The sequence below is a fragment of the Schistocerca nitens genome, chromosome 6, assembly GCF_023898315.1.
Source record: "Schistocerca nitens isolate TAMUIC-IGC-003100 chromosome 6, iqSchNite1.1, whole genome shotgun sequence".
In the NCBI taxonomy this organism is placed as follows: Eukaryota; Metazoa; Arthropoda; class Insecta; order Orthoptera; family Acrididae; genus Schistocerca; species Schistocerca nitens.
In genome coordinates this window covers 667072293-667143544 of record NC_064619.1, presented here as the reverse complement: position 1 = coordinate 667143544, position 71252 = coordinate 667072293, and positions in this window count along the sequence as shown.

Sequence of the window (71252 nt, the reverse complement as noted above, 5' to 3'; positions counted from 1 at the left end):
GACTCTCTTAGGGTTGCCAAATAACTCGTCAAAAGGCGAATTACATCGGCAAACCCGAGGAGCTCCCGGAAGGAGTACTGTGAAAGTCTTAAGGTCAACAAATAATGGCGTATCGCTCTGGTGAACTGGCCAGAGTAAGCTTGTAGATGCGACTGTGGTAAAATGGGGAGCAAGTGGCAGGAGTAACTATGACTCTCTTAGGGTTGCCAAATAACTCGTCAAAAGGCGAATTACATCGGCAAACCCGAGGAGCTCCCGGAAGGAGTACTGTGAATGTCTTAAGATCAACAAATAATGGCGTATCGCTTCTGGTGAACTAGCCAGAGTAAGCTTGTAGATGCGACTGTGGTAAAACGAGGAGCAAGTGGCAGGAGTAACTATGACTCTCTTAAGGTAGCCAAATGCCTCGTCAACAGGCGAATTCCAACGGCAAACTCGAGGAGCTCCCGGCAGGAGTACTGTGAAAGTCTTAAGATCAACAAATAATGGCGTATCGCTTCTGGTGAACTAGCCAGAGTAAGCTTGTAGATGCGACTGTGGTAAAACGAGGAGCAAGTGGCAGGAGTAACTATGACTCTCTTAAGGTAGCCAAATGCCTCGTCAACAGGCGAATTCCAACGGCAAACTCGAGGAGCTCCCGGCAGGAGTACTGTGAAAGTCTTAAGGTCAACAAATAATGGCGTATCGCTTCTGGTGAACTGGCCAGAGTAAGCTTGTAGATGCGACTGTGGTAAAACGAGGAGCAAGTGGCAGGAGTATCTATGACTGTCTTAAGGTATCCAAATGCCTCGTCAACAGGAGAATTCCAACGGCAAACTCGAGGAGCTCCCGGCAGGAGTACTGTGAAAGTCTTAAGGACAACAAATAATGGCGTATCGCTTCTGGTGAACTAGCCAGAGTAAGCTTGTAGATGTGACTGTGGTAAAATGGGGAGCAAGTGGCAGGTGTAACTATGACTCTCTTAGGGTTGTCAAATGACTCGTCAAAAGGCGAATTACATCGGCAAACCCGAGGAGCTCCCGGCAGGAGTACTGTGAAAGTCTTAAGGACAACAAATAATGGCGTATCGCTTCTGGTGAACTAGCCAGAGTAAGCTTGTAGATGTGACTGTGGTAAAATGGGGAGCAAGTGGCAGGAGTAACTATGACTCTCTTAGGGTTGCCAAATGACTCGTCAAAAGGCGAATTACATCGGCAAACCCGAGGAGCTCCCGGAAGGAGTACTGTGAAAGTCTTAAGGTCAACAAATAATGGCGTATTGCTCTGGTGAACTGGCCAGAGTAAGCTTGTAGATGCGACTGTGGTAAAACGAGGAGCAAGTGGCAGGAGTAACTATGACTCTCTTAAGGTAGCCAAATGCCTCGTCAACAGGCGAATTCCAACGGCAAACTCGAGGAGCTCCCGGCAGGAGTACTGTGAAAGTCTTAAGGTCAACAAATAATGGCGTATCGCTTCTGGTGAACTGGCCAGAGTAAGCTTGTAGATGCGACTGTGGTAAAATGGGGAGCAAGTGGCAGGAGTAACTATGACTCTCTTAGGGTTGCCAAATAACTCGTCAAAAGGCGAATTACATCGGCAAACCCGAGGAGCTCCCGGAAGGAGTACTGTGAAAGTCTTAAGGTCAACAAATAATGGCGTATCGCTCTGGTGAACTGGCCAGAGTAAGCTTGTAGATGCGACTGTGGTAAAACGAGGAGCAAGTGGCAGGAGTAACTATGACTCTCTTAAGGTAGCCAAATGCCTCGTCAACAGGCGAATTCCAACGGCAAACTCGAGGAGCTCCCGGCAGGAGTACTGTGAAAGTCTTAAGGTCAACAAATAATGGCGTATCGCTTCTGGTGAACTGGCCAGAGTAAGCTTGTAGATGCGACTGTGGTAAAATGGGGAGCAAGTGGCAGGAGTAACTATGACTCTCTTAGGGTTGCCAAATAACTCGTCAAAAGGCGAATTACATCGGCAAACCCGAGGAGCTCCCGGCAGGAGTACTGTGAAAGTCTTAAGGACAACAAATAATGGCGTATCGCTTCTGGTGAACTAGCCAGAGTAAGCTTGTAGATGTGACTGTGGTAAAATGGGGAGCAAGTGGCAGGAGTAACTATGACTCTCTTAAGGTTGCCAAATGACTCGTCAAAAGGCGAATTACATCGGCAAACCCGAGGAGCTCCCGGAAGGAGTACTGTGAAAGTCTTAAGGTCAACAAATAATGGCGTATCGCTCTGGTGAACTGGCCAGAGTAAGCTTGTAGATGCGACTGTGGTAAAACGAGGAGCAAGTGGCAGGAGTAACTATGACTCTCTTAAGGTAGCCAAATGCCTCGTCAACAGGCGAATTCCAACGGCAAACTCGAGGAGCTCCCAGCAGGAGTACTGTGAAAGTCTTAAGGTCAACAAATAATGGCGTATCGCTTCTGGTGAACTGGCCAGAGTAAGCTTGTAGATGCGACTGTGGTAAAATGGGGAGCAAGTGGCAGGAGTAACTATGACTCTCTTAGGGTTGCCAAATAACTCGTCAAAAGGCGAATTACATCGGCAAACCCGAGGAGCTCACGGAAAGAGTACTGTGAAAGTCTTAAGGTCAACAAATAATGGCGTATCGCTCTGGTGAACTGGCCAGAGTAAGCTTGTAGATGCGACTGTGGTAAAATGGGGAGCAAGTGGCAGGAGTAACTATGACTCTCTTAGGGTTGCCAAATAACTCGTCAAAAGGCGAATTACATCGGCAAACCCGAGGAGCTCCCGGAAGGAGTACTGTGAATGTCTTAAGATCAACAAATAATGGCGTATCGCTTCTGGTGAACTAGCCAGAGTAAGCTTGTAGATGCGACTGTGGTAAAACGAGGAGCAAGTGGCAGGAGTAACTATGACTCTCTTAAGGTAGCCAAATGCCTCGTCAACAGGCGAATTCCAACGGCAAACTCGAGGAGCTCCCGGCAGGAGTACTGTGAAAGTCTTAAGATCAACAAATAATGGCGTATCGCTTCTGGTGAACTAGCCAGAGTAAGCTTGTAGATGCGACTGTGGTAAAACGAGGAGCAAGTGGCAGGAGTAACTATGACTCTCTTAAGGTAGCCAAATGCCTCGTCAACAGGCGAATTCCAACGGCAAACTCGAGGAGCTCCCGGCAGGAGTACTGTGAAAGTCTTAAGGTCAACAAATAATGGCGTATCGCTTCTGGTGAACTGGCCAGAGTAAGCTTGTAGATGCGACTGTGGTAAAACGAGGAGCAAGTGGCAGGAGTAACTATGACTCTCTTAAGGTATCCAAATGCCTCGTCAACAGGAGAATTCCAACGGCAAACTCGAGGAGCTCCCGGCAGGAGTACTGTGAAAGTCTTAAGGACAACAAATAATGGCGTATCGCTTCTGGTGAACTAGCCAGAGTAAGCTTGTAGATGTGACTGTGGTAAAATGGGGAGCAAGTGGCAGGAGTAACTATGACTCTCTTAGGGTTGCCAAATGACTCGTCAAAAGGCGAATTACATCGGCAAACCCGAGGAGCTCCCGGCAGGAGTACTGTGAAAGTCTTAAGGACAACAAATAATGGCGTATCGCTTCTGGTGAACTAGCCAGAGTAAGCTTGTAGATGTGACTGTGGTAAAATGGGGAGCAAGTGGCAGGAGTAACTATGACTCTCTTAGGGTTGCCAAATGACTCGTCAAAAGGCGAATTACATCGGCAAACCCGAGGAGCTCCCGGAAGGAGTACTGTGAATGTCTTAAGATCAACAAATAATGGCGTATCGCTTCTGGTGAACTAGCCAGAGTAAGCTTGTAGATGCGACTGTGGTAAAACGAGGAGCAAGTGGCAGGAGTAACTATGACTCTCTTAGGGTTGCCAAATGACTCGTCAAAAGGCGAATTACATCGGCAAACCCGAGGAGCTCCCGGAAGGAGTACTGTGAATGTCTTAAGATCAACAAATAATGGCGTATCGCTTCTGGTGAACTAGCCAGAGTAAGCTTGTAGATGCGACTGTGGTAAAACGAGGAGCAAGTGGCAGGAGTAACTATGACTCTCTTAAGGTAGCCAAATGCCTCGTCAACAGGCGAATTCCAACGGCAAACTCGAGGAGCTCCCGGCAGGAGTACTGTGAAAGTCTTAAGACCAACAAATAATGGCGTATCGCTTCTGGTGAACTAGCCAGAGTAAGCTTGTAGATGCGACTGTGGTAAAACGAGGAGCAAGTGGCAGGAGTAACTATGACTCTCTTAAGGTAGCCAAATGCCTCGTCAACAGGCGAATTCCAACGGCAAACTCGAGGAGCTCCCGGCAGGAGTACTGTGAAAGTCTTAAGGTCAACAAATAATGGCGTATCGCTTCTGGTGAACTGGCCAGAGTAAGCTTGTAGATGCGACTGTGGTAAAACGAGGAGCAAGTGGCAGGAGTAACTATGACTGTCTTAAGGTATCCAAATGCCTCGTCAACAGGAGAATTCCAACGGCAAACTCGAGGAGCTCCCGGCAGGAGTACTGTGAAAGTCTTAAGGACAACAAATAATGGCGTATCGCTTCTGGTGAACTAGCCAGAGTAAGCTTGTAGATGTGACTGTGGTAAAATGGGGAGCAAGTGGCAGGAGTAACTATGACTCTCTTAGGGTTGCCAAATGACTCGTCAAAAGGCGAATTACATCGGCAAACCCGAGGAGCTCCCGGCAGGAGTACTGTGAAAGTCTTAAGGACAACAAATAATGGCGTATCGCTTCTGGTGAACTAGCCAGAGTAAGCTTGTAGATGTGACTGTGGTAAAATGGGGAGCAAGTGGCAGGAGTAACTATGACTCTCTTAGGGTTGCCAAATGACTCGTCAAAAGGCGAATTACATCGGCAAACCCGAGGAGCTCCCGGAAGGAGTACTGTGAAAGTCTTAAGGTCAACAAATAATGGCGTATCGCTCTGGTGAACTGGCCAGAGTAAGCTTGTAGATGCGACTGTGGTAAAACGAGGAGCAAGTGGCAGGAGTAACTATGACTCTCTTAAGGTAGCCAAATGCCTCGTCAACAGGCGAATTCCAACGGCAAACTCGAGGAGCTCCCAGCAGGAGTACTGTGAAAGTCTTAAGGTCAACAAATAATGGCGTATCGCTTCTGGTGAACTGGCCAGAGTAAGCTTGTAGATGCGACTGTGGTAAAATGGGGAGCAAGTGGCAGGAGTAACTATGACTCTCTTAGGGTTGCCAAATAACTCGTCAAAAGGCGAATTACATCGGCAAACCCGAGGAGCTCCCGGAAAGAGTACTGTGAAAGTCTTAAGGTCAACAAATAATGGCGTATCGCTCTGGTGAACTGGCCAGAGTAAGCTTGTAGATGCGACTGTGGTAAAATGGGGAGCAAGTGGCAGGAGTAACTATGACTCTCTTAGGGTTGCCAAATAACTCGTCAAAAGGCGAATTACATCGGCAAACCCGAGGAGCTCCCGGAAGGAGTACTGTGAATGTCTTAAGATCAACAAATAATGGCGTATCGCTTCTGGTGAACTAGCCAGAGTAAGCTTGTAGATGCGACTGTGGTAAAACGAGGAGCAAGTGGCAGGAGTAACTATGACTCTCTTAAGGTAGCCAAATGCCTCGTCAACAGGCGAATTCCAACGGCAAACTCGAGGAGCTCCCGGCAGGAGTACTGTGAAAGTCTTAAGATCAACAAATAATGGCGTATCGCTTCTGGTGAACTAGCCAGAGTAAGCTTGTAGATGCGACTGTGGTAAAACGAGGAGCAAGTGGCAGGAGTAACTATGACTCTCTTAAGGTAGCCAAATGCCTCGTCAACAGGCGAATTCCAACGGCAAACTCGAGGAGCTCCTGGCAGGAGTACTGTGAAAGTCTTAAGGTCAACAAATAATGGCGTATCGCTTCTGGTGAACTGGCCAGAGTAAGCTTGTAGATGCGACTGTGGTAAAACGAGGAGCAAGTGGCAGGAGTAACTATGACTCTCTTAAGGTATCCAAATGCCTCGTCAACAGGAGAATTCCAACGGCAAACTCGAGGAGCTCCCGGCAGGAGTACTGTGAAAGTCTTAAGGACAACAAATAATGGCGTATCGCTTCTGGTGAACTAGCCAGAGTAAGCTTGTAGATGTGACTGTGGTAAAATGGGGAGCAAGTGGCAGGAGTAACTATGACTCTCTTAGGGTTGCCAAATGACTCGTCAAAAGGCGAATTACATCGGCAAACCCGAGGAGCTCCCGGCAGGAGTACTGTGAAAGTCTTAAGGACAACAAATAATGGCGTATCGCTTCTGGTGAACTAGCCAGAGTAAGCTTGTAGATGTGACTGTGGTAAAATGGGGAGCAAGTGGCAGGAGTAACTATGACTCTCTTAGGGTTGCCAAATGACTCGTCAAAAGGCGAATTACATCGGCAAACCCGAGGAGCTCCCGGAAGGAGTACTGTGAATGTCTTAAGATCAACAAATAATGGCGTATCGCTTCTGGTGAACTAGCCAGAGTAAGCTTGTAGATGCGACTGTGGTAAAACGAGGAGCAAGTGGCAGGAGTAACTATGACTCTCTTAAGGTAGCCAAATGCCTCGTCAACAGGCGAATTCCAACGGCAAACTCGAGGAGCTCCCGGAAGGAGTACTGTGAAAGTCTTAAGATCAACAAATAATGGCGTATCGCTTCTGGTGAACTAGCCAGAGTAAGCTTGTAGATGCGACTGTGGTAAAACGAGGAGCAAGTGGCAGGAGTAACTATGACTCTCTTAAGGTAGCCAAATGCCTCGTCAACAGGCGAATTCCAACGGCAAACTCGAGGAGCTCCCGGCAGGAGTACTGTGAAAGTCTTAAGGTCAACAAATAATGGCGTATCGCTTCTGGTGAACTGGCCAGAGTAAGCTTGTAGATGCGACTGTGGTAAAACGAGGAGCAAGTGGCAGGAGTAACTATGACTGTCTTAAGGTATCCAAATGCCTCGTCAACAGGAGAATTCCAACGGCAAACTCGAGGAGCTCCCGGCAGGAGTACTGTGAAAGTCTTAAGGACAACAAATAATGGCGTATCGCTTCTGGTGAACTAGCCAGAGTAAGCTTGTAGATGTGACTGTGGTAAAATGGGGAGCAAGTGGCAGGTGTAACTATGACTCTCTTAGGGTTGCCAAATGACTCGTCAAAAGGCGAATTACATCGGCAAACCCGAGGAGCTCCCGGCAGGAGTACTGTGAAAGTCTTAAGGACAACAAATAATGGCGTATCGCTTCTGGTGAACTAGCCAGAGTAAGCTTGTAGATGTGACTGTGGTAAAATGGGGAGCAAGTGGCAGGAGTAACTATGACTCTCTTAGGGTTGCCAAATGACTCGTCAAAAGGCGAATTACATCGGCAAACCCGAGGAGCTCCCGGAAGGAGTACTGTGAAAGTCTTAAGGTCAACAAATAATGGCGTATCGCTCTGGTGAACTGGCCAGAGTAAGCTTGTAGATGCGACTGTGGTAAAACGAGGAGCAAGTGGCAGGAGTAACTATGACTCTCTTAAGGTAGCCAAATGCCTCGTCAACAGGCGAATTCCAACGGCAAACTCGAGGAGCTCCCGGCAGGAGTACTGTGAAAGTCTTAAGGTCAACAAATAATGGCGTATCGCTTCTGGTGAACTGGCCAGAGTAAGCTTGTAGATGCGACTGTGGTAAAATGGGGAGCAAGTGGCAGGAGTAACTATGACTCTCTTAGGGTTGCCAAATAACTCGTCAAAACGCGAATTACATCGGCAAACCCGAGGAGCTCCCGGAAGGAGTACTGTGAAAGTCTTAAGGTCAACAAATAATGGCGTATCGCTCTGGTGAACTGGCCAGAGTAAGCTTGTAGATGCGACTGTGGTAAAACGAGGAGCAAGTGGCAGGAGTAACTATGACTCTCTTAAGGTAGCCAAATGCCTCGTCAACAGGCGAATTCCAACGGCAAACTCGAGGAGCTCCCGGCAGGAGTACTGTGAAAGTCTTAAGGTCAACAAATAATGGCGTATCGCTTCTGGTGAACTAGCCAGAGTAAGCTTGTAGATGTGACTGTGGTAAAATGGGGAGCAAGTGGCAGGAGTAACTATGACTCTCTTAGGGTTGCCAAATGACTCGTCAAAAGGCGAATTACATCGGCAAACCCGAGGAGCTCCCGGAAGGAGTACTGTGAATGTCTTAAGATCAACAAATAATGGCGTATCGCTTCTGGTGAACTAGCCAGAGTAAGCTTGTAGATGCGACTGTGGTAAAACGAGGAGCAAGTGGCAGGAGTAACTATGACTCTCTTAAGGTAGCCAAATGCCTCGTCAACAGGCGAATTCCAACGGCAAACTCGAGGAGCTCCCGGAAGGAGTACTGTGAAAGTCTTAAGATCAACAAATAATGGCGTATCGCTTCTGGTGAACTAGCCAGAGTAAGCTTGTAGATGCGACTGTGGTAAAACGAGGAGCAAGTGGCAGGAGTAACTATGACTCTCTTAAGGTAGCCAAATGCCTCGTCAACAGGCGAATTCCAACGGCAAACTCGAGGAGCTCCCGGCAGGAGTACTGTGAAAGTCTTAAGGTCAACAAATAATGGCGTATCGCTTCTGGTGAACTGGCCAGAGTAAGCTTGTAGATGCGACTGTGGTAAAACGAGGAGCAAGTGGCAGGAGTAACTATGACTGTCTTAAGGTATCCAAATGCCTCGTCAACAGGAGAATTCCAACGGCAAACTCGAGGAGCTCCCGGCAGGAGTACTGTGAAAGTCTTAAGGACAACAAATAATGGCGTATCGCTTCTGGTGAACTAGCCAGAGTAAGCTTGTAGATGTGACTGTGGTAAAATGGGGAGCAAGTGGCAGGTGTAACTATGACTCTCTTAGGGTTGCCAAATGACTCGTCAAAAGGCGAATTACATCGGCAAACCCGAGGAGCTCCCGGCAGGAGTACTGTGAAAGTCTTAAGGACAACAAATAATGGCGTATCGCTTCTGGTGAACTAGCCAGAGTAAGCTTGTAGATGTGACTGTGGTAAAATGGGGAGCAAGTGGCAGGAGTAACTATGACTCTCTTAGGGTTGCCAAATGACTCGTCAAAAGGCGAATTACATCGGCAAACCCGAGGAGCTCCCGGAAGGAGTACTGTGAAAGTCTTAAGGTCAACAAATAATGGCGTATCGCTCTGGTGAACTGGCCAGAGTAAGCTTGTAGATGCGACTGTGGTAAAACGAGGAGCAAGTGGCAGGAGTAACTATGACTCTCTTAAGGTAGCCAAATGCCTCGTCAACAGGCGAATTCCAACGGCAAACTCGAGGAGCTCCCGGCAGGAGTACTGTGAAAGTCTTAAGGTCAACAAATAATGGCGTATCGCTTCTGGTGAACTGGCCAGAGTAAGCTTGTAGATGCGACTGTGGTAAAATGGGGAGCAAGTGGCAGGAGTAACTATGACTCTCTTAGGGTTGCCAAATAACTCGTCAAAACGCGAATTACATCGGCAAACCCGAGGAGCTCCCGGAAGGAGTACTGTGAAAGTCTTAAGGTCAACAAATAATGGCGTATCGCTCTGGTGAACTGGCCAGAGTAAGCTTGTAGATGCGACTGTGGTAAAACGAGGAGCAAGTGGCAGGAGTAACTATGACTCTCTTAAGGTAGCCAAATGCCTCGTCAACAGGCGAATTCCAACGGCAAACTCGAGGAGCTCCCGGCAGGAGTACTGTGAAAGTCTTAAGGTCAACAAATAATGGCGTATCGCTTCTGGTGAACTGGCCAGAGTAAGCTTGTAGATGCGACTGTGGTAAAATGGGGAGCAAGTGGCAGGAGTAACTATGACTCTCTTAGGGTTGCCAAATAACTCGTCAAAAGGCGAATTACATCGGCAAACCCGAGGAGCTCCCGGCAGGAGTACTGTGAAAGTCTTAAGGACAACAAATAATGGCGTATCGCTTCTGGTGAACTAGCCAGAGTAAGCTTGTAGATGTGACTGTGGTAAAATGGGGAGCAAGTGGCAGGAGTAACTATGACTCTCTTAGGGTTGCCAAATGACTCGTCAAAAGGCGAATTACATCGGCAAACCCGAGGAGCTCCCGGAAGGAGTACTGTGAAAGTCTTAAGGTCAACAAATAATGGCGTATCGCTCTGGTGAACTGGCCAGAGTAAGCTTGTAGATGCGACTGTGGTAAAACGAGGAGCAAGTGGCAGGAGTAACTATGACTCTCTTAAGGTAGCCAAATGCCTCGTCAACAGGCGAATTCCAACGGCAAACTCGAGGAGCTCCCAGCAGGAGTACTGTGAAAGTCTTAAGGTCAACAAATAATGGCGTATCGCTTCTGGTGAACTGGCCAGAGTAAGCTTGTAGATGCGACTGTGGTAAAATGGGGAGCAAGTGGCAGGAGTAACTATGACTCTCTTAGGGTTGCCAAATAACTCGTCAAAAGGCGAATTACATCGGCAAACCCGAGGAGCTCCCGGAAGGAGTACTGTGAAAGTCTTAAGGTCAACAAATAATGGCGTATCGCTCTGGTGAACTGGCCAGAGTAAGCTTGTAGATGCGACTGTGGTAAAATGGGGAGCAAGTGGCAGGAGTAACTATGACTCTCTTAGGGTTGCCAAATAACTCGTCAAAAGGCGAATTACATCGGCAAACCCGAGGAGCTCCCGGAAGGAGTACTGTGAATGTCTTAAGATCAACAAATAATGGCGTATCGCTTCTGGTGAACTAGCCAGAGTAAGCTTGTAGATGCGACTGTGGTAAAACGAGGAGCAAGTGGCAGGAGTAACTATGACTCTCTTAAGGTAGCCAAATGCCTCGTCAACAGGCGAATTCCAACGGCAAACTCGAGGAGCTCCCGGCAGGAGTACTGTGAAAGTCTTAAGATCAACAAATAATGGCGTATCGCTTCTGGTGAACTAGCCAGAGTAAGCTTGTAGATGCGACTGTGGTAAAACGAGGAGCAAGTGGCAGGAGTAACTATGACTCTCTTAAGGTAGCCAAATGCCTCGTCAACAGGCGAATTCCAACGGCAAACTCGAGGAGCTCCCGGCAGGAGTACTGTGAAAGTCTTAAGGTCAACAAATAATGGCGTTTCGCTTCTGGTGAACTGGCCAGAGTAAGCTTGTAGATGCGACTGTGGTAAAACGAGGAGCAAGTGGCAGGAGTAACTATGACTCTCTTAAGGTATCCAAATGCCTCGTCAACAGGAGAATTCCAACGGCAAACTCGAGGAGCTCCCGGCAGGAGTACTGTGAAAGTCTTAAGGACAACAAATAATGGCGTATCGCTTCTGGTGAACTAGCCAGAGTAAGCTTGTAGATGTGACTGTGGTAAAATGGGGAGCAAGTGGCAGGAGTAACTATGACTCTCTTAGGGTTGCCAAATGACTCGTCAAAAGGCGAATTACATCGGCAAACCCGAGGAGCTCCCGGCAGGAGTACTGTGAAAGTCTTAAGGACAACAAATAATGGCGTATCGCTTCTGGTGAACTGGCCAGAGTAAGCTTGTAGATGCGACTGTGGTAAAATGGGGAGCAAGTGGCAGGAGTAACTATGACTCTCTTAGGGTTGCCAAATAACTCGTCAAAAGGCGAATTACATCGGCAAACCCGAGGAGCTCCCGGAAGGAGTACTGTGAAAGTCTTAAGGTCAACAAATAATGGCGTATCGCTCTGGTGAACTGGCCAGAGTAAGCTTGTAGATGCGACTGTGGTAAAACGAGGAGCAAGTGGCAGGAGTAACTATGACTCTCTTAAGGTATCCAAATGCCTCGTCAACAGGAGAATTCCAACGGCAAACTCGAGGAGCTCCCGGCAGGAGTACTGTGAAAGTCTTAAGGACAACAAATAATGGCGTATCGCTTCTGGTGAACTAGCCAGAGTAAGCTTGTAGATGTGACTGTGGTAAAATGGGGAGCAAGTGGCAGGAGTAACTATGACTCTCTTAGGGTTGCCAAATGACTCGTCAAAAGGCGAATTACATCGGCAAACCCGAGGAGCTCCCGGCAGGAGTACTGTGAAAGTCTTAAGGACAACAAATAATGGCGTATCGCTTCTGGTGAACTAGCCAGAGTAAGCTTGTAGATGTGACTGTGGTAAAATGGGGAGCAAGTGGCAGGAGTAACTATGACTCTCTTAGGGTTGCCAAATGACTCGTCAAAAGGCGAATTACATCGGCAAACCCGAGGAGCTCCCGGAAGGAGTACTGTGAATGTCTTAAGATCAACAAATAATGGCGTATCGCTTCTGGTGAACTAGCCAGAGTAAGCTTGTAGATGCGACTGTGGTAAAACGAGGAGCAAGTGGCAGGAGTAACTATGACTCTCTTAAGGTAGCCAAATGCCTCGTCAACAGGCGAATTCCAACGGCAAACTCGAGGAGCTCCCGGAAGGAGTACTGTGAAAGTCTTAAGATCAACAAATAATGGCGTATCGCTTCTGGTGAACTAGCCAGAGTAAGCTTGTAGATGCGACTGTGGTAAAACGAGGAGCAAGTGGCAGGAGTAACTATGACTCTCTTAAGGTAGCCAAATGCCTCGTCAACAGGCGAATTCCAACGGCAAACTCGAGGAGCTCCCGGCAGGAGTACTGTGAAAGTCTTAAGGTCAACAAATAATGGCGTATCGCTTCTGGTGAACTGGCCAGAGTAAGCTTGTAGATGCGACTGTGGTAAAACGAGGAGCAAGTGGCAGGAGTAACTATGACTGTCTTAAGGTATCCAAATGCCTCGTCAACAGGAGAATTCCAACGGCAAACTCGAGGAGCTCCCGGCAGGAGTACTGTGAAAGTCTTAAGGACAACAAATAATGGCGTATCGCTTCTGGTGAACTAGCCAGAGTAAGCTTGTAGATGTGACTGTGGTAAAATGGGGAGCAAGTGGCAGGTGTAACTATGACTCTCTTAGGGTTGCCAAATGACTCGTCAAAAGGCGAATTACATCGGCAAACCCGAGGAGCTCCCGGCAGGAGTACTGTGAAAGTCTTAAGGACAACAAATAATGGCGTATCGCTTCTGGTGAACTAGCCAGAGTAAGCTTGTAGATGTGACTGTGGTAAAATGGGGAGCAAGTGGCAGGAGTAACTATGACTCTCTTAGGGTTGCCAAATGACTCGTCAAAAGGCGAATTACATCGGCAAACCCGAGGAGCTCCCGGAAGGAGTACTGTGAAAGTCTTAAGGTCAACAAATAATGGCGTATCGCTCTGGTGAACTGGCCAGAGTAAGCTTGTAGATGCGACTGTGGTAAAACGAGGAGCAAGTGGCAGGAGTAACTATGACTCTCTTAAGGTAGCCAAATGCCTCGTCAACAGGCGAATTCCAACGGCAAACTCGAGGAGCTCCCGGCAGGAGTACTGTGAAAGTCTTAAGGTCAACAAATAATGGCGTATCGCTTCTGGTGAACTGGCCAGAGTAAGCTTGTAGATGCGACTGTGGTAAAATGGGGAGCAAGTGGCAGGAGTAACTATGACTCTCTTAGGGTTGCCAAATAACTCGTCAAAAGGCGAATTACATCGGCAAACCCGAGGAGCTCCCGGAAGGAGTACTGTGAAAGTCTTAAGGTCAACAAATAATGGCGTATCGCTCTGGTGAACTGGCCAGAGTAAGCTTGTAGATGCGACTGTGGTAAAACGAGGAGCAAGTGGCAGGAGTAACTATGACTCTCTTAAGGTAGCCAAATGCCTCGTCAACAGGCGAATTCCAACGGCAAACTCGAGGAGCTCCCGGCAGGAGTACTGTGAAAGTCTTAAGGTCAACAAATAATGGCGTATCGCTTCTGGTGAACTGGCCAGAGTAAGCTTGTAGATGCGACTGTGGTAAAATGGGGAGCAAGTGGCAGGAGTAACTATGACTCTCTTAGGGTTGCCAAATAACTCGTCAAAAGGCGAATTACATCGGCAAACCCGAGGAGCTCCCGGCAGGAGTACTGTGAAAGTCTTAAGGACAACAAATAATGGCGTATCGCTTCTGGTGAACTAGCCAGAGTAAGCTTGTAGATGTGACTGTGGTAAAATGGGGAGCAAGTGGCAGGAGTAACTATGACTCTCTTAGGGTTGCCAAATGACTCGTCAAAAGGCGAATTACATCGGCAAACCCGAGGAGCTCCCGGAAGGAGTACTGTGAAAGTCTTAAGGTCAACAAATAATGGCGTATCGCTCTGGTGAACTGGCCAGAGTAAGCTTGTAGATGCGACTGTGGTAAAACGAGGAGCAAGTGGCAGGAGTAACTATGACTCTCTTAAGGTAGCCAAATGCCTCGTCAACAGGCGAATTCCAACGGCAAACTCGAGGAGCTCCCAGCAGGAGTACTGTGAAAGTCTTAAGGTCAACAAATAATGGCGTATCGCTTCTGGTGAACTGGCCAGAGTAAGCTTGTAGATGCGACTGTGGTAAAATGGGGAGCAAGTGGCAGGAGTAACTATGACTCTCTTAGGGTTGCCAAATAACTCGTCAAAAGGCGAATTACATCGGCAAACCCGAGGAGCTCCCGGAAGGAGTACTGTGAAAGTCTTAAGGTCAACAAATAATGGCGTATCGCTCTGGTGAACTGGCCAGAGTAAGCTTGTAGATGCGACTGTGGTAAAATGGGGAGCAAGTGGCAGGAGTAACTATGACTCTCTTAGGGTTGCCAAATAACTCGTCAAAAGGCGAATTACATCGGCAAACCCGAGGAGCTCCCGGAAGGAGTACTGTGAATGTCTTAAGATCAACAAATAATGGCGTATCGCTTCTGGTGAACTAGCCAGAGTAAGCTTGTAGATGCGACTGTGGTAAAACGAGGAGCAAGTGGCAGGAGTAACTATGACTCTCTTAAGGTAGCCAAATGCCTCGTCAACAGGCGAATTCCAACGGCAAACTCGAGGAGCTCCCGGCAGGAGTACTGTGAAAGTCTTAAGATCAACAAATAATGGCGTATCGCTTCTGGTGAACTAGCCAGAGTAAGCTTGTAGATGCGACTGTGGTAAAACGAGGAGCAAGTGGCAGGAGTAACTATGACTCTCTTAAGGTAGCCAAATGCCTCGTCAACAGGCGAATTCCAACGGCAAACTCGAGGAGCTCCCGGCAGGAGTACTGTGAAAGTCTTAAGGTCAACAAATAATGGCGTTTCGCTTCTGGTGAACTGGCCAGAGTAAGCTTGTAGATGCGACTGTGGTAAAACGAGGAGCAAGTGGCAGGAGTAACTATGACTCTCTTAAGGTATCCAAATGCCTCGTCAACAGGAGAATTCCAACGGCAAACTCGAGGAGCTCCCGGCAGGAGTACTGTGAAAGTCTTAAGGACAACAAATAATGGCGTATCGCTTCTGGTGAACTAGCCAGAGTAAGCTTGTAGATGTGACTGTGGTAAAATGGGGAGCAAGTGGCAGGAGTAACTATGACTCTCTTAGGGTTGCCAAATGACTCGTCAAAAGGCGAATTACATCGGCAAACCCGAGGAGCTCCCGGCAGGAGTACTGTGAAAGTCTTAAGGACAACAAATAATGGCGTATCGCTTCTGGTGAACTGGCCAGAGTAAGCTTGTAGATGCGACTGTGGTAAAATGGGGAGCAAGTGGCAGGAGTAACTATGACTCTCTTAGGGTTGCCAAATAACTCGTCAAAAGGCGAATTACATCGGCAAACCCGAGGAGCTCCCGGAAGGAGTACTGTGAAAGTCTTAAGGTCAACAAATAATGGCGTATCGCTCTGGTGAACTGGCCAGAGTAAGCTTGTAGATGCGACTGTGGTAAAACGAGGAGCAAGTGGCAGGAGTAACTATGACTCTCTTAAGGTAGCCAAATGCCTCGTCAACAGGCGAATTCCAACGGCAAACTCGAGGAGCTCCCGGCAGGAGTACTGTGAAAGTCTTAAGGTCAACAAATAATGGCGTATCGCTTCTGGTGAACTGGCCAGAGTAAGCTTGTAGATGCGACTGTGGTAAAATGGGGAGCAAGTGGCAGGAGTAACTATGACTCTCTTAGGGTTGCCAAATAACTCGTCAAAAGGCGAATTACATCGGCAAACCCGAGGAGCTCCCGGAAGGAGTACTGTGAAAGTCTTAAGGTCAACAAATAATGGCGTATCGCTCTGGTGAACTGGCCAGAGTAAGCTTGTAGATGCGACTGTGGTAAAACGAGGAGCAAGTGGCAGGAGTAACTATGACTCTCTTAAGGTAGCCAAATGCCTCGTCAACAGGCGAATTCCAACGGCAAACTCGAGGAGCTCCCGGCAGGAGTACTGTGAAAGTCTTAAGGTCAACAAATAATGGCGTATCGCTTCTGGTGAACTGGCCAGAGTAAGCTTGTAGATGCGACTGTGGTAAAATGGGGAGCAAGTGGCAGGAGTAACTATGACTCTCTTAGGGTTGCCAAATAACTCGTCAAAAGGCGAATTACATCGGCAAACCCGAGGAGCTCCCGGAAGGAGTACTGTGAATGTCTTAAGATCAACAAATAATGGCGTATCGCTTCTGGTGAACTGGCCAGAGTAAGCTTGTAGATGCGACTGTGGTAAAATGGGGAGCAAGTGGCAGGAGTAACTATGACTCTCTTAAGGTAGCCAAATGCCTCGTCAACAGGAGAATTCCAACGGCAAACTCGAGGAGCTCCCGGCAGGAGTACTGTGAAAGTCTTAAGGACAACAAATAATGGCGTATCGCTTCTGGTGAACTAGCCAGAGTAAGCTTGTAGATGTGACTGTGGTAAAATGGGGAGCAAGTGGCAGGAGTAACTATGACTCTCTTAGGGTTGCCAAATGGCTCGTCAAAAGGCGAATTACATCGGCAAACCCGAGGAGCTCCCGGAAGGAGTACTGTGAAAGTCTTAAGGTCAACAAATAATGGCGTATCGCTCTGGTGAACTGGCCAGAGTAAGCTTGTAGATGCGACTGTGGTAAAACGAGGAGCAAGTGGCAGGAGTAACTATGACTCTCTTAAGGTAGCCAAATGCCTCGTCAACAGGCGAATTCCAACGGCAAACTCGAGGAGCTCCCAGCAGGAGTACTGTGAAAGTCTTAAGGTCAACAAATAATGGCGTATCGCTTCTGGTGAACTGGCCAGAGTAAGCTTGTAGATGCGACTGTGGTAAAATGGGGAGCAAGTGGCAGGAGTAACTATGACTCTCTTAGGGTTGCCAAATAACTCGTCAAAAGGCGAATTACATCGGCAAACCCGAGGAGCTCCCGGAAGGAGTACTGTGAAAGTCTTAAGGTCAACAAATAATGGCGTATCGCTCTGGTGAACTGGCCAGAGTAAGCTTGTAGATGCGACTGTGGTAAAATGGGGAGCAAGTGGCAGGAGTAACTATGACTCTCTTAGGGTTGCCAAATAACTCGTCAAAAGGCGAATTACATCGGCAAACCCGAGGAGCTCCCGGAAGGAGTACTGTGAATGTCTTAAGATCAACAAATAATGGCGTATCGCTCTGGTGAACTGGCCAGAGTAAGCTTGTAGATGCGACTGTGGTAAAACGAGGAGCAAGTGGCAGGAGTAACTATGACTCTCTTAAGGTAGCCAAATGCCTCGTCAACAGGCGAATTCCAACGGCAAACTCGAGGAGCTCCCGGCAGGAGTACTGTGAAAGTCTTAAGGTCAACAAATAATGGCGTATCGCTTCTGGTGAACTGGCCAGAGTAAGCTTGTAGATGCGACTGTGGTAAAATGGGGAGCAAGTGGCAGGAGTAACTATGACTCTCTTAGGGTTGCCAAATAACTCGTCAAAAGGCGAATTACATCGGCAAACCCGAGGAGCTCCCGGAAGGAGTACTGTGAATGTCTTAAGATCAACAAATAATGGCGTATCGCTTCTGGTGAACTGGCCAGAGTAAGCTTGTAGATGCGACTGTGGTAAAATGGGGAGCAAGTGGCAGGAGTAACTATGACTCTCTTAAGGTAGCCAAATGCCTCGTCAACAGGAGAATTCCAACGGCAAACTCGAGGAGCTCCCGGCAGGAGTACTGTGAAAGTCTTAAGGACAACAAATAATGGCGTATCGCTTCTGGTGAACTAGCCAGAGTAAGCTTGTAGATGTGACTGTGGTAAAATGGGGAGCAAGTGGCAGGAGTAACTATGACTCTCTTAGGGTTGCCAAATGGCTCGTCAAAAGGCGAATTACATCGGCAAACCCGAGGAGCTCCCGGAAGGAGTACTGTGAAAGTCTTAAGGTCAACAAATAATGGCGTATCGCTCTGGTGAACTGGCCAGAGTAAGCTTGTAGATGCGACTGTGGTAAAACGAGGAGCAAGTGGCAGGAGTAACTATGACTCTCTTAAGGTAGCCAAATGCCTCGTCAACAGGCGAATTCCAACGGCAAACTCGAGGAGCTCCCAGCAGGAGTACTGTGAAAGTCTTAAGGTCAACAAATAATGGCGTATCGCTTCTGGTGAACTGGCCAGAGTAAGCTTGTAGATGCGACTGTGGTAAAATGGGGAGCAAGTGGCAGGAGTAACTATGACTCTCTTAGGGTTGCCAAATAACTCGTCAAAAGGCGAATTACATCGGCAAACCCGAGGAGCTCCCGGAAGGAGTACTGTGAAAGTCTTAAGGTCACCAAATAATGGCGTATCGCTCTGGTGAACTGGCCAGAGTAAGCTTGTAGATGCGACTGTGGTAAAATGGGGAGCAAGTGGCAGGAGTAACTATGACTCTCTTAGGGTTGCCAAATAACTCGTCAAAAGGCGAATTACATCGGCAAACCCGAGGAGCTCCCGGAAGGAGTACTGTGAATGTCTTAAGATCAACAAATAATGGCGTATCGCTTCTGGTGAACTAGCCAGAGTAAGCTTGTAGATGCGACTGTGGTAAAACGAGGAGCAAGTGGCAGGAGTAACTATGACTCTCTTAAGGTAGCCAAATGCCTCGTCAACAGGCGAATTCCAACGGCAAACTCGAGGAGCTCCCGGCAGGAGTACTGTGAAAGTCTTAAGATCAACAAATAATGGCGTATCGCTCTGGTGAACTGGCCAGAGTAAGCTTGTAGATGCGACTGTGGTAAAACGAGGAGCAAGTGGCAGGAGTAACTATGACTCTCTTAAGGTAGCCAAATGCCTCGTCAACAGGCGAATTCCAACGGCAAACTCGAGGAGCTCCCGGCAGGAGTACTGTGAAAGTCTTAAGGTCAACAAATAATGGCGTATCGCTTCTGGTGAACTGGCCAGAGTAAGCTTGTAGATGCGACTGTGGTAAAATGGGGAGCAAGTGGCAGGAGTAACTATGACTCTCTTAGGGTTGCCAAATAACTCGTCAAAAGGCGAATTACATCGGCAAACCCGAGGAGCTCCCGGAAGGAGTACTGTGAAAGTCTTAAGGTCAACAAATAATGGCGTATCGCTCTGGTGAACTGGCCAGAGTAAGCTTGTAGATGCGACTGTGGTAAAACGAGGAGCAAGTGGCAGGAGTAACTATGACTCTCTTAAGGTAGCCAAATGCCTCGTCAACAGGCGAATTCCAACGGCAAACTCGAGGAGCTCCCGGCAGGAGTACTGTGAAAGTCTTAAGGTCAACAAATAATGGCGTATCGCTTCTGGTGAACTGGCCAGAGTAAGCTTGTAGATGCGACTGTGGTAAAATGGGGAGCAAGTGGCAGGAGTAACTATGACTCTCTTAGGGTTGCCAAATAACTCGTCAAAAGGCGAATTACATCGGCAAACCCGAGGAGCTCCCGGAAGGAGTACTGTGAATGTCTTAAGATCAACAAATAATGGCGTATCGCTTCTGGTGTACTGGCCAGAGTAAGCTTGTAGATGCGACTGTGGTAAAATGGGGAGCAAGTGGCAGGAGTAACTATGACTCTCTTAAGGTAGCCAAATGCCTCGTCAACAGGAGAATTCCAACGGCAAACTCGAGGAGCTCCCGGCAGGAGTACTGTGAAAGTCTTAAGGACAACAAATAATGGCGTATCGCTTCTGGTGAACTAGTCAGAGTAAGCTTGTAGATGTGACTGTGGTAAAATGGGGAGCAAGTGGCAGGAGTAACTATGACTCTCTTAGGGTTGCCAAATGGCTCGTCAAAAGGCGAATTACATCGGCAAACCCGAGGAGCTCCCGGAAGGAGTACTGTGAAAGTCTTAAGGTCAACAAATAATGGCGTATCGCTCTGGTGAACTGGCCAGAGTAAGCTTGTAGATGCGACTGTGGTAAAACGAGGAGCAAGTGGCAGGAGTAACTATGACTCTCTTAAGGTAGCCAAATGCCTCGTCAACAGGCGAATTCCAACGGCAAACTCGAGGAGCTCCCAGCAGGAGTACTGTGAAAGTCTTAAGGTCAACAAATAATGGCGTATCGCTTCTGGTGAACTGGCCAGAGTAAGCTTGTAGATGTGACTGTGGTAAAATGGGGAGCAAGTGGCAGGAGTAACTATGACTCTCTTAGGGTTGCCAAATAACTCGTCAAAAGGCGAATTACATCGGCAAACCCGAGGAGCTCCCGGAAGGAGTACTGTGAAAGTCTTAAGGTCACCAAATAATGGCGTATCGCTCTGGTGAACTGGCCAGAGTAAGCTTGTAGATGCGACTGTGGTAAAATGGGGAGCAAGTGGCAGGAGTAACTATGACTCTCTTAGGGTTGCCAAATAACTCGTCAAAAGGCGAATTACATCGGCAAACCCGAGGAGCTCCCGGAAGGAGTACTGTGAATGTCTTAAGATCAACAAATAATGGCGTATCGCTTCTGGTGAACTAGCCAGAGTAAGCTTGTAGATGCGACTGTGGTAAAACGAGGAGCAAGTGGCAGGAGTAACTATGACTCTCTTAAGGTAGCCAAATGCCTCGTCAACAGGCGAATTCCAACGGCAAACTCGAGGAGCTCCCGGCAGGAGTACTGTGAAAGTCTTAAGATCAACAAATAATGGCGTATCGCTTCTGGTGAACTAGCCAGAGTATGCTTGTAGATGCGACTGTGGTAAAACGAGGAGCAAGTGGCAGGAGTAACTATGACTCTCTTAAGGTAGCCAAATGCCTCGTCAACAGGCGAATTCCAACGGCAAACTCGAGGAGCTCCCGGCAGGAGTACTGTGAAAGTCTTAAGGTCAACAAATAATGGCGTATCGCTTCTGGTGAACTAGCCAGAGTAAGCTTGTAGATGTGACTGTGGTAAAATGGGGAGCAAGTGGCAGGAGTAACTATGACTCCCTTAAGGTTGCCAAATGACTCGTCAAAAGGCGAATTCCAACGGCAAACTCGAGGAGCTCCCGGAAGGAGTACTGTGAAAGTCTTAAGGACAACAAATAATGGCGTATCGCTTCTGGTGAACTAGCCAGAGTAAGCTTGTAGATGTGACTGTGGTAAAATGGGGAGCAAGTGGCAGGAGTAACTATGACTCTCTTAGGGTTGCCAAATGACTCGTCAAAAGGCGAATTACATCGGCAAACCCGAGGAGCTCCCGGCAGGAGTACTGTGAAAGTCTTAAGGACAACAAATAATGGCGTATCGCTTCTGGTGAACTAGCCAGAGTAAGCTTGTAGATGTGACTGTGGTAAAATGGGGAGCAAGTGGCAGGAGTAACTATGACTCTCTTAGGGTTGCCAAATGACTCGTCAAAAGGCGAATTACATCGGCAAACCCGAGGAGCTCCCGGAAGGAGTACTGTGAAAGTCTTAAGGTCAACAAATAATGGCGTATCGCTCTGGTGAACTGGCCAGAGTAAGCTTGTAGATGCGACTGTGGTAAAACGAGGAGCAAGTGGCAGGAGTAACTATGACTCTCTTAAGGTAGCCAAATGCCTCGTCAACAGGCGAATTCCAACGGCAAACTCGAGGAGCTCCCAGCAGGAGTACTGTGAAAGTCTTAAGGTCAACAAATAATGGCGTATCGCTTCTGGTGAACTGGCCAGAGTAAGCTTGTAGATGCGACTGTGGTAAAATGGGGAGCAAGTGGCAGGAGTAACTATGACTCTCTTAGGGTTGCCAAATAACTCGTCAAAAGGCGAATTACATCGGCAAACCCGAGGAGCTCCCGGAAGGAGTACTGTGAAAGTCTTAAGGTCAACAAATAATGGCGTATCGCTCTGGTGAACTGGCCAGAGTAAGCTTGTAGATGCGACTGTGGTAAAATGGGGAGCAAGTGGCAGGAGTAACTATGACTCTCTTAGGGTTGCCAAATAACTCGTCAAAAGGCGAATTACATCGGCAAACCCGAGGAGCTCCCGGAAGGAGTACTGTGAATGTCTTAAGATCAACAAATAATGGCGTATCGCTTCTGGTGAACTAGCCAGAGTAAGCTTGTAGATGCGACTGTGGTAAAACGAGGAGCAAGTGGCAGGAGTAACTATGACTCTCTTAAGGTATCCAAATGCCTCGTCAACAGGAGAATTCCAACGGCAAACTCGAGGAGCTCCCGGCAGGAGTACTGTGAAAGTCTTAAGGTCAACAAATAATGGCGTATCGCTTCTGGTGAACTGGCCAGAGTAAGCTTGTAGATGCGACTGTGGTAAAACGAGGAGCAAGTGGCAGGAGTAACTATGACTCTCTTAAGGTAGCCAAATGCCTCGTCAACAGGCGAATTCCAACGGCAAACTCGAGGAGCTCCCGGCAGGAGTACTGTGAAAGTCTTAAGGTCAACAAATAATGGCGTATCGCTTCTGGTGAACTGGCCAGAGTAAGCTTGTAGATGCGACTGTGGTAAAATGGGGAGCAAGTGGCAGGAGTAACTATGACTCTCTTAGGGTTGCCAAATAACTCGTCAAAAGGCGAATTACATCGGCAAACCCGAGGAGCTCCCGGAAGGAGTACTGTGAATGTCTTAAGATCAACAAATAATGGCGTATCGCTTCTGGTGAACTAGCCAGAGTAAGCTTGTAGATGCGACTGTGGTAAAACGAGGAGCAAGTGGCAGGAGTAACTATGACTCTCTTAAGGTAGCCAAATGCCTCGTCAACAGGCGAATTCCAACGGCAAACTCGAGGAGCTCCCGGCAGGAGTACTGTGAAAGTCTTAAGATCAACAAATAATGGCGTATCGCTTCTGGTGAACTAGCCAGAGTGAGCTTGTAGATGCGACTGTGGTAAAACGAGGAGCAAGAGGCAGGAGTAACTATGACTCTCGTAAGGTAGCCAAATGCCTCGTCAACAGGCGAATTCCAACGGCAAACTCGAGGAGCTCCCGGCAGGAGTACTGTGAAAGTCTTAAGGTCAACAAATAATGGCGTATCGCTTCTGGTGAACTAGCCAGAGTAAGCTTGTAGATGTGACTGTGGTAAAATGGGGAGCAAGTGGCAGGAGTAACTATGACTCCCTTAAGGTTGCCAAATGACTCGTCAAAAGGCGAATTCCAACGGCAAACTCGAGGAGCTCCCGGAAGGAGTACTGTGAAAGTCTTAAGGACAACAAATAATGGCGTATCGCTTCTGGTGAACTAGCCAGAGTAAGCTTGTAGATGTGACTGTGGTAAAATGGGGAGCAAGTGGCAGGAGTAACTATGACTCTCTTAGGGTTGCCAAATGACTCGTCAAAAGGCGAATTACATCGGCAAACCCGAGGAGCTCCCGGCAGGAGTACTGTGAAAGTCTTAAGGACAACAAATAATGGCGTATCGCTTCTGGTGAACTGGCCAGAGTAAGCTTGTAGATGCGACTGTGGTAAAACGAGGAGCAAGTGGCAGGAGTAACTATGACTCTCTTAAGGTAGCCAAATGCCTCGTCAACAGGCGAATTCCAACGGCAAACTCGAGGAGCTCCCAGCAGGAGTACTGTGAAAGTCTTAAGGTCAACAAATAATGGCGTATCGCTTCTGGTGAACTGGCCAGAGTAAGCTTGTAGATGCGACTGTGGTAAAATGGGGAGCAAGTGGCAGGAGTAACTATGACTCTCTTAGGGTTGCCAAATAACTCGTCAAAAGGCGAATTACATCGGCAAACCCGAGGAGCTCCCGGAAGGAGTACTGTGAAAGTCTTAAGGTCAACAAATAATGGCGTATCGCTCTGGTGAACTGGCCAGAGTAAGCTTGTAGATGCGACTGTGGTAAAATGGGGAGCAAGTGGCAGGAGTAACTATGACTCTCTTAGGGTTGCCAAATAACTCGTCAAAAGGCGAATTACATCGGCAAACCCGAGGAGCTCCCGGAAGGAGTACTGTGAATGTCTTAAGATCAACAAATAATGGCGTATCGCTTCTGGTGAACTAGCCAGAGTAAGCTTGTAGATGCGACTGTGGTAAAACGAGGAGCAAGTGGCAGGAGTAACTATGACTCTCTTAAGGTATCCAAATGCCTCGTCAACAGGAGAATTCCAACGGCAAACTCGAGGAGCTCCCGGCAGGAGTACTGTGAAAGTCTTAAGGACAACAAATAATGGCGTATCGCTTCTGGTGAACTAGCCAGAGTAAGCTTGTAGATGTGACTGTGGTAAAATGGGGAGCAAGTGGCAGGAGTAACTATGACTCTCTTAGGGTTGCCAAATGACTCGTCAAAAGGCGAATTACATCGGCAAACCCGAGGAGCTCCCGGCAGGAGTACTGTGAAAGTCTTAAGGACAACAAATAATGGCGTATCGCTTCTGGTGAACTAGCCAGAGTAAGCTTGTAGATGTGACTGTGGTAAAATGGGGAGCAAGTGGCAGGAGTAACTATGACTCTCTTAGGGTTGCCAAATGACTCGTCAAAAGGCGAATTACATCGGCAAACCCGAGGAGCTCCCGGAAGGAGTACTGTGAAAGTCTTAAGGTCAACAAATAATGGCGTATCGCTCTGGTGAACTGGCCAGAGTAAGCTTGTAGATGCGACTGTGGTAAAACGAGGAGCAAGTGGCAGGAGTAACTATGACTCTCTTAAGGTAGCCAAATGCCTCGTCAACAGGCGAATTCCAACGGCAAACTCGAGGAGCTCCCGGCAGGAGTACTGTGAAAGTCTTAAGGTCAACAAATAATGGCGTATCGCTTCTGGTGAACTGGCCAGAGTAAGCTTGTAGATGCGACTGTGGTAAAATGGGGAGCAAGTGGCAGGAGTAACTATGACTCTCTTAGGGTTGCCCAATAACTCGTCAAAAGGCGAATTACATCGGCAAACCCGAGGAGCTCCCGGAAGGAGTACTGTGAAAGTCTTAAGGTCAACAAATAATGGCGTATCGCTCTGGTGAACTGGCCAGAGTAAGCTTGTAGATGCGACTGTGGTAAAACGAGGAGCAAGTGGCAGGAGTAACTATGACTCTCTTAAGGTAGCCAAATGCCTCGTCAACAGGCGAATTCCAACGGCAAACTCGAGGAGCTCCCGGCAGGAGTACTGTGAAAGTCTTAAGGTCAACAAATAATGGCGTATCGCTTCTGGTGAACTAGCCAGAGTAAGCTTGTAGATGTGACTGTGGTAAAATGGGGAGCAAGTGGCAGGAGTAACTATGACTCCCTTAAGGTTGCCAAATGACTCGTCAAAAGGCGAATTCCAACGGCAAACTCGAGGAGCTCCCGGAAGGAGTACTGTGAAAGTCTTAAGGACAACAAATAATGGCGTATCGCTTCTGGTGAACTAGCCAGAGTAAGCTTGTAGATGTGACTGTGGTAAAATGGGGAGCAAGTGGCAGGAGTAACTATGACTCTCTTAGGGTTGCCAAATGACTCGTCAAAAGGCGAATTACATCGGCAAACCCGAGGAGCTCCCGGCAGGAGTACTGTGAAAGTCTTAAGGACAACAAATAATGGCGTATCGCTTCTGGTGAACTAGCCAGAGTAAGCGTGTAGATGTGACTGTGGTAAAATGGGGAGCAAGTGGCAGGAGTAACTATGACTCTCTTAGGGTTGCCAAATGACTCGTCAAAAGGCGAATTACATCGGCAAACCCGAGGAGCTCCCGGAAGGAGTACTGTGAAAGTCTTAAGGTCAACAAATAATGGCGTATCGCTCTGGTGAACTGGCCAGAGTAAGCTTGTAGATGCGACTGTGGTAAAACGAGGAGCAAGTGGCAGGAGTAACTATGACTCTCTTAAGGTAGCCAAATGCCTCGTCAACAGGCGAATTCCAACGGCAAACTCGAGGAGCTCCCGGCAGGAGTACTGTGAAAGTCTTAAGGTCAACAAATAATGGCGTATCGCTTCTGGTGAACTGGCCAGAGTAAGCTTGTAGATGCGACTGTGGTAAAATGGGGAGCAAGTGGCAGGAGTAACTATGACTCTCTTAGGGTTGCCAAATAACTCGTCAAAAGGCGAATTACATCGGCAAACCCGAGGAGCTCCCGGAAGGAGTACTGTGAAAGTCTTAAGGTCAACAAATAATGGCGTATCGCTCTGGTGAACTGGCCAGAGTAAGCTTGTAGATGCGACTGTGGTAAAACGAGGAGCAAGTGGCAGGAGTAACTATGACTCTCTTAAGGTAGCCAAATGCCTCGTCAACAGGCGAATTCCAACGGCAAACTCGAGGAGCTCCCGGCAGGAGTACTGTGAAAGTCTTAAGGTCAACAAATAATGGCGTATCGCTTCTGGTGAACTGGCCAGAGTAAGCTTGTAGATGCGACTGTGGTAAAATGGGGAGCAAGTGGCAGGAGTAACTATGACTCTCTTAGGGTTGCCAAATAACTCGTCAAAAGGCGAATTACATCGGCAAACCCGAGGAGCTCCCGGAAGGAGTACTGTGAATGTCTTAAGATCAACAAATAATGGCGTATCGCTTCTGGTGAACTAGCCAGAGTAAGCTTGTAGATGCGACTGTGGTAAAACGAGGAGCAAGTGGCAGGAGTAACTATGACTCTCTTAAGGTAGCCAAATGCCTCGTCAACAGGCGAATTCCAACGGCAAACCCGAGGAGCTCCCGGAAGGAGTACTGTGAATGTCTTAAGATCAACAAATAATGGCGTATCGCTTCTGGTGAACTAGCCAGAGTAAGCTTGTAGATGCGACTGTGGTAAAACGAGGAGCAAGTGGCAGGAGTAACTATGACTCTCTTAAGGTATCCAAATGCCTCGTCAACAGGAGAATTCCAACGGCAAACTCGAGGAGCTCCCGGCAGGAGTACTGTGAAAGTCTTAAGATCAACAAATAATGGCGTATCGCTTCTGGTGAACTGGCCAGAGTAAGCTTGTAGATGCGACTGTGGTAAAACGAGGAGCAAGTGGCAGGAGTAACTATGACTCTCTTAAGGTATCCAAATGCCTCGTCAACAGGAGAATTCCAACGGCAAACTCGAGGAGCTCCCGGCAGGAGTACTGTGAAAGTCTTAAGGACAACAAATAATGGCGTATCGCTTCAGGTGAACTAGCCAGAGTAAGCTTGTAGATGTGACTGTGGTAAAATGGGGAGCAACTGGCAGGAGTAACTATGACTCTCTTAGGGTTGCCAAATGACTCGTCAAAAGGCGAATTACATCGGCAAACCCGAGGAGCTCCCGGCAGGAGTACTGTGAAAGTCTTAAGGACAACAAATAATGGCGTATCGCTTCTGGTGAACTAGCCAGAGTAAGCTTGTAGATGTGACTGTGGTAAAATGGGGAGCAAGTGGCAGGAGTAACTATGACTCTCTTAGGGTTGCCAAATGACTCGTCAAAAGGCGAATTACATCGGCAAACCCGAGGAGCTCCCGGAAGGAGTACTGTGAAAGTCTTAAGGTCAACAAATAATGGCGTATCGCTCTGGTGAACTGGCCAGAGTAAGCTTGTAGATGCGACTGTGGTAAAACGAGGAGCAAGTGGCAGGAGTAACTATGACTCTCTTAAGGTAGCCAAATGCCTCGTCAACAGGCGAATTCCAACGGCAAACTCGAGGAGCTCCCGGCAGGAGTACTGTGAAAGTCTTAAGGTCAACAAATAATGGCGTATCGCTTCTGGTGAACTGGCCAGAGTAAGCTTGTAGATGCGACTGTGGTAAAATGGGGAGCAAGTGGCAGGAGTAACTATGACTCTCTTAGGGTTGCCAAATAACTCGTCAAAAGGCGAATTACATCGGCAAACCCGAGGAGCTCCCGGAAGGAGTACTGTGAAAGTCTTAAGGTCAACAAATAATGGCGTATCGCTCTGGTGAACTGGCCAGAGTAAGCTTGTAGATGCGACTGTGGTAAAACGAGGAGCAAGTGGCAGGAGTAACTATGACTCTCTTAAGGTAGCCAAATGCCTCGTCAACAGGCGAATTCCAACGGCAAACTCGAGGAGCTCCCGGCAGGAGTACTGTGAAAGTCTTAAGGTCAACAAATAATGGCGTATCGCTTCTGGTGAACTGGCCAGAGTAAGCTTGTAGATGCGACTGTGGTAAAATGGGGAGCAAGTGGCAGGAGTAACTATGACTCTCTTAGGGTTGCCAAATAACTCGTCAAAAGGCGAATTACATCGGCAAACCCGAGGAGCTCCCGGAAGGAGTACTGTGAATGTCTTAAGATCAACAAATAATGGCGTATCGCTTCTGGTGAACTAGCCAGAGTAAGCTTGTAGATGCGACTGTGGTAAAACGAGGAGCAAGTGGCAGGAGTAACTATGACTCTCTTAAGGTAGCCAAATGCCTCGTCAACAGGCGAATTCCAACGGCAAACTCGAGGAGCTCCCGGCAGGAGTACTGTGAAAGTCTTAAGATCAACAAATAATGGCGTATCGCTTCTGCTGAACTAGCCAGAGTAAGCTTGTAGATGCGACTGTGGTAAAACGAGGAGCAAGAGGCAGGAGTAACTATGACTCTCGTAAGGTAGCCAAATGCCTCGTCAACAGGCGAATTCCAACGGCAAACTCGAGGAGCTCCCGGCAGGAGTACTGTGAAAGTCTTAAGGTCAACAAATAATGGCGTATCGCTTCTGGTGAACTAGCCAGAGTAAGCTTGTAGATGTGACTGTGGTAAAATGGGGAGCAAGTGGCAGGAGTAACTATGACTCCCTTAAGGTTGCCAAATGACTCGTCAAAAGGCGAATTCCAACGGCAAACTCGAGGAGCTCCCGGCAGGAGTACTGTGAAAGTCTTAAGGACAACAAATAATGGCGTATCGCTTCTGGTGAACTAGCCAGAGTAAGCTTGTAGATGTGACTGTGGTAAAATGGGGAGCAAGTGGCAGGAGTAACTATGACTCTCTTAGGGTTGCCAAATGACTCGTCAAAAGGCGAATTACATCGGCAAACCCGAGGAGCTCCCGGCAGGAGTACTGTGAAAGTCTTAAGGACAACAAATAATGGCGTATCGCTTCTGGTGAACTAGCCAGAGTAAGCTTGTAGATGTGACTGTGGTAAAATGGGGAGCAAGTGGCAGGAGTAACTATGACTCTCTTAGGGTTGCCAAATGACTCGTCAAAAGGCGAATTACATCGGCAAACCCGAGGAGCTCCCGGAAGGAGTACTGTGAAAGTCTTAAGGTCAACAAATAATGGCGTATCGCTCTGGTGAACTGGCCAGAGTAAGCTTGTAGATGCGACTGTGGTAAAACGAGGAGCAAGTGGCAGGAGTAACTATGACTCTCTTAAGGTAGCCAAATGCCTCGTCAACAGGCGAATTCCAACGGCAAACTCGAGGAGCTCCCAGCAGGAGTACTGTGAAAGTCTTAAGGTCAACAAATAATGGCGTATCGCTTCTGGTGAACTGGCCAGAGTAAGCTTGTAGATGCGACTGTGGTAAAATGGGGAGCAAGTGGCAGGAGTAACTATGACTCTCTTAGGGTTGCCTAATAACTCGTCAAAAGGCGAATTACATCGGCAAACCCGAGGAGCTCCCGGAAGGAGTACTGTGAAAGTCTTAAGGTCAACAAATAATGGCGTATCGCTCTGGTGAACTGGCCAGAGTAAGCTTGTAGATGCGACTGTGGTAAAATGGGGAGCAAGTGGCAGGAGTAACTATGACTCTCTTAGGGTTGCCAAATAACTCGTCAAAAGGCGAATTACATCGGCAAACCCGAGGAGCTCCCGGAAGGAGTACTGTGAATGTCTTAAGATCAACAAATAATGGCGTATCGCTTCTGGTGAACTAGCCAGAGTAAGCTTGTAGATGCGACTGTGGTAAAACGAGGAGCAAGTGGCAGGAGTAACTATGACTCTCTTAAGGTATCCAAATGCCTCGTCAACAGGAGAATTCCAACGGCAAACTCGAGGAGCTCCCGGCAGGAGTACTGTGAAAGTCTTAAGGACAACAAATAATGGCGTATCGCTTCTGGTGAACTAGCCAGAGTAAGCTTGTAGATGTGACTGTGGTAAAATGGGGAGCAAGTGGCAGGAGTAACTATGACTCTCTTAGGGTTGCCAAATGACTCGTCAAAAGGCGAATTACATCGGCAAACCCGAGGAGCTCCCGGCAGGAGTACTGTGAAAGTCTTAAGGACAACAAATAATGGCGTATCGCTTCTGGTGAACTAGCCAGAGTAAGCTTGTAGATGTGACTGTGGTAAAATGGGGAGCAAGTGGCAGGAGTAACTATGACTCTCTTAGGGTTGCCAAATGACTCGTCAAAAGGCGAATTACATCGGCAAACCCGAGGAGCTCCCGGAAGGAGTACTGTGAAAGTCTTAAGGTCAACAAATAATGGCGTATCGCTCTGGTGAACTGGCCAGAGTAAGCTTGTAGATGCGACTGTGGTAAAACGAGGAGCAAGTGGCAGGAGTAACTATGACTCTCTTAAGGTAGCCAAATGCCTCGTCAACAGGCGAATTCCAACGGCAAACTCGAGGAGCTCCCGGCAGGAGTACTGTGAAAGTCTTAAGGTCAACAAATAATGGCGTATCGCTTCTGGTGAACTGGCCAGAGTAAGCTTGTAGATGCGACTGTGGTAAAATGGGGAGCAAGTGGCAGGAGTAACTATGACTCTCTTAGGGTTGCCAAATAACTCGTCAAAAGGCGAATTACATCGGCAAACCCGAGGAGCTCCCGGAAGGAGTACTGTGAAAGTCTTAAGGTCAACAAATAATGGCGTATCGCTCTGGTGAACTGGCCAGAGTAAGCTTGTAGATGCGACTGTGGTAAAACGAGGAGCAAGTGGCAGGAGTAACTATGACTCTCTTAAGGTAGCCAAATGCCTCGTCAACAGGCGAATTCCAACGGCAAACTCGAGGAGCTCCCGGCAGGAGTACTGTGAAAGTCTTAAGGTCAACAAATAATGGCGTATCGCTTCTGGTGAACTAGCCAGAGTAAGCTTGTAGATGTGACTGTGGTAAAATGGGGAGCAAGTGGCAGGAGTAACTATGACTCCCTTAAGGTTGCCAAATGACTCGTCAAAAGGCGAATTCCAACGGCAAACTCGAGGAGCTCCCGGAAGGAGTACTGTGAAAGTCTTAAGGACAACAAATAATGGCGTATCGCTTCTGGTGAACTAGCCAGAGTAAGCTTGTAGATGTGACTGTGGTAAAATGGGGAGCAAGTGGCAGGAGTAACTATGACTCTCTTAGGGTTGCCAAATGACTCGTCAAAAGGCGAATTACATCGGCAAACCCGAGGAGCTCCCGGCAGGAGTACTGTGAAAGTCTTAAGGACAACAAATAATGGCGTATCGCTTCTGGTGAACTAGCCAGAGTAAGCGTGTAGATGTGACTGTGGTAAAATGGGGAGCAAGTGGCAGGAGTAACTATGACTCTCTTAGGGTTGCCAAATGACTCGTCAAAAGGCGAATTACATCGGCAAACCCGAGGAGCTCCCGGAAGGAGTACTGTGAAAGTCTTAAGGTCAACAAATAATGGCGTATCGCTCTGGTGAACTGGCCAGAGTAAGCTTGTAGATGCGACTGTGGTAAAACGAGGAGCAAGTGGCAGGAGTAACTATGACTCTCTTAAGGTAGCCAAATGCCTCGTCAACAGGCGAATTCCAACGGCAAACTCGAGGAGCTCCCGGCAGGAGTACTGTGAAAGTCTTAAGGTCAACAAATAATGGCGTATCGCTTCTGGTGAACTGGCCAGAGTAAGCTTGTAGATGCGACTGTGGTAAAATGGGGAGCAAGTGGCAGGAGTAACTATGACTCTCTTAGGGTTGCCAAATAACTCGTCAAAAGGCGAATTACATCGGCAAACCCGAGGAGCTCCCGGAAGGAGTACTGTGAAAGTCTTAAGGTCAACAAATAATGGCGTATCGCTCTGGTGAACTGGCCAGAGTAAGCTTGTAGATGCGACTGTGGTAAAACGAGGAGCAAGTGGCAGGAGTAACTATGACTCTCTTAAGGTAGCCAAATGCCTCGTCAACAGGCGAATTCCAACGGCAAACTCGAGGAGCTCCCGGCAGGAGTACTGTGAAAGTCTTAAGGTCAACAAATAATGGCGTATCGCTTCTGGTGAACTAGCCAGAGTAAGCTTGTAGATGTGACTGTGGTAAAATGGGGAGCAAGTGGCAGGAGTAACTATGACTCCCTTAAGGTTGCCAAATGACTCGTCAAAAGGCGAATTCCAACGGCAAACTCGAGGAGCTCCCGGAAGGAGTACTGTGAAAGTCTTAAGGACAACAAATAATGGCGTATCGCTTCTGGTGAACTAGCCAGAGTAAGCTTGTAGATGTGACTGTGGTAAAATGGGGAGCAAGTGGCAGGAGTAACTATGACTCTCTTAGGGTTGCCAAATGACTCGTCAAAAGGCGAATTACATCGGCAAACCCGAGGAGCTCCCGGCAGGAGTACTGTGAAAGTCTTAAGGACAACAAATAATGGCGTATCGCTTCTGGTGAACTAGCCAGAGTAAGCGTGTAGATGTGACTGTGGTAAAATGGGGAGCAAGTGGCAGGAGTAACTATGACTCTCATAGGGTTGCCAAATGACTCGTCAAAAGGCGAATTACATCGGCAAACCCGAGGAGCTCCCGGAAGGAGTACTGTGAAAGTCTTAAGGTCAACAAATAATGGCGTATCGCTCTGGTGAACTGGCCAGAGTAAGCTTGTAGATGCGACTGTGGTAAAACGAGGAGCAAGTGGCAGGAGTAACTATGACTCTCTTAAGGTAGCCAAATGCCTCGTCAACAGGCGAATTCCAACGGGAAACTCGAGGAGCTCCCGGCAGGAGTACTGTGAAAGTCTTAAGGTCAACAAATAATGGCGTATCGCTTCTGGTGAACTGGCCAGAGTAAGCTTGTAGATGCGACTGTGGTAAAATGGGGAGCAAGTGGCAGGAGTAACTATGACTCTCTTAGGGTTGCCAAATAACTCGTCAAAAGGCGAATTACATCGGCAAACCCGAGGAGCTCCCGGAAGGAGTACTGTGAAAGTCTTAAGGTCAACAAATAATGGCGTATCGCTCTGGTGAACTGGCCAGAGTAAGCTTGTAGATGCGACTGTGGTAAAACGAGGAGCAAGTGGCAGGAGTAACTATGACTCTCTTAAGGTAGCCAAATGCCTCGTCAACAGGCGAATTCCAACGGCAAACTCGAGGAGCTCCCGGCAGGAGTACTGTGAAAGTCTTAAGGTCAACAAATAATGGCGTATCGCTTCTGGTGAACTGGCCAGAGTAAGCTTGTAGATGCGACTGTGGTAAAATGGGGAGCAAGTGGCAGGAGTAACTATGACTCTCTTAGGGTTGCCAAATAACTCGTCAAAAGGCGAATTACATCGGCAAACCCGAGGAGCTCCCGGAAGGAGTACTGTGAATGTCTTAAGATCAACAAATAATGGCGTATCGCTTCTGGTGAACTAGCCAGAGTAAGCTTGTAGATGCGACTGTGGTAAAACGAGGAGCAAGTGGCAGGAGTAACTATGACTCTCTTAAGGTAGCCAAATGCCTCGTCAACAGGCGAATTCCAACGGCAAACCCGAGGAGCTCCCGGAAGGAGTACTGTGAATGTCTTAAGATCAACAAATAATGGCGTATCGCTTCTGGTGAACTAGCCAGAGTAAGCTTGTAGATGCGACTGTGGTAAAACGAGGAGCAAGTGGCAGGAGTAACTATGACTCTCTTAAGGTATCCAAATGCCTCGTCAACAGGAGAATTCCAACGGCAAACTCGAGGAGCTCCCGGCAGGAGTACTGTGAAAGTCTTAAGGTCAACAAATAATGGCGTATCGCTTCTGGTGAACTGGCCAGAGTAAGCTTGTAGATGCGACTGTGGTAAAACGAGGAGCAAGTGGCAGGAGTAACTATGACTCTCTTAAGGTATCCAAATGCCTCGTCAACAGGAGAATTCCAACGGCAAACTCGAGGAGCTCCCGGCAGGAGTACTGTGAAAGTCTTAAGGACAACAAATAATGGCGTATCGCTTCTGGTGAACTAGCCAGAGTAAGCTTGTAGATGTGACTGTGGTAAAATGGGGAGCAACTGGCAGGAGTAACTATGACTCTCTTAGGGTTGCCAAATGACTCGTCAAAAGGCGAATTACATCGGCAAACCCGAGGAGCTCCCGGCAGGAGTACTGTGAAAGTCTTAAGGACAACAAATAATGGCGTATCGCTTCTGGTGAACTAGCCAGAGTAAGCTTGTAGATGTGACTGTGGTAAAATGGGGAGCAAGTGGCAGGAGTAACTATGACTCTCTTAGGGTTGCCAAATGACTCGTCAAAAGGCGAATTACATCGGCAAACCCGAGGAGCTCCCGGAAGGAGTACTGTGAAAGTCTTAAGGTCAACAAATAATGGCGTATCGCTCTGGTGAACTGGCCAGAGTAAGCTTGTAGATGCGACTGTGGTAAAACGAGGAGCAAGTGGCAGGAGTAACTATGACTCTCTTAAGGTAGCCAAATGCCTCGTCAACAGGCGAATTCCAACGGCAAACTCGAGGAGCTCCCGGCAGGAGTACTGTGAAAGTCTTAAGGTCAACAAATAATGGCGTATCGCTTCTGGTGAACTGGCCAGAGTAAGCTTGTAGATGCGACTGTGGTAAAATGGGGAGCAAGTGGCAGGAGTAACTATGACTCTCTTAGGGTTGCCAAATAACTCGTCAAAAGGCGAATTACATCGGCAAACCCGAGGAGCTCCCGGAAGGAGTACTGTGAAAGTCTTAAGGTCAACAAATAATGGCGTATCGCTCTGGTGAACTGGCCAGAGTAAGCTTGTAGATGCGACTGTGGTAAAACGAGGAGCAAGTGGCAGGAGTAACTATGACTCTCTTAAGGTAGCCAAATGCCTCGTCAACAGGCGAATTCCAACGGCAAACTCGAGGAGCTCCCGGCAGGAGTACTGTGAAAGTCTTAAGGTCAACAAATAATGGCGTATCGCTTCTGGTGAACTGGCCAGAGTAAGCTTGTAGATGCGACTGTGGTAAAATGGGGAGCAAGTGGCAGGAGTAACTATGACTCTCTTAGGGTTGCCAAATAACTCGTCAAAAGGCGAATTACATCGGCAAACCCGAGGAGCTCCCGGAAGGAGTACTGTGAATGTCTTAAGATCAACAAATAATGGCGTATCGCTTCTGGTGAACTAGCCAGAGTAAGCTTGTAGATGCGACTGTGGTAAAACGAGGAGCAAGTGGCAGGAGTAACTATGACTCTCTTAAGGTAGCCAAATGCCTCGTCAACAGGCGAATTCCAACGGCAAACTCGAGGAGCTCCCGGCAGGAATACTGTGAAAGTCTTAAGATCAACAAATAATGGCGTATCGCTTCTGGTGAACTAGCCAGAGTAAGCTTGTAGATGCGACTGTGGTAAAACGAGGAGCAAGAGGCAGGAGTAACTATGACTCTCGTAAGGTAGCCAAATGCCTCGTCAACAGGCGAATTCCAACGGCAAACTCGAGGAGCTCCCGGCAGGAGTACTGTGAAAGTCTTAAGGTCAACAAATAATGGCGTATCGCTTCTGGTGAACTAGCCAGAGTAAGCTTGTAGATGTGACTGTGGTAAAATGGGGAGCAAGTGGCAGGAGTAACTATGACTCCCTTAAGGTTGCCAAATGACTCGTCAAAAGGCGAATTCCAACGGCAAACTCGAGGAGCTCCCGGAAGGAGTACTGTGAAAGTCTTAAGGACAACAAATAATGGCGTATCGCTTCTGGTGAACTAGCCAGAGTAAGCTTGTAGATGTGACTGTGGTAAAATGGGGAGCAAGTGGCAGGAGTAACTATGACTCTCTTAGGGTTGCCAAATGACTCGTCAAAAGGCGAATTACATCGGCAAACCCGAGGAGCTCCCGGAAGGAGTACTGTGAAAGTCTTAAGGTCAACAAATAATGGCGTATCGCTCTGGTGAACTGGCCAGAGTAAGCTTGTAGATGCGACTGTGGTAAAACGAGGAGCAAGTGGCAGGAGTAACTATGACTCTCTTAAGGTAGCCAAATGCCTCGTCAACAGGCGAATTCCAACGGCAAACTCGAGGAGCTCCCGGCAGGAGTACTGTGAAAGTCTTAAGGTCAACAAATAATGGCGTATCGCTTCTGGTGAACTGGCCAGAGTAAGCTTGTAGATGCGACTGTGGTAAAATGGGGAGCAAGTGGCAGGAGTAACTATGACTCTCTTAGGGTTGCCAAATAACTCGTCAAAAGGCGAATTACATCGGCAAACCCGAGGAGCTCCCGGAAGGAGTACTGTGAATGTCTTAAGATCAACAAATAATGGCGTATCGCTTCTGGTGAACTAGCCAGAGTAAGCTTGTAGATGCGACTGTGGTAAAACGAGGAGCAAGTGGCAGGAGTAACTATGACTCTCTTAAGGTAGCCAAATGCCTCGTCAACAGGCGAATTCCAACGGCAAACTCGAGGAGCTCCCGGCAGGAGTACTGTGAAAGTCTTAAGATCAACAAATAATGGCGTATCGCTTCTGGTGAACTAGCCAGAGTAAGCTTGTAGATGCGACTGTGGTAAAACGAGGAGCAAGTGGCAGGAGTAACTATGACTCTCGTAAGGTAGCCAAATGCCTCGTCAACAGGCGAATTCCAACGGCAAACTCGAGGAGCTCCCGGCAGGAGTACTGTGAAAGTCTTAAGGTCAACAAATAATGGCGTATCGCTTCTGGTGAACTAGCCAGAGTAAGCTTGTAGATGTGACTGTGGTAAAATGGGGAGCAAGTGGCAGGAGTAACTATGACTCCCTTAAGGTTGCCAAATGACTCGTCAAAAGGCGAATTCCAACGGCAAACTCGAGGAGCTCCCGGAAGGAGTACTGTGAAAGTCTTAAGGACAACAAATAATGGCGTATCGCTTCTGGTGAACTAGCCAGAGTAAGCTTGTAGATGTGACTGTGGTAAAATGGGGAGCAAGTGGCAGGAGTAACTATGACTCTCTTAGGGTTGCCAAATGACTCGTCAAAAGGCGAATTACATCGGCAAACCCGAGGAGCTCCCGGCAGGAGTACTGTGAAAGTCTTAAGGACAACAAATAATGGCGTATCGCTTCTGGTGAACTAGCCAGAGTAAGCTTGTAGATGTGACTGTGGTAAAATGGGGAGCAAGTGGCAGGAGTAACTATGACTCTCTTAGGGTTGCCAAATAACTCGTCAAAAGGCGAATTACATCGGCAAACCCGAGGAGCTCCCGGAAGGAGTACTGTGAAAGTCTTAAGGTCAACAAATAATGGCGTATCGCTCTGGTGAACTGGCCAGAGTAAGCTTGTAGATGCGACTGTGGTAAAACGAGGAGCAAGTGGCAGGAGTAACTATGACTCTCTTAAGGTAGCCAAATGCCTCGTCAACAGGCGAATTCCAACGGCTAACTCGAGGAGCTCCCAGCAGGAGTACTGTGAAAGTCTTAAGGTCAACAAATAATGGCGTATCGCTTCTGGTGAACTGGCCAGAGTAAGCTTGTAGATGCGACTGTGGTAAAATGGGGAGCAAGTGGCAGGAGTAACTATGACTCTCTTAGGGTTGCCAAATAACTCGTCAAAAGGCGAATTACATCGGCAAACCCGAGGAGCTCCCGGAAGGAGTACTGTGAAAGTCTTAAGGTCAACAAATAATGGCGTATCGCTCTGGTGAACTGGCCAGAGTAAGCTTGTAGATGCGACTGTGGTAAAATGGGGAGCAAGTTGCAGGAGTAACTATGACTCTCTTAGGGTTGCCAAATAACTCGTCAAAAGGCGAATTACATCGGCAAACCCGAGGAGCTCCCGGAAGGAGTACTGTGAATGTCTTAAGATCAACAAATAATGGCGTATCGCTTCTGGTGAACTAGCCAGAGTAAGCTTGTAGATGTGACTGTGGTAAAATGGGGAGCAAGTGGCAGGAGTAACTATGACTCTCTTAGGGTTGCCAAATGACTCGTCAAAAGGCGAATTACATCGGCAAACCCGAGGAGCTCCCGGCAGGAGTACTGTGAAAGTCTTAAGGACAACAAATAATGGCGTATCGCTTCTGGTGAACTAGCCAGAGTAAGCTTGTAGATGTGACTGTGGTAAAATGGGGAGCAAGTGGCAGGAGTAACTATGACTCTCTTAGGGTTGCCAAATGACTCGTCAAAAGGCGAATTACATCGGCAAACCCGAGGAGCTCCCGGAAGGAGTACTGTGAAAGTCTTAAGGTCAACAAATAATGGCGTATCGCTCTGGTGAACTGGCCAGAGTAAGCTTGTAGATGCGACTGTGGTAAAACGAGGAGCAAGTGGCAGGAGTAACCATGACTCTCTTAAGGTAGCCAAATGCCTCGTCAACAGGCGAATTCCAACGGCAAACTCGAGGAGCTCCCGGCAGGAGTACTGTGAAAGTCTTAAGGTCAACAAATAATGGCGTATCGCTTCTGGTGAACTGGCCAGAGTAAGCTTGTAGATGCGACTGTGGTAAAATGGGGAGCAAGTGGCAGGAGTAACTATGACTCTCTTAGGGTTGCCAAATAACTCGTCAAAAGGCGAATTACATCGGCAAACCCGAGGAGCTCCCGGAAGGAGTACTGTGAAAGTCTTAAGGTCAACAAATAATGGCGTATCGCTCTGGTGAACTGGCCAGAGTAAGCTTGTAGATGCGACTGTGGTAAAACGAGGAGCAAGTGGCAGGAGTAACTATGACTCTCTTAAGGTAGCCAAATGCCTCGTCAACAGGCGAATTCCAACGGCAAACTCGAGGAGCTCCCGGCAGGAGTACTGTGAAAGTCTTAAGGTCAACAAATAATGGCGTATCGCTTCTGGTGAACTGGCCAGAGTAAGCTTGTAGATGCGACTGTGGTAAAATGGGGAGCAAGTGGCAGGAGTAACTATGACTCTCTTAGGGTTGCCAAATAACTCGTCAAAAGGCGAATTACATCGGCAAACCCGAGGAGCTCCCGGAAGGAGTACTGTGAAAGTCTTAAGGTCAACAAATAATGGCGTATCGCTCTGGTGAACTGGCCAGAGTAAGCTTGTAGATGCGACTGTGGTAAAACGAGGAGCAAGTGGCAGGAGTAACTATGACTCTCTTAAGGTAGCCAAATGCATCGTCAACAGGCGAATTCCAACGGCAAACTCGAGGAGCTCCCGGCAGGAGTACTGTGAAAGTCTTAAGGTCAACAAATAATGGCGTATCGCTTCTGGTGAACTGGCCAGAGTAAGCTTGTAGATGCGACTGTGGTAAAATGGGGAGCAAGTGGCAGGAGTAACTATGACTCTCTTAGGGTTGCCAAATAACTCGTCAAAAGGCGAATTACATCGGCAAACCCGAGGAGCTCCCGGAAGGAGTACTGTGAATGTCTTAAGATCAACAAATAATGGCGTATCGCTTCTGGTGAACTAGCCAGAGTAAGCTTGTAGATGCGACTGTGGTAAAACGAGGAGCAAGTGGCAGGAGTAACTATGACTCTCTTAAGGTAGCCAAATGCCTCGTCAACAGGCGAATTCCAACGGCAAACTCGAGGAGCTCCCGGCAGGAGTACTGTGAAAGTCTTAAGATCAACAAATAATGGCGTATCGCTTCTGGTGAACTAGCCAGAGTAAGCTTGTAGATGCGACTGTGGTAAAACGAGGAGCAAGTGGCAGGAGTAACTATGACTCTCGTAAGGTAGCCAAATTCCTCGTCAACAGGCGAATTCCAACGGCAAACTCGAGGAGCTCCCGGCAGGAGTACTGTGAAAGTCTTAAGGTCAACAAATAATGGCGTATCGCTTCTGGTGAACTAGCCAGAGTAAGCTTGTAGATGTGACTGTGGTAAAATGGGGAGCAAGTGGCAGGAGTAACTATGACTCCCTTAAGGTTGCCAAATGACTCGTCAAAAGGCGAATTCCAACGGCAAACTCGAGGAGCTCCCGGAAGGAGTACTGTGAAAGTCTTAAGGACAACAAATAATGGCGTATCGCTTCTGGTGAACTAGCCAGAGTAAGCTTGTAGATGTGACTGTGGTAAAATGGGGAGCAAGTGGCAGGAGTAACTATGACTCTCTTAGGGTTGCCAAATGACTCGTCAAAAGGCGAATTACATCGGCAAACCCGAGGAGCTCCCGGCAGGAGTACTGTGAAAGTCTTAAGGACAACAAATAATGGCGTATCGCTTCTGGTGAACTAGCCAGAGTAAGCTTGTAGATGTGACTGTGGTAAAATGGGGAGCAAGTGGCAGGAGTAACTATGACTCTCTTAGGGTTGCCAAATGACTCGTCAAAAGGCGAATTACATCGGCAAACCCGAGGAGCTCCCGGAAGGAGTACTGTGAAAGTCTTAAGGTCAACAAATAATGGCGTATCGCTCTGGTGAACTGGCCAGAGTTAGCTTGTAGATGCGACTGTGGTAAAACGAGGAGCAAGTGGCAGGAGTAACTATGACTCTCTTAAGGTAGCCAAATGCCTCGTCAACAGGCGAATTCCAACGGCAAACTCGAGGAGCTCCCAGCAGGAGTACTGTGAAAGTCTTAAGGTCAACAAATAATGGCGTATCGCTTCTGGTGAACTGGCCAGAGTAAGCTTGTAGATGCGACTGTGGTAAAATGGGGAGCAAGTGGCAGGAGTAACTATGACTCTCTTAGGGTTGCCAAATAACTCGTCAAAAGGCGAATTACATCGGCAAACCCGAGGAGCTCCCGGAAGGAGTACTGTGAAAGTCTTAAGGTCAACAAATAATGGCGTATCGCTCTGGTGAACTGGCCAGAGTAAGCTTGTAGATGCGACTGTGGTAAAATGGGGAGCAAGTGGCAGGAGTAACTATGACTCTCTTAGGGTTGCCAAATAACTCGTCAAAAGGCGAATTACATCGGCAAACCCGAGGAGCTCCCGGAAGGAGTACTGTGAATGTCTTAAGATCAACAAATAATGGCGTATCGCTTCTGGTGAACTAGCCAGAGTAAGCTTGTAGATGCGACTGTGGTAAAACGAGGAGCAAGTGGCAGGAGTAACTATGACTCTCTTAAGGTATCCAAATGCCTCGTCAACAGGAGAATTCCAACGGCAAACTCGAGGAGCTCCCGGCAGGAGTACTGTGAAAGTCTTAAGGACAACAAATAATGGCGTATCGCTTCTGGTGAACTAGCCAGAGTAAGCTTGTAGATGTGACTGTGGTAAAATGGGGAGCAAGTGGCAGGAGTAACTATGACTCTCTTAGGGTTGCCAAATGACTCGTCAAAAGGCGAATTACATCGGCAAACCCGAGGAGCTCCCGGCAGGAGTACTGTGAAAGTCTTAAGGACAACAAATAATGGCGTATCGCTTCTGGTGAACTAGCCAGAGTAAGCTTGTAGATGTGACTGTGGTAAAATGGGGAGCAAGTGGCAGGAGTAACTATGACTCTCTTAGGGTTGCCAAATAACTCGTCAAAAGGCGAATTACATCGGCAAACCCGAGGAGCTCCCGGAAGGAGTACTGTGAAAGTCTTAAGGTCAACAAATAATGGCGTATCGCTCTGGTGAACTGGCCAGAGTAAGCTTGTAGATGCGACTGTGGTAAAACGAGGAGCAAGTGGCAGGAGTAACTATGACTCTCTTAAGGTAGCCAAATGCCTCGTCAACAGGCGAATTCCAACGGCAAACTCGAGGAGCTCCCGGCAGGAGTACTGTGAAAGTCTTAAGGTCAACAAATAATGGCGTATCGCTTCTGGTGAACTGGCCAGAGTATGCTTGTAGATGCGACTGTGGTAAAATGGGGAGCAAGTGGCAGGAGTAACTATGACTCTCTTAGGGTTGCCAAATAACTCGTCAAAAGGCGAATTACATCGGCAAACCCGAGGAGCTCCCGGAAGGAGTACTGTGAAAGTCTTAAGGTCAACAAATAATGGCGTATCGCTCTGGTGAACTGGCCAGAGTAAGCTTGTAGATGCGACTGTGGTAAAACGAGGAGCAAGTGGCAGGAGTAACTATGACTCTCTTAAGGTAGCCAAATGCCTCGTCAACAGGCGAATTCCAACGGCAAACTCGAGGAGCTCCCGGCAGGAGTACTGTGAAAGTCTTAAGGTCAACAAATAATGGCGTATCGCTTCTGGTGAACTGGCCAGAGTAAGCTTGTAGATGCGACTGTGGTAAAATGGGGAGCAAGTGGCAGGAATAACTATGACTCTCTTAGGGTTGCCAAATAACTCGTCAAAAGGCGAATTACATCGGCAAACCCGAGGAGCTCCCGGAAGGAGTACTGTGAAAGTCTTAAGGTCAACAAATAATGGCGTATCGCTCTGGTGAACTGGCCAGAGTAAGCTTGTAGATGCGACTGTGGTAAAACGAGGAGCAAGTGGCAGGAGTAACTATGACTCTCTTAAGGTAGCCAAATGCATCGTCAACAGGCGAATTCCAACGGCAAACTCGAGGAGCTCCCGGCAGGAGTACTGTGAAAGTCTTAAGGTCAACAAATAATGGCGTATCGCTTCTGGTGAACTGGCCAGAGTAAGCTTGTAGATGCGACTGTGGTAAAATGGGGAGCAAGTGGCAGGAGTAACTATGACTCTCTTAGGGTTGCCAAATAACTCGTCAAAAGGCGAATTACATCGGCAAACCCGAGGAGCTCCCGGAAGGAGTACTGTGAATGTCTTAAGATCAACAAATAATGGCGTATCGCTTCTGGTGAACTAGCCAGAGTAAGCTTGTAGATGCGACTGTGGTAAAACGAGGAGCAAGTGGCAGGAGTAACTATGACTCTATTAAGGTAGCCAAATGCCTCGTCAACAGGCGAATTCCAACGGCAAACTCGAGGAGCTCCCGGCAGGAGTACTGTGAAAGTCTTAAGATCAACAAATAATGGCGTATCGCTTCTGGTGAACTAGCCAGAGTAAGCTTGTAGATGCGACTGTGGTAAAACGAGGAGCAAGTGGCAGGAGTAACTATGACTCTCGTAAGGTAGCCAAATGCCTCGTCAACAGGCGAATTCCAACGGCAAACTCGAGGAGCTCCCGGCAGGAGTACTGTGAAAGTCTTAAGGTCAACAAATAATGGCGTATCGCTTCTGGTGAACTAGCCAGAGTAAGCTTGTAGATGTGACTGTGGTAAAATGGGGAGCAAGTGGCAGGAGTAACTATGACTCCCTTAAGGTTGCCAAATGACTCGTCAAAAGGCGAATTCCAACGGCAAACTCGAGGAGCTCCCGGAAGGAGTACTGTGAAAGTCTTAAGGACAACAAATAATGGCGTATCGCTTCTGGTGAACTAGCCAGAGTAAGCTTGTAGATGTGACTGTGGTAAAATGGGGAGCAAGTGGCAGGAGTAACTATGACTCTCTTAGGGTTGCCAAATGACTCGTCAAAAGGCGAATTACATCGGCAAACCCGAGGAGCTCCCGGCAGGAGTACTGTGAAAGTCTTAAGGACAACAAATAATGGCGTATCGCTTCTGGTGAACTAGCCAGAGTAAGCTTGTAGATGTGACTGTGGTAAAATGGGGAGCAAGTGGCAGGAGTAACTATGACTCTCTTAGGGTTGCCAAATGACTCGTCAAAAGGCGAATTACATCGGCAAACCCGAGGAGCTCCCGGAAGGAGTACTGTGAAAGTCTTAAGGTCAACAAATAATGGCGTATCGCTCTGGTGAACTGGCCAGAGTTAGCTTGTAGATGCGACTGTGGTAAAACGAGGAGCAAGTGGCAGGAGTAACTATGACTCTCTTAAGGTAGCCAAATGCCTCGTCAACAGGCGAATTCCAACGGCAAACTCGAGGAGCTCCCAGCAGGAGTACTGTGAAAGTCTTAAGGTCAACAAATAATGGCGTATCGCTTCTGGTGAACTGGCCAGAGTAAGCTTGTAGATGCGACTGTGGTAAAATGGGGAGCAAGTGGCAGGAGTAACTATGACTCTCTTAGGGTTGCCAAATAACTCGTCAAAAGGCGAATTACATCGGCAAACCCGAGGAGCTCCCGGAAGGAGTACTGTGAAAGTCTTAAGGTCAACAAATAATGGCGTATCGCTCTGGTGAACTGGCCAGAGTAAGCTTGTAGATGCGACTGTGGTAAAATGGGGAGCAAGTGGCAGGAGTAACTATGACTCTCTTAGGGTTGCCAAATAACTCGTCAAAAGGCGAATTACATCGGCAAACCCGAGGAGCTCCCGGAAGGAGTACTGTGAATGTCTTAAGATCAACAAATAATGGCGTATCGCTTCTGGTGAACTAGCCAGAGTAAGCTTGTAGATGCGACTGTGGTAAAACGAGGAGCAAGTGGCAGGAGTAACTATGACTCTCTTAAGGTATCCAAATGCCTCGTCAACAGGAGAATTCCAACGGCAAACTCGAGGAGCTCCCGGCAGGAGTACTGTGAAAGTCTTAAGGACAACAAATAATGGCGTATCGCTTCTGGTGAACTAGCCAGAGTAAGCTTGTAGATGTGACTGTGGTAAAATGGGGAGCAAGTGGCAGGAGTAACTATGACTCTCTTAGGGTTGCCAAATGACTCGTCAAAAGGCGAATTACATCGGCAAACCCGAGGAGCTCCCGGCAGGAGTACTGTGAAAGTCTTAAGGACAACAAATAATGGCGTATCGCTTCTGGTGAACTAGCCAGAGTAAGCTTGTAGATGTGACTGTGGTAAAATGGGGAGCAAGTGGCAGGAGTAACTATGACTCTCTTAGGGTTGCCAAATGACTCGTCAAAAGGCGAATTACATCGGCAAACCCGAGGAGCTCCCGGAAGGAGTACTGTGAAAGTCTTAAGGTCAACAAATAATGGCGTATCGCTCTGGTGAACTGGCCAGAGTAAGCTTGTAGATGCGACTGTGGTAAAACGAGGAGCAAGTGGCAGGAGTAACTATGACTCTCTTAAGGTAGCCAAATGCCTCGTCAACAGGCGAATTCCAACGGCAAACTCGAGGAGCTCCCGGCAGGAGTACTGTGAAAGTCTTAAGGTCAACAAATAATGGCGTATCGCTTCTGGTGAACTGGCCAGAGTAAGCTTGTAGATGCGACTGTGGTAAAATGGGGAGCAAGTGGCAGGAGTAACTATGACTCTCTTAGGGTTGCCAAATAACTCGTCAAAAGGCGAATTACATCGGCAAACCCGAGGAGCTCCCGGAAGGAGTACTGTGAAAGTCTTAAGGTCAACAAATAATGGCGTATCGCTCTGGTGAACTGGCCAGAGTAAGCTTGTAGATGCGACTATGGTAAAACGAGGAGCAAGTGGCAGGAGTAACTATGACTCTCTTAAGGTAGCCAAATGCCTCGTCAACAGGCGAATTCCAACGGCAAACTCGAGGAGCTCCCGGCAGGAGTACTGTGAAAGTCTTAAGGTCAACAAATAATGGCGTATCGCTTCTGGTGAACTGGCCAGAGTAAGCTTGTAGATGCGACTGTGGTAAAATGGGGAGCAAGTGGCAGGAGTAACTATGACTCTCTTAGGGTTGCCAAATAACTCGTCAAAAGGCGAATTACATCGGCAAACCCGAGGAGCTCCCGGAAGGAGTACTGTGAATGTCTTAAGATCAACAAATAATGGCGTATCGCTTCTGGTGAACTAGCCAGAGTAAGCTTGTAGATGCGACTGTGGTAAAACGAGGAGCAAGTGGCAGGAGTAACTATGACTCTCTTAAGGTAGCCAAATGCCTCGTCAACAGGCGAATTCCAACGGCAAACTCGAGGAGCTCCCGGCAGGAGTACTGTGAAAGTCTTAAGATCAACAAATAATGGCGTATCGCTTCTGGTGAACTAGCCAGAGTAAGCTTGTAGATGCGACTGTGGTAAAACGAGGAGCAAGTGGCAGGAGTAACTATGACTCTCTTAAGGTAGCCAAATGCCTCGTCAACTGGCGAATTCCAACGGCAAACTCGAGGAGCTCCCGGCAGGAGTACTGTGAAAGTCTTAAGGTCAACAAATAATGGCGTATCGCTTCTGGTGAACTAGCCAGAGTAAGCTTGTAGATGTGACTGTGGTAAAATGGGGAGCAAGTGGCAGGAGTAACTATGACTCCCTTAAGGTTGCCAAATGACTCGTCAAAAGGCGAATTCCAACGGCAAACTCGAGGAGCTCCCGGAAGGAGTACTGTGAAAGTCTTAAGGACAACAAATAATGGCGTATCGCTTCTGGTGAACTAGCCAGAGTAAGCTTGTAGATGTGACTGTGGTAAAATGGGGAGCAAGTGGCAGGAGTAACTATGACTCTCTTAGGGTTGCCAAATGACTCGTCAAAAGGCGAATTACATCGGCAAACCCGAGGAGCTCCCGGCAGGAGTACTGTGAAAGTCTTAAGGTCAACAAATAATGGCGTATCGCTCTGGTGAACTGGCCAGAGTAAGCTTGTAGATGCGACTGTGGTAAAACGAGGAGCAAGTGGCAGGAGTAACTATGACTCTCTTAAGGTAGCCAAATGCCTCGTCAACAGGCGAATTCCAACGGCAAACTCGAGGAGCTCCCAGCAGGAGTACTGTGAAAGTCTTAAGGTCAACAAATAATGGCGTATCGCTTCTGGTGAACTGGCCAGAGTAAGCTTGTAGATGCGACTGTGGTAAAATGGGGAGCAAGTGGCAGGAGTAACTATGACTCTCTTAGGGTTGCCAAATAACTCGTCAAAAGGCGAATTACATCGGCAAACCCGAGGAGCTCCCGGAAGGAGTACTGTGAAAGTCTTAAGGTCAACAAATAATGGCGTATCGCTCTGGTGAACTGGCCAGAGTAAGCTTGTAGATGCGACTGTGGTAAAATGGGGAGCAAGTGGCAGGAGTAACTATGACTCTCTTAGGGTTGCCAAATAACTCGTCAAAAGGCGAATTACATCGGCAAACCCGAGGAGCTCCCGGAAGGAGTACTGTGAATGTCTTAAGATCAACAAATAATGGCGTATCGCTTCTGGTGAACTAGCCAGAGTAAGCTTGTAGATGCGACTGTGGTAAAACGAGGAGCAAGTGGCAGGAGTAACTATGACTCTCTTAAGGTATCCAAATGCCTCGTCAACAGGAGAATTCCAACGGCAAACTCGAGGAGCTCCCGGCAGGAGTACTGTGAAAGTCTTAAGGACAACAAATAATGGCGTATCGCTTCTGGTGAACTAGCCAGAGTAAGCTTGTAGATGTGACTGTGGTAAAATGGGGAGCAAGTGGCAGGAGTAACTATGACTCTCTTAGGGTTGCCAAATGACTCGTCAAAAGGCGAATTACATCGGCAAACCCGAGGAGCTCCCGGCAGGAGTACTGTGAAAGTCTTAAGGACAACAAATAATGGCGTATCGCTTCTGGTGAACTAGCCAGAGTAAGCTTGTAGATGTGACTGTGGTAAAATGGGGAGCAAGTGGCAGGAGTAACTATGACTCTCTTAGGGTTGCCAAATGACTCGTCAAAAGGCGAATTACATCGGCAAACCCGAGGAGCTCCCGGAAGGAGTACTGTGAAAGTCTTAAGGTCAACAAATAATGGCGTATCGCTCTGGTGAACTGGCCAGAGTAAGCTTGTAGATGCGACTGTGGTAAAACGAGGAGCAAGTGGCAGGAGTAACTATGACTCTCTTAAGGTAGCCAAATGCCTCGTCAACAGGCGAATTCCAACGGCAAACTCGAGGAGCTCCCGGCAGGAGTACTGTGAAAGTCTTAAGGTCAACAAATAATGGCGTATCGCTTCTGGTGAACTGGCCAGAGTAAGCTTGTAGATGCGACTGTGGTAAAATGGGGAGCAAGTGGCAGGAGTAACTATGACTCTCTTAGGGTTGCCAAATAACTCGTCAAAAGGCGAATTACATCGGCAAACCCGAGGAGCTCCCGGAAGGAGTACTGTGAAAGTCTTAAGGTCAACAAATAATGGCGTATCGCTCTGGTGAACTGGCCAGAGTAAGCTTGTAGATGCGACTGTGGTAAAACGAGGAGCAAGTGGCAGGAGTAACTATGACTCTCTTAAGGTAGCCAAATGCCTCGTCAACAGGCGAATTCCAACGGCAAACTCGAGGAGCTCCCGGAAGGAGTACTGTGAAAGTCTTAAGGTCAACAAATAATGGCGTATCGCTTCTGGTGAACTGGCCAGAGTAAGCTTGTAGATGCGACTGTGGTAAAATGGGGAGCAAGTGGCAGGAGTAACTATGACTCTCTTAGGGTTGCCAAATAACTCGTCAAAAGGCGAATTACATCTGCAAACCCGAGGAGCTCCCGGAAGGAGTACTGTGAATGTCTTAAGATCAACAAATAATGGCGTATCGCTTCTGGTGAACTAGCCAGAGTAAGCTTGTAGATGCGACTGTGGTAAAACGAGGAGCAAGTGGCAGGAGTAACTATGACTCTCTTAAGGTAGCCAAATGCCTCGTCAACAGGCGAATTCCAACGGCAAACTCGAGGAGCTCCCGGCAGGAGTACTGTGAAAGTCTTAAGATCAACAAATAATGGCGTATCGCTTCTGGTGAACTAGCCAGAGTAAGCTTGTAGATGCGACTGTGGTAAAACGAGGAGCAAGTGGCAGGAGTAACTATGACTCTCTTAAGGTAGCCAAATGCCTCGTCAATTGGCGAATTCCAACGGCAAACTCGAGGAGCTCCCGGCAGGTGTACTGTGAAAGTCTTAAGGTCAACAAATAATGGCGTATCGCTTCTGGTGAACTAGCCAGAGTAAGCTTGTAGATGTGACTGTGGTAAAATGGGGAGCAAGTGGCAGGAGTAACTATGACTCCCTTAAGGTTGCCAAATGACTCGTCAAAAGGCGAATTCCAACGGCAAACTCGAGGAGCTCCCGGAAGGAGTACTGTGAAAGTCTTAAGGACAACAAATAATGGCGTATCGCTTCTGGTGAACTAGCCAGAGTAAGCTTGTAGATGTGACTGTGGTAAAATGGGGAGCAAGTGGCAGGAGTAACTATGACTCTCTTAGGGTTGCCAAATGACTCGTCAAAAGGCGAATTACATCGGCAAACCCGAGGAGCTCCCGGCAGGAGTACTGTGAAAGTCTTAAGGACAACAAATAATGGCGTATCGCTTCTGGTGAACTAGCCAGAGTAAGCTTGTAGATGTGACTGTGGTAAAATGGGGAGCAAGTGGCAGGAGTAACTATGACTCTCTTAGGGTTGCCAAATGACTCGTCAAAAGGCGAATTACATCGGCAAACCCGAGGAGCTCCCGGAAGGAGTACTGTGAAAGTCTTAAGGTCAACAAATAATGGCGTATCGCTCTGGTGAACTGGCCAGAGTAAGCTTGTAGATGCGACTGTGGTAAAACGAGGAGCAAGTGGCAGGAGTAACTATGACTCTCTTAAGGTAGCCAAATGCCTCGTCAACAGGCGAATTCCAACGGCAAACTCGAGGAGCTCCCGGCAGGAGTACTGTGAAAGTCTTAAGGTCAACAAATAATGGCGTATCGCTTCTGGTGAACTGGCCAGAGTAAGCTTGTAGATGCGACTGTGGTAAAATGGGGAGCAAGTGGCAGGAGTAACTATGACTCTCTTAGGGTTGCCAAATAACTCGTCAAAAGGCGAATTACATCGGCAAACCCGAGGAGCTCCCGGAAGGAGTACTGTGAAAGTCTTAAGGTCAACAAATAATGGCGTATCGCTCTGGTGAACTGGCCAGAGTAAGCTTGTAGATGCGACTATGGTAAAACGAGGAGCAAGTGGCAGGAGTAACTATGACTCTCTTAAGGTAGCCAAATGCCTCGTCAACAGGCGAATTCCAACGGCAAACTCGAGGAGCTCCCGGCAGGAGTACTGTGAAAGTCTTAAGGTCAACAAATAATGGCGTATCGCTTCTGGTGAACTGGCCAGAGTAAGCTTGTAGATGCGACTGTGGTAAAATGGGGAGCAAGTGGCAGGAGTAACTATGACTCTCTTAGGGTTGCCAAATAACTCGTCAAAAGGCGAATTACATCGGCAAACCCGAGGAGCTCCCGGAAGGAGTACTGTGAATGTCTTAAGATCAACAAATAATGGCGTATCGCTTCTGGTGAACTAGCCAGAGTAAGCTTGTAGATGCGACTGTGGTAAAACGAGGAGCAAGTGGCAGGAGTAACTATGACTCTCTTAAGGTAGCCAAATGCCTCGTCAACAGGCGAATTCCAACGGCAAACTCGAGGAGCTCCCGGCAGGAGTACTGTGAAAGTCTTAAGATCAACAAATAATGGCGTATCGCTTCTGGTGAACTAGCCAGAGTAAGCTTGTAGATGCGACTGTGGTAAAACGAGGAGCAAGTGGCAGGAGTAACTATGACTCTCTTAAGGTAGCCAAATGCCTCGTCAACTGGCGAATTCCAACGGCAAACTCGAGGAGCTCCCGGCAGGAGTACTGTGAAAGTCTTAAGGTCAACAAATAATGGCGTATCGCTTCTGGTGAACTAGCCAGAGTAAGCTTGTAGATGTGACTGTGGTAAAATGGGGAGCAAGTGGCAGGAGTAACTATGACTCCCTTAAGGTTGCCAAATGACTCGTCAAAAGGCGAATTCCAACGGCAAACTCGAGGAGCTCCCGGAAGGAGTACTGTGAAAGTCTTAAGGACAACAAATAATGGCGTATCGCTTCTGGTGAACTAGCCAGAGTAAGCTTGTAGATGTGACTGTGGTAAAATGGGGAGCAAGTGGCAGGAGTAACTATGACTCTCTTAGGGTTGCCAAATGACTCGTCAAAAGGCGAATTACATCGGCAAACCCGAGGAGCTCCCGGCAGGAGTACTGTGAAAGTCTTAAGGTCAACAAATAATGGCGTATCGCTCTGGTGAACTGGCCAGAGTAAGCTTGTAGATGCGACTGTGGTAAAACGAGGAGCAAGTGGCAGGAGTAACTATGACTCTCTTAAGGTAGCCAAATGCCTCGTCAACAGGCGAATTCCAACGGCAAACTCGAGGAGCTCCCAGCAGGAGTACTGTGAAAGTCTTAAGGTCAACAAATAATGGCGTATCGCTTCTGGTGAACTGGCCAGAGTAAGCTTGTAGATGCGACTGTGGTAAAATGGGGAGCAAGTGGCAGGAGTAACTATGACTCTCTTAGGGTTGCCAAATAACTCGTCAAAAGGCGAATTACATCGGCAAACCCGAGGAGCTCCCGGAAGGAGTACTGTGAAAGTCTTAAGGTCAACAAATAATGGCGTATCGCTCTGGTGAACTGGCCAGAGTAAGCTTGTAGATGCGACTGTGGTAAAATGGGGAGCAAGTGGCAGGAGTAACTATGACTCTCTTAGGGTTGCCAAATAACTCGTCAAAAGGCGAATTACATCGGCAAACCCGAGGAGCTCCCGGAAGGAGTACTGTGAATGTCTTAAGATCAACAAATAATGGCGTATCGCTTCTGGTGAACTAGCCAGAGTAAGCTTGTAGATGCGACTGTGGTAAAACGAGGAGCAAGTGGCAGGAGTAACTATGACTCTCTTAAGGTATCCAAATGCCTCGTCAACAGGAGAATTCCAACGGCAAACTCGAGGAGCTCCCGGCAGGAGTACTGTGAAAGTCTTAAGGACAACAAATAATGGCGTATCGCTTCTGGTGAACTAGCCAGAGTAAGCTTGTAGATGTGACTGTGGTAAAATGGGGAGCAAGTGGCAGGAGTAACTATGACTCTCTTAGGGTTGCCAAATGACTCGTCAAAAGGCGAATTACATCGGCAAACCCGAGGAGCTCCCGGCAGGAGTACTGTGAAAGTCTTAAGGACAACAAATAATGGCGTATCGCTTCTGGTGAACTAGCCAGAGTAAGCTTGTAGATGTGACTGTGGTAAAATGGGGAGCAAGTGGCAGGAGTAACTATGACTCTCTTAGGGTTGCCAAATGACTCGTCAAAAGGCGAATTACATCGGCAAACCCGAGGAGCTCCCGGAAGGAGTACTGTGAAAGTCTTAAGGTCAACAAATAATGGCGTATCGCTCTGGTGAACTGGCCAGAGTAAGCTTGTAGATGCGACTGTGGTAAAACGAGGAGCAAGTGGCAGGAGTAACTATGACTCTCTTAAGGTAGCCAAATGCCTCGTCAACAGGCGAATTCCAACGGCAAACTCGAGGAGCTCCCGGCAGGAGTACTGTGAAAGTCTTAAGGTCAACAAATAATGGCGTATCGCTTCTGGTGAACTGGCCAGAGTAAGCTTGTAGATGCGACTGTGGTAAAATGGGGAGCAAGTGGCAGGAGTAACTATGACTCTCTTAGGGTTGCCAAATAACTCGTCAAAAGGCGAATTACATCGGCAAACCCGAGGAGCTCCCGGAAGGAGTACTGTGAAAGTCTTAAGGTCAACAAATAATGGCGTATCGCTCTGGTGAACTGGCCAGAGTAAGCTTGTAGATGCGACTGTGGTAAAACGAGGAGCAAGTGGCAGGAGTAACTATGACTCTCTTAAGGTAGCCAAATGCCTCGTCAACAGGCGAATTCCAACGGCAAACTCGAGGAGCTCCCGGAAGGAGTACTGTGAAAGTCTTAAGGTCAACAAATAATGGCGTATCGCTTCTGGTGAACTGGCCAGAGTAAGCTTGTAGATGCGACTGTGGTAAAATGGGGAGCAAGTGGCAGGAGTAACTATGACTCTCTTAGGGTTGCCAAATAACTCGTCAAAAGGCGAATTACATCTGCAAACCCGAGGAGCTCCCGGAAGGAGTACTGTGAATGTCTTAAGATCAACAAATAATGGCGTATCGCTTCTGGTGAACTAGCCAGAGTAAGCTTGTAGATGCGACTGTGGTAAAACGAGGAGCAAGTGGCAGGAGTAACTATGACTCTCTTAAGGTAGCCAAATGCCTCGTCAACAGGCGAATTCCAACGGCAAACTCGAGGAGCTCCCGGCAGGAGTACTGTGAAAGTCTTAAGATCAACAAATAATGGCGTATCGCTTCTGGTGAACTAGCCAGAGTAAGCTTGTAGATGCGACTGTGGTAAAACGAGGAGCAAGTGGCAGGAGTAACTATGACTCTCTTAAGGTAGCCAAATGCCTCGTCAATTGGCGAATTCCAACGGCAAACTCGAGGAGCTCCCGGCAGGTGTACTGTGAAAGTCTTAAGGTCAACAAATAATGGCGTATCGCTTCTGGTGAACTAGCCAGAGTAAGCTTGTAGATGTGACTGTGGTAAAATGGGGAGCAAGTGGCAGGAGTAACTATGACTCCCTTAAGGTTGCCAAATGACTCGTCAAAAGGCGAATTCCAACGGCAAACTCGAGGAGCTCCCGGAAGGAGTACTGTGAAAGTCTTAAGGACAACAAATAATGGCGTATCGCTTCTGGTGAACTAGCCAGAGTAAGCTTGTAGATGTGACTGTGGTAAAATGGGGAGCAAGTGGCAGGAGTAACTATGACTCTCTTAGGGTTGCCAAATGACTCGTCAAAAGGCGAATTACATCGGCAAACCCGAGGAGCTCCCGGCAGGAGTACTGTGAAAGTCTTAAGGACAACAAATAATGGCGTATCGCTTCTGGTGAACTAGCCAGAGTAAGCTTGTAGATGTGACTGTGGTAAAATGGGGAGCAAGTGGCAGGAGTAACTATGACTCTCTTAGGGTTGCCAAATGACTCGTCAAAAGGCGAATTACATCGGCAAACCCGAGGAGCTCCCGGAAGGAGTACTGTGAAAGTCTTAAGGTCAACAAATAATGGCGTATCGCTCTGCTGAACTGGCCAGAGTAAGCTTGTAGATGCGACTGTGGTAAAACGAGGAGCAAGTGGCAGGAGTAACTATGACTCTCTTAAGGTAGCCAAATGCCTCGTCAACAGGCGAATTCCAACGGCAAACTCGAGGAGCTCCCAGCAGGAGTACTGTGAAAGTCTTAAGGTCAACAAATAATGGCGTATCGCTTCTGGTGAACTGGCCAGAGTAAGCTTGTAGATGCGACTGTGGTAAAATGGGGAGCAAGTGGCAGGAGTAACTATGACTCTCTTAGGGTTGCCAAATAACTCGTCAAAAGGCGAATTACATCGGCAAACCCGAGGAGCTCCCGGAAGGAGTACTGTGAAAGTCTTAAGGTCAACAAATAATGGCGTATCGCTCTGGTGAACTGGCCAGAGTAAGCTTGTAGATGCGACTGTGGTAAAATGGGGAGCAAGTGGCAGGAGTAACTATGACTCTCTTAGGGTTGCCAAATAACTCGTCAAAAGGCGAATTACATCGGCAAACCCGAGGAGCTCCCGGAAGGAGTACTGTGAATGTCTTAAGATCAACAAATAATGGCGTATCGCTTCTGGTGAACTAGCCAGAGTAAGCTTGTAGATGCGACTGTGGTAAAACGAGGAGCAAGTGGCAGGAGTAACTATGACTCTCTTAAGGTAGCCAAATGCCTCGTCAACAGGCGAATTCCAACGGCAAACTCGAGGAGCTCCCGGCAGGAGTACTGTGAAAGTCTTAAGGTCAACAAATAATGGCGTATCGCTTCTGGTGAACTGGCCAGAGTAAGCTTGTAGATGCGACTGTGGTAAAACGAGGAGCAAGTGGCAGGAGTAACTATGACTCTCTTAAGGTATCCAAATGCCTCGTCAACAGGAGAATTCCAACGGCAAACTCGAGGAGCTCCCGGCAGGAGTACTGTGAAAGTCTTAAGGACAACAAATAATGGCGTATCGCTTCTGGTGAACTAGCCAGAGTAAGCTTGTAGATGTGACTGTGGTAAAATGGGGAGCAAGTGGCAGGAGTAACTATGACTCCCTTAAGGTTGCCAAATGACTCGTCAAAAGGCGAATTCCAACGGCAAACTCGAGGAGCTCCCGGAAGGAGTACTGTGAAAGTCTTAAGGACAACAAATAATGGCGTATCGCTTCTGGTGAACTAGCCAGAGTAAGCTTGTAGATGTGACTGTGGTAAAATGGGGAGCAAGTGGCAGGAGTAACTATGACTCTCTTAGGGTTGCCAAATGACTCGTCAAAAGGCGAATTACATCGGCAAACCCGAGGAGCTCCCGGCAGGAGTACTGTGAAAGTCTTAAGGACAACAAATAATGGCGTATCGCTTCTGGTGAACTAGCCAGAGTAAGCTTGTAGATGTGACTGTGGTAAAATGGGGAGCAAGTGGCAGGAGTAACTATGACTCTCTTAGGGTTGCCAAATGACTCGTCAAAAGGCGAATTACATCGGCAAACCCGAGGAGCTCCCGGAAGGAGTACTGTGAAAGTCTTAAGGTCAACAAATAATGGCGTATCGCTCTGGTGAACTGGCCAGAGTAAGCTTGTAGATGCGACTGTGGTAAAACGAGGAGCAAGTGGCAGGAGTAACTATGACTCTCTTAAGGTAGCCAAATGCCTCGTCAACAGGCGAATTCCAACGGCAAACTCGAGGAGCTCCCAGCAGGAGTACTGTGAAAGTCTTAAGGTCAACAAATAATGGCGTATCGCTTCTGGTGAACTGGCCAGAGTAAGCTTGTAGATGCGACTGTGGTAAAATGGGGAGCAAGTGGCAGGAGTAACTATGACTCTCTTAGGGTTGCCAAATAACTCGTCAAAAGGCGAATTACATCGGCAAACCCGAGGAGCTCCCGGAAGGAGTACTGTGAAAGTCTTAAGGTCAACAAATAATGGCGTATCGCTCTGGTGAACTGGCCAGAGTAAGCTTGTAGATGCGACTGTGGTAAAATGGGGAGCAAGTGGCAGGAGTAACTATGACTCTCTTAGGGTTGCCAAATAACTCGTCAAAAGGCGAATTACATCGGCAAACCCGAGGAGCTCCCGGAAGGAGTACTGTGAATGTCTTAAGATCAACAAATAATGGCGTATCGCTTCTGGTGAACTAGCCAGAGTAAGCTTGTAGATGCGACTGTGGTAAAACGAGGAGCAAGTGGCAGGAGTAACTATGACTCTCTTAAGGTAGCCAAATGCCTCGTCAACAGGCGAATTCCAACGGCAAACTCGAGGAGCTCCCGGCAGGAGTACTGTGAAAGTCTTAAGGTCAACAAATAATGGCGTATCGCTTCTGGTGAACTGGCCAGAGTAAGCTTGTAGATGCGACTGTGGTAAAACGAGTAGCAAGTGGCAGGAGTAACTATGACTCTCTTAAGGTATCCAAATGCCTCGTCAACAGGAGAATTCCAACGGCAAACTCGAGGAGCTCCCGGCAGGAGTACTGTGAAAGTCTTAAGGACAACAAATAATGGCGTATCGCTTCTGGTGAACTGGCCAGAGTAAGCTTGTAGATGCGACTGTGGTAAAATGGGGAGCAAGTGGCAGGAGTAACTATGACTCTCTTAGGGTTGCCAAATGACTCGTCAAAAGGCGAATTACATCGGCAAACCCGAGGAGCTCCCGGAAGGAGTACTGTGAAAGTCTTAAGGTCAACAAATAATGGCGTATCGCTCTGGTGAACTGGCCAGAGTAAGCTTGTAGATGCGACTGTGGTAAAACGAGGAGCAAGTGGCAGGAGTAACTATGACTCTCTTAAGGTATCCAAATGCCTCGTCAACAGGAGAATTCCAACGGCAAACTCGAGGAGCTCCCGGCAGGAGTACTGTGAAAGTCTTAAGGACAACAAATAATGGCGTATCGCTTCTGGTGAACTAGCCAGAGTAAGCTTGTAGATGTGACTGTTTTAAAATGGGGAGCAAGTGGCAGGAGTAACTATGACTCTCTTAGGGTTGCCAAATAACTCGTCAAAAGGCGAATTACATCGGCAGACCCGAGGAGCTCCCGGCAGGAGTACTGTGAAAGTCTTATGGACAACAAATAATGGCGTATCGCTTCTGGTGAACTAGCCAGAGTAAGCTTGTAGATGTGACTGTGGTAAAATGGGGAGCAAGTGGCAGGAGTAACTATGACTCTCTTAGGGTTGCCAAATGACTCGTCAAAAGGCGAATTACATCGGCAAACCCGAGGAGCTCCCGGAAGGAGTACTGTGAAAGTCTTAAGGTCAACAAATAATGGCGTATCGCTCTGGTGAACTGGCCAGAGTAAGCTTGTAGATGCGACTGTGGTAAAACGAGGAGCAAGTGGCAGGAGTAACTATGACTCTCTTAAGGTAGCCAAATGCCTCGTCAACAGGCGAATTCCAACGGCAAACTCGAGGAGCTCCCGGCAGGAGTACTGTGAAAGTCTTAAGGTCAACAAATAATGGCGTATCGCTTCTGGTGAACTGGCCAGAGTAAGCTTGTAGATGCGACTGTGGTAAAATGGGGAGCAAGTGGCAGGAGTAACTGTGACTCTCTTAGGGTTGCCAAATAACTCGTCAAAAGGCGAATTACATCGGCAAACCCGAGGAGCTCCCGGAAGGAGTACTGTGAATGTCTTAAGATCAACAAATAATGGCGTATCGCTTCTGGTGAACTAGCCAGAGTAAGCTTGTAGATGCGACTGTGGTAAAACGAGGAGCAAGTGGCAGGAGTAACTATGACTCTCTTAAGGTAGCCAAATGCCTCGTCAACTGGCGAATTCCAACGGCAAACTCGAGGAGCTCCCGGCAGGAGTACTGTGAAAGTCTTAAGATCAACAAATAATGGCGTATCGCTTCTGGTGAACTAGCCAGAGTAAGCTTGTAGATGCGACTGTGGTAAAACGAGGAGCAAGTGGCAGGAGTAACTATGACTCTCTTAAGGTAGCCAAATGCCTCGTCAACAGGCGAATTCCAACGGCAAACTCGAGGAGCTCCCAGCAGGAGTACTGTGAAAGTCTTAAGGTCAACAAATAATGGCGTATCGCTTCTGGTGAACTGGCCAGAGTAAGCTTGTAGATGCGACTGTGGTAAAATGGGGAGCAAGTGGCAGGAGTAACTATGACTCTCTTAGGGTTGCCAAATAACTCGTCAAAAGGCGAATTACATCGGCAAACCCGAGGAGCTCCCGGAAGGAGTACTGTGAAAGTCTTAAGGTCAACAAATAATGGCGTATCGCTCTGGTGAACTGGCCAGAGTAAGCTTGTAGATGCGACTGTGGTAAAACGAGGAGCAAGTGACAGGAGTAACTATGACTCTCTTAAGGTAGCCAAATGCCTCGTCAACAGGCGAATTCCAACGGCAAACTCGAGGAGCTCCCAGCAGGAGTACTGTGAAAGTCTTAAGGTCAACAAATAATGGCGTATCGCTTCTGGTGAACTGGCCAGAGTAAGCTTGTAGATGCGACTGTGGTAAAATGGGGAGCAAGTGGCAGGAGTAACTATGACTCTCTTAGGGTTGCCAAATAACTCGTCAAAAGGCGAATTACATCGGCAAACCCGAGGAGCTCCCGGAAGGAGTACTGTGAAAGTCTTAAGGTCAACAAATAATGGCGTATCGCTCTGGTGAACTGGCCAGAGTAAGCTTGTAGATGCGACTGTGGTAAAATGGGGAGCAAGTGGCAGGAGTAACTATGACTCTCTTAGGGTTGCCAAATAACTCGTCAAAAGGCGAATTACATCGGCAAACCCGAGGAGCTCCCGGAAGGAGTACTGTGAATGTCTTAAGATCAACAAATAATGGCGTATCGCTTCTGGTGAACTAGCCAGAGTAAGCTTGTAGATGCGACTGTGGTAAAACGAGGAGCAAGTGGCAGGAGTAACTATGACTCTCTTAAGGTAGCCAAATGCCTCGTCAACAGGCGAATTCCAACGGCAAACTCGAGGAGCTCCCGGCAGGAGTACTGCGAAAGTCTTAAGATCAACAAATAATGGCGTATCGCTTCTGGTGAACTAGCCAGAGTAAGCTTGTAGATGCGACTGTGGTAAAACGAGGAGCAAGTGGCAGGAGTAACTATGACTCTCTTAAGGTAGCCAAATGCCTCGTCAACAGGCGAATTCCAACGGCAAACTCGAGGAGCTCCCGGCAGGAGTACTGTGAAAGTCTTAAGGTCAACAAATAATGGCGTATCGCTTCTGGTGAACTGGCCAGAGTAAGCTTGTAGATGCGACTTTGGTAAAACGAGGAGCAAGTGGCAGGAGTAACTATGACTCTCTTAAGGTATCCAAATGCCTCGTCAACAGGAGAATTCCAACGGTAAACTCGAGGAGCTCCCGGCAGGAGTACTGTGAAAGTCTTAAGGACAACAAATAATGGCGTATCGCTTCTGGTGAACTAGCCAGAGTAAGCTTGTAGATGTGACTGTGGTAAAATGGGGAGCAAGTGGCAGGAGTAACTATAGCTCTCTTAGGGTTGCCAAATGACTCGTCAAAAGGCGAATTACATCGGCAAACCCGAGGAGCTCCCGGAAGGAGTACTGTGAAAGTCTTAAGGTCAACAAATAATGGCGTATCGCTCTGGTGAACTGGCCAGAGTAAGCTTGTAGATGCGACTGTGGTAAAACGAGGAGCAAGTGACAGGAGTAACTATGACTCTCTTAAGGTAGCCAAATGCCTCGTCAACAGGCGAATTCCAACGGCAAACTCGAGGAGCTCCCAGCAGGAGTACTGTGAAAGTCTTAAGGTCAACAAATAATGGCGTATCGCTTCTGGTGAACTGGCCAGAGTAAGCTTGTAGATGCGACTGTGGTAAAATGGGGAGCAAGTGGCAGGAGTAACTATGACTCTCTTAGGGTTGCCAAATAACTCGTCAAAAGGCGAATTACATCGGCAAACCCGAGGAGCTCCCGGAAGGAGTACTGTGAAAGTCTTAAGGTCAACAAATAATGGCGTATCGCTCTGGTGAACTGGCCAGAGTAAGCTTGTAGATGCGACTGTGGTAAAATGGGGAGCAAGTGGCAGGAGTAACTATGACTCTCTTAGGGTTGCCAAATAACTCGTCAAAAGGCGAATTACATCGGCAAACCCGAGGAGCTCCCGGAAGGAGTACTGTGAATGTCTTAAGATCAACAAATAATGGCGTATCGCTTCTGGTGAACTAGCCAGAGTAAGCTTGTAGATGCGAATGTGGTAAAACGAGGAGCAAGTGGCAGGAGTAACTATGACTCTCTTAAGGTAGCCAAATGCCTCGTCAACAGGCGAATTCCAACGGCAAACTCGAGGAGCTCCCGGCAGGAGTACTGTGAAAGTCTTAAGGTCAACAAATAATGGCGTATCGCTTCTGGTGAACTGGCCAGAGTAAGCTTGTAGATGCGACTGTGGTAAAACGAGGAGCAAGTGGCAGGAGTAACTATGACTCTCTTAAGGTATCCAAATGCCTCGTCAACAGGAGAATTCCAACGGCAAACTCGAGGAGCTCCCGGCAGGAGTACTGTGAAAGTCTTAAGGACAACAAATAATGGCGTATCGCTTCTGGTGAACTGGCCAGAGTAAGCTTGTAGATGCGACTGTGGTAAAATGGGGAGCAAGTGGCAGGAGTAACTATGACTCTCTTAGGGTTGCCAAATGACTCGTCAAAAGGCGAATTACATCGGCAAACCCGAGGAGCTCCCGGAAGGAGTACTGTGAAAGTCTTAAGGTCAACAAATAATGGCGTATCGCTCTGGTGAACTGGCCAGAGTAAGCTTGTAGATGCGACTGTGGTAAAACGAGGAGCAAGTGGCAGGAGTAACTATGACTCTCTTAAGGTAGCCAAATGCCTCGTCAACAGGCGAATTCCAACGGCAAACTCGAGGAGCTCCCGGCAGGAGTACTGTGAAAGTCTTAAGGTCAACAAATAATGGCGTATCGCTTCTGGTGAACTGGCCAGAGTAAGCTTGTAGATGCGACTGTGATAAAACGAGGAGCAAGTGGCAGGAGTAACTATGACTCTCTTAAGGTATCCAAATGCCTCGTCAACAGGAGAATTCCAACGGCAAACTCGAGGAGCTCCCGGCAGGAGTACTGTGAAAGTCTTAAGGTCAACAAATAATGGCGTATCGCTTCTGGTGAACTGGCCAGAGTAAGCTTGTAGATGCGACTGTGGTAAAATGGGGAGCAAGTGGCAGGAGTAACTATGACTCTCTTAGGGTTGCCAAATAACTCGTCAAAAGGCGAATTACATCGGCAAACCCGAGGAGCTCCCGGAAGGAGTACTGTGAAAGTCTTAAGGTCAACAAATAATGGCGTATCGCTCTGGTGAACTGGCCAGAGTAAGCTTGTAGATGCGACTGTGGTAAAATGGGGAGCAAGTGGCAGGAGTAACTATGACTCTCTTAGGGTTGCCAAATAACTCGTCAAAAGGCGAATTACATCGGCAAACCCGAGGAGCTCCCGGAAGGAGTACTGTGAATGTCTTAAGATCAACAAATAATGGCGTATCGCTTCTGGTGAACTAGCCAGAGTAAGCTTGTAGATGCGAATGTGGTAAAACGAGGAGCAAGTGGCAGGAGTAACTATGACTCTCTTAAGGTAGCCAAATGCCTCGTCAACAGGCGAATTCCAACGGCAAACTCGAGGAGCTCCCGGCAGGAGTACTGTGAAAGTCTTAAGGTCAACAAATAATGGCGTATCGCTTCTGGTGAACTGGCCAGAGTAAGCTTGTAGATGCGACTGTGGTAAAACGAGGAGCAAGTGGCAGGAGTAACTATGACTCTCTTAAGGTATCCAAATGCCTCGTCAACAGGAGAATTCCAACGGCAAACTCGAGGAGCTCCCGGCAGGAGTACTGTGAAAGTCTTAAGGACAACAAATAATGGCGTATCGCTTCTGGTGAACTGGCCAGAGTAAGCTTGTAGATGCGACTGTGGTAAAATGGGGAGCAAGTGGCAGGAGTAACTATGACTCTCTTAGGGTTGCCAAATGACTCGTCAAAAGGCGAATTACATCGGCAAACCCGAGGAGCTCCCGGAAGGAGTACTGTGAAAGTCTTAAGGTCAACAAATAATGGCGTATCGCTCTGGTGAACTGGCCAGAGTAAGCTTGTAGATGCGACTGTGGTAAAACGAGGAGCAAGTGACAGGAGTAACTATGACTCTCTTAAGGTAGCCAAATGCCTCGTCAACAGGCGAATTCCAACGGCAAACTCGAGGAGCTCCCAGCAGGAGTACTGTGAAAGTCTTAAGGTCAACAAATAATGGCGTATCGCTTCTGGTGAACTGGCCAGAGTAAGCTTGTAGATGCGACTGTGGTAAAATGGGGAGCAAGTGGCAGGAGTAACTATGACTCTCTTAGGGTTGCCAAATAACTCGTCAAAAGGCGAATTACATCGGCAAACCCGAGGAGCTCCCGGAAGGAGTACTGTGAAAGTCTTAAGGTCAACAAATAATGGCGTATCGCTCTGGTGAACTGGCCAGAGTAAGCTTGTAGATGCGACTGTGGTAAAATGGGGAGCAAGTGGCAGGAGTAACTATGACTCTCTTAGGGTTGCCAAATAACTCGTCAAAAGGCGAATTACATCGGCAAACCCGAGGAGCTCCCGGAAGGAGTACTGTGAATGTCTTAAGATCAACAAATAATGGCGTATCGCTTCTGGTGAACTAGCCAGAGTAAGCTTGTAGATGCGACTGTGGTAAAACGAGGAGCAAGTGGCAGGAGTAACTATGACTCTCTTAAGGTAGCCAAATGCCTCGTCAACAGGCGAATTCCAACGGCAAACTCGAGGAGCTCCCGGCAGGAGTACTGCGAAAGTCTTAAGATCAACAAATAATGGCGTATCGCTTCTGGTGAACTAGCCAGAGTAAGCTTGTAGATGCGACTGTGGTAAAACGAGGAGCAAGTGGCAGGAGTAACTATGACTCTCTTAAGGTAGCCAAATGCCTCGTCAACAGGCGAATTCCAACGGCAAACTCGAGGAGCTCCCGGCAGGAGTACTGTGAAAGTCTTAAGGTCAACAAATAATGGCGTATCGCTTCTGGTGAACTGGCCAGAGTAAGCTTGTAGATGCGACTGTGGTAAAACGAGGAGCAAGTGGCAGGAGTAACTATGACTCTCTTAAGGTAGCCAAATGCCTCGTCAACAGGCGAATTCCAACGGCAAACTCGAGGAGCTCCCGGCAGGAGTACTGTGAAAGTCTTAAGGTCAACAAATAATGGCGTATCGCTTCTGGTGAACTGGCCAGAGTAAGCTTGTAGATGCGACTGTGGTAAAACGAGGAGCAAGTGGCAGGAGTAACTATGACTCTCTTAAGGTATCCAAATGCCTCGTCAACAGGAGAATTCCAACGGCAAGCTCGAGGAGCTCCCGGCAGGAGTACTGTGAAAGTCTTAAGGACAACAAATAATGGCGTATCGCTTCTGGTGAACTGGCCAGAGTAAGCTTGTAGATGCGACTGTGGTAAAATGGGGAGCAAGTGGCAGGAGTAACTATGACTCTCTTAGGGTTGCCAAATGACTCGTCAAAAGGCGAATTACATCGGCAAACCCGAGGAGCTCCCGGAAGGAGTACTGTGAAAGTCTTAAGGTCAACAAATAATGGCGTATCGCTCTGGTGAACTGGCCAGAGTAAGCTTGTAGATGCGACTGTGGTAAAACGAGGAGCAAGTGGCAGGAGTAACTATGACTCTCTTAAGGTAGCCAAATGCCTCGTCAACAGGCGAATTCCAACGGCAAACTCGAGGAGCTCCCAGCAGGAGTACTGTGAAAGTCTTAAGGTCAACAAATAATGGCGTATCGCTTCTGGTGAACTGGCCAGAGTAAGCTTGTAGATGCGACTGTGGTAAAATGGGGAGCAAGTGGCAGGACTAACTATGACTCTCTTAGGGTTGCCAAATAACTCGTCAAAAGGCGAATTACATCGGCAAACCCGAGGAGCTCCCGGAAGGAGTACTGTGAAAGTCTTAAGGTCAACAAATAATGGCGTATCGCTCTGGTGAACTGGCCAGAGTAAGCTTGTAGATGCGACTGTGGTAAAATGGGGAGCAAGTGGCAGGAGTAACTATGACTCTCTTAGGGTTGCCAAATAACTCGTCAAAAGGCGAATTACATCGGCAAACCCGAGGAGCTCCCGGAAGGAGTACTGTGAATGTCTTAAGATCAACAAATAATGGCGTATCGCTTCTGGTGAACTAGCCAGAGTAAGCTTGTAGATGCGACTGTGGTAAAACGAGGAGCAAGTGGCAGGAGTAACTATGACTCTCTTAAGGTAGCCAAATGCCTCGTCAACAGGCGAATTCCAACGGCAAACTCGAGGAGCTCCCGGCAGGAGTACTGTGAAAGTCTTAAGATCAACAAATAATGGCGTATCGCTTCTGGTGAACTAGCCAGAGTAAGCTTGTAGATGCGACTGTGGTAAAACGAGGAGCAAGTGGCAGGAGTAACTATGACTCTCTTAAGGTAGCCAAATGCCTCGTCAACAGGCGAATTCCAACGGCAAACTCGAGGAGCTCCCGGCAGGAGTACTGTGAAAGTCTTAAGGTCAACAAATAATGGCGTATCGCTTCTGGTGAACTGGCCAGAGTAAGCTTGTAGATGCGACTTTGGTAAAACGAGGAGCAAGTGGCAGGAGTAACTATGACTCTCTTAAGGTATCCAAATGCCTCGTCAACAGGAGAATTCCAACGGTAAACTCGAGGAGCTCCCGGCAGGAGTACTGTGAAAGTCTTAAGGACAACAAATAATGGCGTATCGCTTCTGGTGAACTAGCCAGAGTAAGCTTGTAGATGTGACTGTGGTAAAATGGGGAGCAAGTGGCAGGAGTAACTATAGCTCTCTTAGGGTTGCCAAATGACTCGTCAAAAGGCGAATTACATCGGCAAACCCGAGGAGCTCCCGGAAGGAGTACTGTGAAAGTCTTAAGGTCAACAAATAATGGCGTATCGCTTCTGGTGAACTGGCCAGAGTAAGCTTGTAGATGCGACTGTGGTAAAACGAGGAGCAAGTGGCAGGAGTAACTATGACTCTCTTAAGGTAGCCAAATGCCTCGTCAACAGGCGAATTCCAACGGCAAACTCGAGGAGCTCCCGGCAGGAGTACTGTGAAAGTCTTAAGGTTAACAAATAATGGCGTATCGCTTCTGGTGAACTGGCCAGAGTAAGCTTGTAGATGCGACTGTGGTAAAACGAGGAGCAAGTGGCAGGAGTAACTATGACTCTCTTAAGGTATCCAAATGCCTCGTCAACAGGAGAATTCCAACGGCAAACTCGAGGAGCTCCCGGCAGGAGTACTGTGAAAGTCTTAAGGACAACAAATAATGGCGTATCGCTTCTGGTGAACTGGCCAGAGTAAGCTTGTAGATGCGACTGTGGTAAAATGGGGAGCAAGTGGCAGGAGTAACTATGACTCTCTTAGGGTTGCCAAATGACTCGTCAAAAGGCGAATTACATCGGCAAACCCGAGGAGCTCCCGGAAGGAGTACTGTGAAAGTCTTAAGGTCAACAAATAATGGCGTATCGCTCTGGTGAACTGGCCAGAGTAAGCTTGTAGATGCGACTGTGGTAAAACGAGGAGCAAGTGGCAGGAGTAACTATGACTCTCTTAAGGTAGCCAAATGCCTCGTCAACAGGCGAATTCCAACGGCAAACTCGAGGAGCTCCCAGCAGGAGTACTGTGAAAGTCTTAAGGTCAACAAATAATGGCGTATCGCTTCTGGTGAACTGGCCAGAGTAAGCTTGTAGATGCGACTGTGGTAAAATGGGGAGCAAGTGGCAGGACTAACTATGACTCTCTTAGGGTTGCCAAATAACTCGTCAAAAGGCGAATTACATCGGCAAACCCGAGGAGCTCCCGGAAGGAGTACTGTGAAAGTCTTAAGGTCAACAAATAATGGCGTATCGCTCTGGTGAACTGGCCAGAGTAAGCTTGTAGATGCGACTGTGGTAAAATGGGGAGCAAGTGGCAGGAGTAACTATGACTCTCTTAGGGTTGCCAAATAACTCGTCAAAAGGCGAATTACATCGGCAAACCCGAGGAGCTCCCGGAAGGAGTACTGTGAATGTCTTAAGATCAACAAATAATGGCGTATCGCTTCTGGTGAACTAGCCAGAGTAAGCTTGTAGATGCGACTGTGGTAAAACGAGGAGCAAGTGGCAGGAGTAACTATGACTCTCTTAAGGTAGCCAAATGCCTCGTCAACAGGCGAATTCCAACGGCAAACTCGAGGAGCTCCCGGCAGGAGTACTGTGAAAGTCTTAAGATCAACAAATAATGGCGTATCGCTTCTGGTGAACTAGCCAGAGTAAGCTTGTAGATGCGACTGTGGTAAAACGAGGAGCAAGTGGCAGGAGTAACTATGACTCTCTTAAGGTAGCCAAATGCCTCGTCAACAGGCGAATTCCAACGGCAAACTCGAGGAGCTCCCGGCAGGAGTACTGTGAAAGTCTTAAGATCAACAAATAATGGCGTATCGCTTCTGGTGAACTGGCCAGAGTAAGCTTGTAGATGCGACTGTGGTAAAACGAGGAGCAAGTGGCAGGAGTAACTATGACTCTCTTAAGGTATCCAAATGCCTCGTCAACAGGAGAATTCCAACGGCAAACTCGAGGAGCTCCCGGCAGGAGTACTGTGAAAGTCTTAAGGACAACAAATAATGGCGTATCGCTTCTGGTGAACTAGCCAGAGTAAGCTTGTAGATGTGACTGTGGTAAAATGGGGAGCAAGTGGCAGGAGTAACTATGACTCTCTTAGGGTTGCCAAATGACTCGTCAAAAGGCGAATTACATCGGCAAACCCGAGGAGCTCCCGGCAGGAGTACTGTGAAAGTCTTAAGGACAACAAATAATGGCGTATCGCTTCTGGTGAACTAGCCAGAGTAAGCTTGTAGATGTGACTGTGGTAAAATGGGGAGCAAGTGGCAGGAGTAACTATAGCTCTCTTAGGGTTGCCAAATGACTCGTCAAAAGGCGAATTACATCGGCAAACCCGAGGAGCTCCCGGAAGGAGTACTGTGAAAGTCTTAAGGTCAACAAATAATATCGTATCGCTCTGGTGAACTGGCCAGAGTAAGCTTGTAGATGCGACTGTGGTAAAACGAGGAGCAAGTGGCAGGAGTAACTATGACTCTCTTAAGGTAGCCAAATGCCTCGTCAACAGGCGAATTCCAACGGCAAACTCGAGGAGCTCCCGGCAGGAGTACTGTGAAAGTCTTAAGGTCAACAAATAATGGCGTATCGCTTCTGGTGAACTGGCCAGAGTAAGCTTGTAGATGCGACTGTGGTAAAATGGGGAGCAAGTGGCAGGAGTAACTATGACTCTCTTAGGGTTGCCAAATAACTCGTCAAAAGGCGAATTACATCGGCAAACCCGAGGAGCTCCCGGAAGGAGTACTGTGAATGTCTTAAGGTCAACAAATAATGGCGTATCGCTCTGGTGAACTGGCCAGAGTAAGCTTGTAGATGCGACTGTGGTAAAACGAGGAGCAAGTGGCAGGAGTAACTATGACTCTCTTAAGGTAGCCAAATGCCTCGTCAACAGGCGAATTCCAACGGCAAACTCGAGGAGCTCCCGGCAGGAGTACTGTGAAAGTCTTAAGGTCAACAAATAATGGCGTATCGCTTCTGGTGAACTGGCCAGAGTAAGCTTGTAGATGCGACTGTGGTAAAATGGGGAGCAAGTGGCAGGAGTAACTATGACTCTCTTAGGGTTGCCAAATAACTCGTCAAAAGGCGAATTACATCGGCAAACCCGAGGAGCACCCGGAAGGAGTACTGTGAATGTCTTAAGATCAACAAATAATGGCGTATCGCTTCTGGTGAACTAGCCAGAGTAAGCTTGTAGATGCGACTGTGGTAAAACGAGGAGCAAGTGGCAGGAGTAACTATGACTCTCTTAAGGTAGCCAAATGCCTCGTCAACAGGCGAATTCCAACGGCAAACTCGAGGAGCTCCCGGCAGGAGTACTGTGAAAGTCTTAAGATCAACAAATAATGGCGTATCGCTTCTGGTGAACTAGCCAGAGTAAGCTTGTAGATGCGACTGTGGTAAAACGAGGAGCAAGTGGCAGGAGTAACTATGACTCCCTTAAGGTTGCCAAATGACTCGTCAAAAGGCGAATTCCAACGGCAAACTCGAGGAGCTCCCGGAAGGAGTACTGTGAAAGTCTTAAGGACAACAAATAATGGCGTATCGCTTCTGGTGAACTAGCCAGAGTAAGTTTGTAGATGTGACTGTGGTAAAATGGGGAGCAAGTGGCAGGAGTAACTATGACTCTCTTAGGGTTGCCAAATGACTCGTCAAAAGGCGAATTACATCGGCAAACCCGAGGAGCTCCCGGCAGGAGTACTGTGAAAGTCTTAAGGACAACAAATAATGGCGTATCGCTTCTGGTGAACTAGCCAGAGTAAGCTTGTAGATGTGACTGTGGTAAAATGGGGAGCAAGTGGCAGGAGTAACTATGACTCTCTTAGGGTTGCCAAATAACTCGTCAAAAGGCGAATTACATCGGCAAACCCGAGGAGCTCCCGGAAGGAGTACTGTGAATGTCTTAAGATCAACAAATAATGGCGTATCGCTTCTGGTGAACTAGCCAGAGTAAGCTTGTAGATGCGACTGTGGTAAAACGAGGAGCAAGTGGCAGGAGTAACTATGACTCTCTTAAGGTAGCCAAATGCCTCGTCAACAGGCGAATTCCAACGGCAAACTCGAGGAGCTCCCGGCAGGAGTACTGTGAAAGTCTTAAGATCAACAAATAATGGCGTATCGCTTCTGGTGAACTAGCCAGAGTAAGCTTGTAGATGCGACTGTGGTAAAACGAGGAGCAAGTGGCAGGAGTAACTATGACTCTCTTAAGGTAGCCAAATGCCTCGTCAACAGGCGAATTCCAACGGCAAACTCGAGGAGCTCCCGGCAGGAGTACTGTGAAAGTCTTAAGGTCAACAAATAATGGCGTATCGCTTCTGGTGAACTGGCCAGAGTAAGCTTGTAGATGCGACTGTGGTAAAACGAGGAGCAAGTGGCAGGAGTAACTATGACTCTCTTAAGGTATCCAAATGCCTCGTCAACAGGAGAATTCCAACGGCAAACTCGAGGACCTCCCGGCAGGAGTACTGTGAAAGTCTTAAGGACAACAAATAATGGCGTATCGCTTCTGGTGAACTAGCCAGAGCAAGCTTGTAGATGTGACTGTGGTAAAATGGGGAGCATGTGGCAGGAGTAACTATGACTCTCTTAGGGTTGCCAAATGACTCGTCAAAAGGCGAATTACATCGGCAAACCCGAGGAGCTCCCGGCAGGAGTACTGTGAAAGTCTTAAGGACAACAAATAATGGCGTATCGCTTCTGGTGAACTAGCCAGAGTAAGCTTGTAGATGTGACTGTGGTAAAATGGGGAGCAAGTGGCAGGAGTAACTATAGCTCTCTTAGGGTTGCCAAATGACTCGTCAAAAGGCGAATTACATCGGCAAACCCGAGGAGCTCCCGGAAGGAGTACTGTGAAAGTCTTAAGGTCAACAAATAATGTCGTATCGCTCTGGTGAACTGGCCAGAGTAAGCTTGTAGATGCGACTGTGGTAAAACGAGGAGCAAGTGGCAGGAGTAACTATGACTCTCTTAAGGTAGCCAAATGCCTCGTCAACAGGCGAATTCCAACGGCAAACTCGAGGAGCTCCCGGCAGGAGTACTGTGAAAGTCTTAAGGTCAACAAATAATGGCGTATCGCTTCTGGTGAACTGGCCAGAGTAAACTTGTAGATGCGACTGTGGTAAAATGGGGAGCAAGTGGCAGGAGTAACTATGACTCTCTTAGGGTTGCCAAATAACTCGTCAAAAGGCGAATTACATCAGCAAACCCGAGGAGCTCCCGGAAGGAGTACTGTGAATGTCTTAAGGTCAACAAATAATGGCGTATCGCTCTGGTGAACTGGCCAGAGTAAGCTTGTAGATGCGACTGTGGTAAAACGAGGAGCAAGTGGCAGGAGTAACTATGACTCTCTTAAGGTAGCCAAATGCCTCGTCAACAGGCGAATTCCAACGGCAAACTCGAGGAGCTCCCGGCAGGAGTACTGTGAAAGTCTTAAGGTCAACAAATAATGGCGTATCGCTTCTGGTGAACTGGCCAGAGTAAGCTTGTAGATGCGACTGTGGTAAAATGGGGAGCAAGTGGCAGGAGTAACTATGACTCTCTTAGGGTTGCCAAATAACTCGTCAAAAGGCGAATTACATCGGCAAACCCGAGGAGCTCCCGGAAGGAGTACTGTGAATGTCTTAAGATCAACAAATAATGGCGTATCGCTTCTGGTGAACTAGCCAGAGTAAGCTTGTAGATGCGACTGTGGTAAAACGAGGAGCCAGTGGCAGGAGTAACTATGACTCTCTTAAGGTAGCCAAATGCCTCGTCAACAGGCGAATTCCAACGGCAAACTCGAGGAGCTCCCGGCAGGAGTACTGTGAAAGTCTTAAGATCAACAAATAATGGCGTATCGCTTCTGGTGAACTAGCCAGAGTAAGCTTGTAGATGCGACTGTGGTAAAACGAGGAGCAAGTGGCAGGAGTAACTATGACTCCCTTAAGGTTGCCAAATGACTCGTCAAAAGGCGAATTCCAACGGCAAACTCGAGGAGCTCCCGGAAGGAGTACTGTGAAAGTCTTAAGGACAACAAATAATGGCGTATCGCTTCTGGTGAACTGGCCAGAGTAAGCTTGTAGATGCGACTGTGGTAAAATGGGGAGCAAGTGGCAGGAGTAACTATGACTCTCTTAGGGTTGCCAAATGACTCGTCAAAAGGCGAATTACATCGGCAAACCCGAGGAGCTCCCGGAAGGAGTACTGTGAAAGTCTTAAGGTCAACAAATAATGGCGTATCGCTCTGGTGAACTGGCCAGAGTAAGCTTGTAGATGCGACTGTGGTAAAACGAGGAGCAAGTGGCAGGAGTAACTATGACTCTCTTAAGGTAGCCAAATGCCTCGTCAACAGGCGAATTCCAACGGCAAACTCGAGGAGCTCCCAGCAGGAGTACTGTGAAAGTCTTAAGGTCAACAAATAATGGCGTATCGCTTCTGGTGAACTGGCCAGAGTAAACTTGTAGATGCGACTGTGGTAAAATGGGGAGCAAGTGGCAGGAGTAACTATGACTCTCTTAGGGTTGCCAAATAACTCGTCAAAAGGCGAATTACATCGGCAAACCCGAGGAGCTCCCGGAAGGAGTACTGTGAAAGTCTTAAGGTCAACAAATAATGGCGTATCGCTCTGGTGAACTGGCCAGAGTAAGCTTGTAGATGCGACTGTGGTAAAATGGGGAGCAAGTGGCAGGAGTAACTATGACTCTCTTAGGGTTGCCAAATAACTCGTCAAAAGGCGAATTACATCGGCAAACCCGAGGAGCTGCCGGAAGGAGTACTGTGAATGTCTTAAGATCAACAAATAATGGCGTATCGCTTCTGGTGAACTAGCCAGAGTAAGCTTGTAGATGCGACTGTGGTAAAACGAGGAGCAAGTGGCAGGAGTAACTATGACTCTCTTAAGGTAGCCAAATGCCTCGTCAACAGGCGAATTCCAACGGCAAACTCGAGGAGCTCCCGGCAGGAGTACTGCGAAAGTCTTAAGATCAACAAATAATGGCGTATCGCTTCTGGTGAACTAGCCAGAGTAAGCTTGTAGATGCGACTGTGGTAAAACGAGGAGCAAGTGGCAGGAGTAACTATGACTCTCTTAAGGTAGCCAAATGCCTCGTCAACAGGCGAATTCCAACGGCAAACTCGAGGAGCTCCCGGCAGGAGTACTGTGAAAGTCTTAAGGTCAACAAATAATGGCGTATCGCTTCTGGTGAACTACCCAGAGTAAGCTTGTAGATGCGACTGTGGTAAAACGAGGAGCAAGTGGCAGGAGTAACTATGACTCTCTTAAGGTAGCCAAATGCCTCGTCAACAGGCGAATTCCAACGGCAAACTCGAGGAGCTCCCGGCAGGAGTACTGTGAAAGTCTTAAGGTCAACAAATAAT